Source organism: Glycine soja, chromosome 14 (assembly GCF_004193775.1).
Source record: "Glycine soja cultivar W05 chromosome 14, ASM419377v2, whole genome shotgun sequence".
In the NCBI taxonomy this organism is placed as follows: domain Eukaryota; kingdom Viridiplantae; phylum Streptophyta; class Magnoliopsida; order Fabales; family Fabaceae; genus Glycine; species Glycine soja.
This window is the reverse complement of record NC_041015.1, coordinates 29,004,593-29,076,681: the sequence shown is the minus strand read 5'-3', so window position 1 is coordinate 29,076,681 and position 72,089 is coordinate 29,004,593. Positions and strand designations below refer to the sequence as shown.

The 72,089-nt window shown below is 31.5% G+C and overlaps 2 protein-coding genes and 3 long non-coding RNA genes across 10 annotated transcripts; 3 read left to right on the top strand and 2 right to left on the bottom strand.

The window, feature by feature from the left end:
• Positions 1–21,939: 21,939 nt before the first annotated feature.
• LOC114384438 lies at positions 21,940–29,411 on the bottom strand. Its single transcript, XR_003660687.1, has 3 exons — positions 29,007–29,411; positions 26,308–26,389; positions 21,940–22,181 (listed from the first exon to the last, which is right to left on the bottom strand). It is a non-coding gene; the product is annotated as an uncharacterized LOC114384438 (long non-coding RNA).
• Positions 29,412–38,630: 9,219 nt separating this feature from the next.
• On the top strand, positions 38,631–46,606 carry LOC114384652. The gene is made up of 6 exons (XR_003660748.1): positions 38,631–39,093; positions 39,373–42,197; positions 42,400–42,455; positions 43,385–43,463; positions 45,748–45,902; positions 46,394–46,606. It is a non-coding gene; the product is annotated as an uncharacterized LOC114384652 (long non-coding RNA).
• Positions 46,607–52,448: 5,842 nt separating this feature from the next.
• LOC114384359 lies at positions 52,449–53,108 on the bottom strand. Its single transcript, XR_003660654.1, has 2 exons — positions 52,941–53,108; positions 52,449–52,625 (listed from the first exon to the last, which is right to left on the bottom strand). It is a non-coding gene; the product is annotated as an uncharacterized LOC114384359 (long non-coding RNA).
• A 6,046-nt stretch (positions 53,109–59,154) lies between these two features.
• On the top strand, positions 59,155–62,128 carry LOC114382982 (glutathione S-transferase TCHQD-like). Of its 6 annotated transcripts, none has more exons than XM_028342544.1 (4): positions 59,155–59,272; positions 60,247–60,523; positions 61,055–61,560; positions 61,830–62,128. In XM_028342544.1, exons 2-4 carry the CDS (start codon positions 60,315–60,317, stop codon positions 61,952–61,954), a joined length of 840 nt encoding a protein of 279 aa, XP_028198345.1. In that variant the 5' UTR covers positions 59,155–59,272; positions 60,247–60,314; the 3' UTR covers positions 61,955–62,128. The 6 variants fall into 6 exon arrangements, with proteins under 6 accessions (XP_028198345.1, XP_028198344.1, XP_028198342.1 ...); XM_028342543.1 differs by having other exon boundaries at positions 59,158–59,272; positions 60,208–60,523; XM_028342541.1 differs by lacking the exon at positions 59,155–59,272 and adding an exon at positions 59,314–59,478.
• Positions 62,129–66,305: 4,177 nt separating this feature from the next.
• LOC114383987 (probable aldo-keto reductase 1) lies at positions 66,306–67,103 on the top strand. Its single transcript, XM_028343673.1, is given in 5 exon segments — positions 66,306–66,518; positions 66,662–66,761; positions 66,764–66,784; positions 66,787–66,832; positions 67,037–67,103. Coding segments are annotated over 5 exon segments (447 nt in total).
• Positions 67,104–72,089: the final 4,986 nt, after the last annotated feature.

The window sequence follows — 72,089 nt, the reverse complement described above, 5'->3', positions numbered from 1 at the left end:
CGAATTACTTGTGGTGACTGTGACTGGATTGTGACATTGTGTGATGCAAACTGCATCCATAAAACACGAGTTTTAGTAAGGGATTCAGCAGTGTGTATTTTGGTTTATCCTTACATAGGTTTTAAACGGATTTTCACACATTCCGAGGCATCCAACACATAAGCAACACACTTGAAACTTTTGAAAAAATGTTGGTTACGTTTAGTTGAACGGTAAGTCTGTAAGCCAAAAACACTCTCAAGCACTCAAGGTTGAGTTTAGTGGACTTAAATATAATCTAATTGGGGTACGAGTTAGGCTGTGTTTGTATTAGCGTTTAGCACGTTAAATGCAGAAACTTTCTTTCGATAAAATTATGTTCCAACATGCATTGGAATGCGAGAAAATACTTAACCTAAACACACACTAGTGTAGAACAATTGCTCTCAACTTAGTTCGAATTCTCGTAGGATGGCTAAGGTACATCAGTTCCTTAAACATGCCTTTGAAATCAAGGTTGCCTTTGACATTTTTGAGGTGCGAAACAAAAATTAAGAAGAAACCCTTAAATGATGGAAACATATTTCGTAAATAATTCATCTGACAAATTTTTTTATAAATTTAATTATTAAAAAAACAATATACAAAACTTTTATATATTAAAAAATTCATTAAAATAAATTTAATAATTTTTTTTCTTCATATTTTTTAAAAGTTGTAGAGCCCCTCAAAATAACATCCTCATCAGTCAATCACTTTAGGTATGTGTGGAGAGACACTGTTTGAAAGAACCGATTTGGGGTTCCTATGCTGCCTAATTAAGTTCAAACATTAAGTATGTGGCCTCTTAATTTTCATTTGGTTTTTAGAATTTGAAGAGTCGATGGACAAATGAATTGTCACGTGTTTTAGATGAATGTCGTATCGTTCTGTTGTTAGTTGATCACTTGTCAGTATGTCACCAAGAAAAAGATGAATGTCCTCTCGTTGTGGTTGTAGTTGCACTTTGTGGTCACTTGTCAGGGGGTTAAACAGGTATGGTTAGGGTTGGAACTCAACAAACTAAATTTTCTCTTTTGTGAATTTAAAATAAATATTATGCGAAACCAAAAAGTAAATGAAGAGAAAAGAAGAATTACATCAAAGTTTTCATATAAGAATGGTTAAACTATTCTTTTGCCTCTTAATCTTATATTCAATTTGTCTAAAAAAAATCTTATATTCAATTTGACCTTCTATCTTTTAAATTTGTTTAATTTAATTCATTATCTTTTAAATATAGTTGAATGTAATCCTTTTGTTTGTTTAGAGTTAATATTATTAATAATTTTAACATAATAACATTCAAAATTGTCACAAAACAATTTTTTTGGCATGTTTTTTCGCTCGTAAATAATATGATGACAATTAAAAAATGTAACAACATTTAAAAATTATCAAAATTAAAATTCCCTCTGTGAATAACTAGTCCATTTTCTTACTTGATTTCTCTCATTTTATTTGATGAATCTTAAAGTTGATTGAGAGTTACTATATATATATAGATGATAGATAGGTGTTTTTCAATTAAAATGTCATAACTTTTTTAACATGCATGTGTTAATAAATTAGAATTAGAATTTCTCTTCAAATACACTAATGATGTAACATTGTAACTTATTAACGTATTTATACTAAAAAATAAATATGCATATTCTAGCAAAATATATATATATATACACACGTATGTATGAGTGGGTGTGTTAACTAACAAATAAAACTAAGTATGAGTATGTTAGTTAGGTTTTCAAGTAAAAATTAATCATTAATAGAATTCATAAATATTTTATATCAATATCATTGAAAAAAAATATCATGCCTAGTTTCCCATTATGTAATTATGTTAAATCTTGGATAAGGGAAACCTATAAATGAAAAAAAAACATGAAAAATCCTAATTAATAGAATAAAACTATACAATTGTAATATTAATCACTTATTAAGGAGTTTAGCTTAATCATTACGCTGTATGAATGAGTTATTGTAAATTTTTTAGTAGATGTCAATTTTTACAAATAAAAATATTTTAATATTTTTTTTACGGCTTGGCTTATAATATTATGCCTTTTTTTTTAATCAATACAAAACAGTAAATAATCTTACGTCTCATTGATTGATTAATGTTGTGTTTGATAGCAAACCGACCATATCAGGATTCAAAGAGGAATCATTTAAAAAAAGAAAAAAAAGAGAGAGATTCAAGGAGGAAAAGATTGCTATTGTGACACTTAATGCACGTGATGGGACTTTTGTGCTTTTTTTTTTTTTTTTTTTAAAGTAGCACGGGTGAATTAACCTGGGCAAGTAAACTACATTTCCTTGTGGTTAGTAAAAATATAACAATAAGTCCAAAACTTTTTGGTAGGAACAAATAGGATGTAAATTTGTATATTAAAAAACTATGATACCATGTAAAATGGGAGTAGTCATTGTAGATAAAGTTTAAATTTAGTATATTATAAACAACAAAAAGACAAATAAAATAAATTATTTGTGTATAATAATATATTATACGATAAATTGGTTTAATAAAGACATTCAAATGGATCAGAGTATTTTTTTAAAAAAATTTGAAAAACAATTAAAAATAAAATAAAATAATTAAAAGATTAAAAAATATTTTAACATTATTCAAACTTATAATTATTTAAAACAAAAAATACATATAAATGATGATTGTAAATAGATATAATAACGGAACAAGACAGACATGAATATGTTGTTCCATGTCTCCGTCCCCATCCCCTCCCTACTCAATATAATTAAAAAAATAATTAAAATACTAAAATATATTTTAATATTATCTAAATCTATAATTAATCAACACCAAAAAATGTATAAGTAATAAATATACACGACAATAGGGGTAGAGCAAAGACAGGTATTCGTTCCCCATTGTCATCTCATTTCTTATCCAATAAAATTAAAAGTAAAAAATAAAATAATTAAATGAGTAATGATATTTTAATCTTATCTAAATATGTAATTATTTTCACACCAAAAAATATATAAGTGATGATTGTGAATATGCATAACACTGAGATAGGGCAAGAATAGGTACGTCGTTTCTCATCCCTGTCTCCCTAATCTCTGTTGGAGGTAAAATTTTGTACCTGTCCCATTCTCATTTGGGGTCATGTATATCCACTCAATCTCCATTTTTTTTGTCCACTAAAAATGCTACTACTATACAATAATATATTAATAGATATATTTTTGTCTAATTTTAAATTTTTAATTAATTTTGATGTAACTCAATTTAATAATTCATAAAAATATAATGATTCATAACATAAGTTCAATCCATTATGATAAAAAAATTTAAGTCCCATAAAAAGATTAAATACATTTTAAAAAATATAATTAACTGTTTAAACTCTTTAAAAATACAAAAAAGTAAGAGTATACCATTATAGAAAATATATTTGATTACAGTAACACAATTATTTCTTATTTATTCAAAATATATTTAATTTTAAACATAGAGTCAAATTTATGTAAAACACTAATTAGATTTAAATTATCTTTTACTAAAAACATCTCAATGTTATAATATAAATATTAATCGAAAAAATATTTATTTATGAAGTTATTTAAAATTATTTTATACATTTTCAAAATAAAAACAATTTTATAAAAAAATAAAGTAAAATATTTTTTAATTAAATTATAATTAATTTTAATACGTAAAAAGTAATTGTATGAATTTATCATAATAAAACATTAAACAAAAATAAATATTTAATATAGCACATAAATAATATATAATATCGTAATAATATTATAAAATATTAATACATTTTTACATATGTAATAATAAGGAGAATATGGATTTTTGGCTTATAAAATGATAAAGATATTTGGCCGTATAAATATGAAAGAAGAAAGAAGATAAAATGATAAAAAGGAAGAGAGAGAAAAGTTAGAAAGAAAAATAAAGTTTGGAGGAAATTTTTTTAATGAAAGAGTAATATGTGTTGTGGAAAAAACTTCTTTTATTAAGAGTAATAGAATAGATAAATAGATATTCTATAATATATTATAATTGATATTTCAAGAAAATAAATAAATATTATCATTCAATTTATATATTAAAAGAGTAATAGAATAGTCAGATAGATATTATATAATATAAATAAAATAGCAGTCATTATAAAAAAAAGTGAACTCCCAAGTCCTAACGTCATGCTGTTTAATAGTATGCAACAATTACAACTACCTAAATGCTTAAGTTATTTAATATAAGAAAAATATAAAATGAAACAACGAAAAAATATACCAGTGTATGCTTAGAAAAATATTTATATACATGTTTGATAAGTTATTTTTAACTAAAATAAAAAGATATATATATATATATATATATATATATATATATATATATATATATATATATATATATATATATATATATAATATTTATAAACAAGGATAAGGAAAATAATTGTTAGTCTCATTCTCTCATTTTCCTATGATGGAGAGAAAGTACTTTTTTCTCATTTTTTCAGCATTTCAAATAATGAAAATTTATATAAAAAAGTATTTTCTACCTTAACCTTTTAATTTATTTCTTTCTTACATTTTTATTGTCACAAGGCCTCTACATATGCAAATATCCTTGGCCTTACTTCTTATGGACCGGCTTTGCATGCCTTTGTTACTTTGAGGTTTTACTCTTTATTTTTATTTTTTGAAATGATAGATTTCACTCTATTTTCGCACAAAATCTTATAAACTAGTCAAAATGAATTCAGCTATAACTATTTCAACATGATTCCAAAATTTGAATGATGGATCAAGCGATTTAATCGTCAAGAGGGGAAATTTGTCTCTTGACCTTTCGTGGATTCTCAAGCTACTAAACTAAAATTTGAACTTGAAAGAAAGAAATAAATTCTATAAAGATAACTGGAAAATAACTTAGAAAATAATTGCATTGATTGGTTGCAGGTCTTTATGAAGGTTTCTGCAACAACTATCTATATGGTAAAATCTTACCTAACTTAATCTAAGTTGTGGTTATCTATGTTCCTACATGATTCCTTCATTTTTCAACTAATTCGGCTAAGCAACAACGTGGCGCACATCCAACGTTTCGATTTTTATGAACCACTTCCTAGATTATAGGATCTACACTTATCTTTTGAGCTTCCTTTAAATTTTAAAAAATTGACAGAATTATCTTCTATAACAGTCAAATTTTATCACTTATTAGAAATAACAAACAACCCCCTTTTCGGCTAAGTTTTCCATCTCGATTCATTCGACTAACTAAAAATATTATGACTGGTAACAGATGCCTTTTATATCTTGACACGCTGATTGGTCAACTCAAGTGTTAAGATATATCCGTTTAATCTTTCCCTCTTCTTTTAACCTTTGCAATTGACTTCACATTTATTATCTCTACCCATTACGTCTACGTAAGTCTTATCACTTTAAATAGCCTTGCTTTACTATTGTTGAACCATTTGATTTACCATAATCCTTGATTTCTTCTTTTTTCACCTCTGGTAATCTTTCCTCTTATTTCACGACGTCTTCCACCAACAGTTCTCAATTGAAACCCCACAAATATGGTGATGGCCTTAATAACAAGTCATCCTCCTCCTCTTCTAGCTTTTCAAGCGATCAAGATGATCAAGAACAATTGTAGCTCTTGGTGGTTTCATCAATCCGCTCAAGGCTCATGAAGGACATTATTACCTTCGTCCTTGCATAGATGATGTCATAGATGCTGCTACTTTTCTTGATCATTACCCCCATCATGATAGTTATCCTCTTCCCATTACGTCTTGGTTTCAAACAAGTTCTATCCTTTTATAAATTTATCTTTCCACTTTTAGAAAGAATGAAAGCTAAGCCGAACATATGCAGTGCCTATAGTCCCCTATGGTTTTTGCAACTTTGAATTATTATGCATTTTCCAATGTTTGTGCCCATACATCCGAAATCGACCAAAGCACTAGATTGTCATGCTAATGACTCGTCTTTAGGCAAATCTCTTCGGATCAAGTCCACTACCTCAAGTTCAACTCACTTCTTTATAGAGGCCATTTGTGGCATACTAGATGATGTGTGTGCTTTATGGAATCCCACAACCATTGATCATGCCATTTCTGACTGTTTGAAAATGGATCCACTTGTCGATTTAGCGGCTAAAGCAATACCATCAGCAAATTGGTGTAGCATCTTGTTTGCCAGGGATTTTCTTTGTGGATTCAAGCTTGCATCTAGGTATAACATAATTTTTGTTGAGCCTTACAACCCATAGTTCATGGCTCATCAATTTGGCCTTATGCAACATCTTCCTATGGCCTTTTTGATGTAGTTCCATATGGAGCTTGTAGGCCTTGGATCTTCTTCATCAATGGAGTCCTTTGCTTATTGAAGATGAATGACAGCGGAATGGAGAAGAAAGAAAGATGATTGGAGACGCCACTTCAAGGAGAAGATGAATCAAGAAGAAGCTCACTACCATAGGAAGCCATGGATAAGAGATTGAAGGTAAGAGAAGATGAGTGGAGGGAGAGGGAGAGAAGGAGCACGAAATTTTGTGCCTCAAATGAGGTTTGAACTTTGAAGTGTAATTCTCAAATGATCAAAGTTGAAAAAATGCACACACATGGCCTCTATTTATAGCCTAAGTGTTATACAAAATTGGAGGGAAATTTGAATTTCTATTCAAATTTCACTTGAATTTGAAATTTAATTTGTGGAGCCAAATTTTAGAGCCAAAATTTCACTAATTATGATTAGTGAATTTTAGCTATGGTTCAGCCCACTAATCCAAGATCAAGTCCAAGATTCTCCACTAAGTGTGTTTAGGTGTCATGAGGCATGTAAAGCATGAAGGACATGCACAAAGTGTGACTATATGATGTGACAATGGGGTGTAGCAAGCAAATGCTCACCTCCCCCTCTAAAATTTAATTGGGTTGAGCTTCTCCCAATTCAATTAAATTTATTTCTCAACACACATCAAATATTCACTCAATGCATGTGAAATTATAAAATTGCCCATAATACAAAAACTAGTCTAGGTGCCCTAAAATACAAGGGCTGAAAAATTCTACATTTCTAGGGTACCCTACCTACATTATGGAGCTCTAAATATAAGCCCCAAAAATAATGAAATCCTAATCTAATATGTACAAAGATAAGTGGACTCATAGTTAACCCATGGGCCTAAAATCTACCCTAAGGCTCATGAGAACCCTAGCTAACATTTTCCTTTATAGCCAAACATCGAATTGAGACGATTCATATGGAAAACATATAAGATGACACTTCTCCAGAATAAACTCCTTTAACTTTCAAGATAACTACCAAATCTGCTCCTAGCTGAAGCCACAAAAGATTGAAGGTTGGATCCATTTATACACCTATAGATGCTAGTTTCTTAGTCGTCATAGCACTTTTCATTATGCTTTATTACAGCCTCCGCTAACCTACTTTTGCGTTTTAATTTCAGGAATCAGTTTCTGTAGAAGAACCTTCCAATGTGCCTTTTGAATCTTTTGCCATGCCTTCTGTACCAACAATGACCTTTGGACAGTTGTTAGCTTTCACACAACCCATCTTACCAAATATTACTGAAGAAGCCTTAGCCGAATACTTCCAGTCCCTTGCTTTTTTTGTTCTCGTGGTATCAGATGGATCTCCCATTGATGACCATTTTTCCCAGGTGGAACAATTCATGTTGGGAGATATTCCCATTCATGACCATTTGACCAGAACACCCACAGTCTCGGATGCTAGCCGCCAACTCCTCAACCATATCATCATGGTTATTGGTGCCTTAATCTTCAATCATAATGAACACTCGTGTTGATATTGTTTTGTTGTGGCTAATTTGGAATACTTGAGACAATTGCAAATTCAAAAGTCCACTTATATTGCCAACTTTGAAATTGTTGAAGCAAAACGACAAGCTGATTTAGCTGAACAAAAGCGTCTCAATAAAAGATTAGTCAATCTGACAACTAAACTTGGGTGTATCAAGAAATAGCTAGTTGAATTGTGTCCCAAGATCACCCTTATGCTAAACTTAAAGGAAATTCGGATCAACGCATTCAGCTCTACACCTTGGCAAATTCTATTGATCCCAACATCACTCATTTGCTTCATCAACAAGAAGGACTAGAGAAAGATCTTAATGCAGGCGAAATGATTATTGTCAAAGATAGAAAGATATGGGATGATTTGTGGTAGAAATTTGACCAAGCCAAGCAAACCTTTTTTGCACCTCCTTTTGTTCCTTCTACTTCGGCTACCCCATTTACAATTATTCCACAAGTGGGAATTATGGATCGTATTGTGGAGGTTGTCGTCGAAGTGTTTAGCACTCATGCAACCACTATCACCCATAATATTGTTATTATTGCCCCAAGAGTTGACACTAGACTTACTAATCAACTTGAAGATGATGTAGGTAATGTTGGAACTTCTTTCTTTGCGCCGAATGGCATGATGACTAATTCAGTTACCAATATTTGATTATCTCTTTTGAACTTATGCTTTTTTTCTTTTAAATAAGTCCAATTTTGGACAACCTTTGGACTAGCTAAGTAATCGGTTTGTGGTTACTATTGACAACTTGTGTTTTGCCTCTCTCTTTCATCCTAAATAGAAGGATGGAAAATGTTTTAAGTATTTACAATGTATGCTTTGATCTAACTCTTTTCCATTTGAATTAACTACAAATATGCTCCATTAGGTAGAATCTGACTAATTATGAATGGTCCTTCCCAATTCGGGGACCACTTGCCAAACTCCAAGTCTCTAACTTCCAAAGGCAGAATTGACTTCTAGACAATGTTTCCTTCACTAAATCGCTTCAGCTTAACATGATTATTGTATGCTTTTTCTACTTTTCTTTTGTTAAGCTGGATTTGATCAAGTGCTATAAGTCGATCGTCATTTAACTCATCTAATTTGTTAAGCAAGGATTGCTAATATTCATCCAAACTTAGCATATTTTGCTTTACTACCCTTAAAGATTGCACATTAATCTCCAACAAAAAAAACCGCATCATGCCTATAAGTCAGCCGAAATGGGGTGCAACCAGTTGGTTTGGCTAGAGTATTTCTTCAAGCCCACATACCTTTTTGCAACGTTTCATGCAATCTTTTAAGGTTTTCCTTCAAATTCTTCTTAACTATATCAATCAAGATCTTATTATTAGCTTTAGCTTGTCCATTTGCTTGGGCATGATATGGCGTTGAATGTCATTTTGATGCTTAATTATCATATAAATGAACCCACTTTATTTCTAGTAAAGATAGTTCCTTGATCAATAGATATTGACTCAGATATGCTAATTTGTAAATGACGTTGTGTTTAATGAATTTAATCACAACTTCCTGAGTTACACTAACCAACGGTTCTGCTTCGATTCATTTAGTAAAATATTCAATAACTACAAAATGAAACTATCTTTTAAATGGGATTAGATGGATTTTGCCAATAACATCCATGGCCCATCCTCTAAATGGTTAAGGCTTGACTAGTGCATGCATTTCTTCTGCTGGAATATTTTGTAAAGGTCCAAATCTTTTGCATTCTTCACACCCTTTAGCATATTGATAACAATCAATAGTAATTGTTGGCCAATAATATTCATGTCAAATTATCAACCACTTCATTGTAATTCTAGACCTACGAGAGCCGCATAATCCTTCATGTATCTCCCCCATTAGTCCCATTAACTCAACTTGGTTCACATATTTCAGCGAGACTCTGTTAAAACTTCTTCTATCATGGTGTATTTCATAGCCTTCTGCTTCAATTTGAACTCAGCTTTGCTAGATGGCTTTTGTAAACAATCTATTATTTCTTGCTGCCATGGGTCTGCTAATTCAATCTCCATTATGCAATACTCCTTTACAGTTGACTCCAAAGCCTCGTCTTTTAGCTTCTTGTAACCATATGCATGTTGAGTTAATTGATTAGCTTCATTATTTTCCCCTTTGTACAAATGTACTATTGTTATATCGTTAAAATAATTAAGTAATTGTCTAGAGGAATTGTAGAACTCTATTAAGGTGATGGTATTGCAATTGTATTCTCTTTTCATGTGTCGAATCACCAATAGGGAATCTCCATAGATTTGCGCATATTTCACTTCTTTTTGTAATAGTAGTCTTACCCCCATATCAATGCTTTGTATTATGCTTGATATTTGGAATATTCAGGGTCAACCAGCTTAGGATATCTCTATACCTTTCCTGTTAGGCTAATGATGGTCACTCTGATTCCCACACCTATTTGCGTTCGTGAGCCATCGAAGCTCAAAATCCAAGGTTGAAGGCTAACATAATTGTTGGCCAACTCGACTACATCATCTACTGGGACACATGAATGTTGGGTGATGAAATCGGCTAATGTGACACCTTCTATCCTGACATACATATTTATATAATATCATACATGAAAATGCAGTATTAATTAAAGAGATTTTATGCAATAAACATAAAAGAGTTCATGTGGGTAAAAGGTTCACATCCACGTTAATCATCAAATTAAAAACTTATCAAATAAGGGTATGAAAACATTTTCGGCTCAAAACAAGGTCGTCAAGTTTACAAAAAAACCTCAAGTTAAGTAGTAGAATAAAATAAAGTAAAGCGGCATGTTTGGAACATCATGCAATTAAAAGAGAAACCCATGTCCTAATGTCACATCCTATCAGAATATTATGTCCCGATAGCCTCCAGCACGAGGTTCTTTAAAGCAATCCACCTAACTGTCTGCTCCCATGAACACAAGGTTCGAGATCATCACATGATCCAAATACAAACAACACATGAAGAGTGAGTTATCACATTCCTAAGCAGGTAGAGATAAAGGAAGACACACACACACACACACACACACACACACACACACACACACACACACACACATATATAGTATAAATATAACAAGCTCAACTTAGCACAATTCACATCATTTTACCACTCATTGCGTAATATCACTTGTTCAAGGATTTAATCACAAAATTACATTCCACACCTTCACATTAATCACGTGTCCAGAACAACAAATCTCAAGTACAACACAATGATCACATAACAAGTCACAATGATCATTACACAAGCATTATGCAACATATACACTAAGACTCAATCATATATGCAATGTGGTACCATGTTAGTGAAAAACAACACCAGGGCACCTAGGAATACATAACAAGACACACCACACAATGGGTATGTCAGGTCACTCTCACTAAGTAAAATCATAAGGTGACCAGTCAGGGTTACTCTATTTTGCGAGAATGCTTCAACCATACGAGATCAACATAGACTTAAAGGAGCACTCAAACTGAGTGTATTTACCATAAAGGCCTAGACTTCAAAAATTTGTTGCGGCCTCACCTTCCTGATTTAGGTCTAACCCCTAAAATAACTTTTACATGCAGACACTGCTCATGAATTATACAGTACTCACAACCTCACACTTATTTTCAAACACATTTAAAACAATGCGCTACAATTTAACACCTCAAGTTCCTAACTTAGAACCCCATACTTTCCTTTTAACACCCCGGACATTGCACTAAAGTTTAACACCTCAGGTTCCTAACTTGGAACCCTACACTTTCCTTTTAACACATCACGCATAAACATTTTTCTCAAGGTAAGCACCAGTTGGGTTATTGTATAATTCACAACTCACAACACAAGTAATATCACCTCAAGCATTAACCACACACTTATTCACAACAAAATTCCATGTCCACAATTTTAACATCTCACAACGTCACAATCCACCATCACATGTTTATGTGTATTTTACAAATTAACACATATTCAATTTATCCCTTACACACAATTTCAATCACAATTTCATGATCCCAATATAACAATTTATTGTGCAAATCTAGTAAATCTTGTCCAAAACACAAACAAATTATACATGAATGCCTATCACAACATGGGGAGTAAAACCCCTCAAACAATTTCACATAATCATATCAAAATTAAAGGAATCAAAATCATAGGTCAAAAATACGAAAAAAAATAGGAATACTTAATTTTATCAACCAATTCGCATTAAGGCATCAATTGGTCCGTCAAACACAAAAATCTCGTAATTATAATTGTAAAGGAAGAATTACAATATAATAAACATCCCAAAATAAGCCTCAATTTGATTCTTTAAGGATCTCTACACATGTTCATTCTAACCCTAATTGTGATAAACTCATCTTTTACCTCTAAGTGGGCTCACATGTGTAGTCCAACAACGATAGTGGCGTCTCTAGCGGTTCCCTAAGATTTCTCAAGCTTTTCCTCTGGTTGCTCTTCTAGGTTTTCCAAGCGTTAGAGATAAGGAGAAGGGATTGGAGCCTCCATTTTACTGTCTCTGTGCGATGTATATTTCTCTCTCCACATACATTATTTCACAAATCCTAACGGTTAACGAGTTTGTGATCGTAGTTGTAATGGGACATGTTTGGGTGTATGTGAGAAAAAGAGAGGGTTTTGAGAGAGGGAGAATGGAAAATGAATTTGAGAGGAAGAGAGCGTAGAGATGTATCCGAAATGTAAAAGTTGACCTAATATGTTTCTATTTATAGCTAGGGCACTCTCAGCCTATCATTTACTCTATTTTTCTTTATTTTATTATTTTATAAAAAGAAACTTTATTTTACTGCCTAGCAAATGAATAAATAAAACATCTTTTTTATTTTCTAAAATTCTCTCAATTTCTTATTTTTATTTGAAGTAAAAGTTGTGGATTACATCGCCTTGGTGGTTGACGATGTGGCTTAAGTCCTTCTCTGATTGACAATCTATGCTCTACCAAATCCCTCAACAATCCTAACATCTCATGGTAATCCAGGCAAAACAATCCTCGTACTTCATGATTAGTTCACTAAGATTTTTTTTATCTCTTTTGGCTAGTAACCCACTTACTTTGGTCATTCTCGGCTTATCACTTGTTCCTAGGATGACTTCTTCTAGGGGATCTTGTGCTTCAAAACTAAGAGACTTCCTTTCAATAGGCAACACTTCCTCTTTGTGTTATGCTTCCTCTTGAGCATATATCATTGTTGATTCGACTACCTTATCCTCAGTGACAAATGATGTTAGCCGATTCAGTAAATCTTTTAAGATTGTAATTTTCTTGTCCATCAACAAACTTGATTGATGGCCATGTTTCGACTCACCAATTTATGATGAACCCCTTCTTGGTAGATTACAAAATCCCTAAGTTCCTTCTTTGTAATTACTAGGAACTTGAATAGGAGCTAAGTAGGGAGAATAAAATAGGGCTTATTCCATCCTCACATCAATCGAAAATGGACACTCATAAGTCAAAATGATACTTACTTGGTCTCCTTTGAAGAACATCAATTGTTCATGTAACGTAGAAGGTACATTTTGGCTAGAATGAATCGAATCACTCCTCAACAGTACGAAATAAGCTAGTTTGGTATCCATAATGAAGAATGTTGAATTCATGGTTTTAGGTACAATCGTTATTTCGGCTACTAAAACCCTTAATGCTAGAGTGACTCCTTTCGTAAAATTGATCATCTGGATATTTGTAGGAATGAACTACTCATGCCTTTTACCTAACTTCTTCAACGTGGTCGACGACATGATAATCAAAATTGCCCCCTATCTACAAATGCTTTGGATAAAGTTTTACCATTTTATCGAGGCTTTAACATACAAAGGATTCAAATGCTTGGTCATTTCTAGTATAGGATGATCAAAAGTTATGATAGGTTGCTTATTAGCCTATGTTTCTCTAATGGTAACCCATTCAGTTTCCTATGAACAAACATCTCCATCTAAGCTCTCATTTTGGCTCGTATTGGCCCAAAATTCACTAGGTATCAAGCTTATAGCATCAATTTTGACCCTTAGCAAGTCGTCATCATTCAACCAAGCCTCCAGCAATGAGTCTTCTGTCTGCTTCAACTCTTGTTCTATTGACTCTTCTTGAGCAACACTTCCTTTCTCCTTATCTTTTGGAACTTGGTCAATTTTCTCATGTGCATCCATCATTTCAACTAGAGAATGGTTGTAAGAATCAACCAAAGCGATTGATTTTGTATTGTGATTGATAAATGCTTCTTGAAATCATGATCCAGTGCAAAAGCTACCTGACTCATTGAAGTCTCTATAGCTTTATTACTTTTAAAAAATAAGTACTACTAATGGTGCAAAATAGTCCATGCTCTAAAGAGTACATAATATAGGTGTCCTTGTTATTGGTTAAAGATTATATGAAAATAAAAAGATATCAAATTAACGAAATCATGGAACAATGGTTGATTTAAACCTTCATACATTTTGTGTCAGATAATATTCGTACTATTAAGAAATCTCCTTAAAAAAATTTAAGCATAAAGTCTAATGGTTTTAAAAGTTGAAGACAAAAATCAAAACTTCATAAAAACTAAAACTTAAAAACTATTTAATGACTAAAATTGTCTTTTGTTTGTACGTGATCCCCACTATTATAGAACGGGTAAAAGGAATTAACTTATGCTTCCTTATAAAAAAAGTAGCATATTATTAATTGTAGGTAAAAAAAATTACAAGATGTGTCATAGTTTGGGAACAAAAAGGCATAAATATGTGAGATAGAAAAATGAGCCACAACTCCAAAAAAGAAGTTACAAAAGTTAAACTTTTTTCCTTTCAAGAAATGTGAGTATTATGCCTTCCTTGTCTATTACATTTAAGTATGCCCTCTCTTTTCTTAACAAAATCTTTACTTTGTTATGTTGAAGTATACACTCTTTTTTCTTAACAAATTCTTTACTTTGTTTTTAAATGGCAGAAATGCACTTTTAGTTCTTTATGTTTTTTTATTATATTTAATTTAGTTTTTTTTATCTTTTAAAAAGATTACTTTAGTTCTTTATCTTTGTAAAGCGAGTCAAAATAATCGTTTCAAAATAATAATAATTTTCTATTTTTAAATATGATTTTGAATATTTTTTATTGGCTTGAGATGTGAAACTTGTATCATTAGATTTACATATATGAAAAATTTTGAACTCAATTGATGTTTAACCAAAAATGGTTATAACCATGGTGAAAATCACATGAAAATTAAGTGAATCCAATATATTAAACAACCAAAAAATTGAAAAAATTAGTATAGAGTCATTTTTTATTACTTGTGAGGCTCATTTTTCACACTATTTTTATTATGTTTTTTTGTCTTTTTTTAACATTAGTTGTATTCCATAGTTTTTTTAAACCAAATAAACTTATTGCATTACATTCAAGATAAAAGCGTACATACAATGTGGAATCAACTTAAAAGTACAAGGACTGACAAAAGATCTTGACACCATGCCAATTGACAGGCAACATGATTAGCTTGCCTTTGGATAAAACTAATCATACTAAATTTGGATGGTTTGAAAGGAGAGATTTGCACTTTTCCCTGATAAAGCCAAATTCCAATTGATCATTGTGGTTCCCATTTATGTTGTCAACAATTTGCTTGAAATCAAATTCCAATTGATCATTGTGGTTCCCATTTATGCTTCAAGAAGTCTCGTGGCATTAACTTCATGTTTTAATGATGAACCTTAAAGACTCATAGTTTAATTTGGTGTTGATGAATGCTCCTTGGTCATCATGCAAATAGAGACCAATCTCAAAGCTATTATGGTCGTTGAAAGAAATAAAGATGACATTACATTTTAAGGTGCTAGTAGCAGGTTTCGTCCAAGAGGGAGATGGTTGTGAGGTAAGTACCTGTCGGTGTTGGTGATGAGAATGTTGTTGATGTGCATGGGTCCATTAATGGAGCAATTTACGAGAAAGGGAGATGAAAGTGGTAGGCTTCGTCCATACTTTGTTGTTTTGCCTATGCCATAACCAGATTTAATGGGCTTTATGGCATTCAAAGAAGATATGCCACTCATTTTCGACATTGGATTTGCAAAGTGGGCAGCATAGAGGGCATGACACTCCTTTGGTTTGGAGATGGGCTCGACAAGGGAGACATCCTCTAGAAATTCTCCAAAAAAGATGTTTAATTTTCTGGGGGACATGGAGTTTCCATATTTGAGGGCACTATTATCAATCAAGTTCTCCAGAAGCTGATAGTAAGCGGATTTGACGGAATAATGGTCATTCCTACTAGGGATCCAAATAGTAATATCATCATCACCATGAAAGTTTGTGAGAGTCACGGATAAGATATCAAGTGCATTGTGCTAGTTTAATGTATTTTCAATGAAAGCTTGGCTCCATAGGTTATTATGATAGTCAACAAGGTCACTTACCATGAGATTTTTCGTGCCAACAGGAGAAAGACTTGAGGCATATGGCTTTGCCTTGTTTCTAAGCCAAGGGTGTTAGAACTCGATGGTCTAATGATACAACTAGAAAACCCATCCTTGCCCATAATTTTAATGATCACAAAGGTATAAATTGTTGATATGCTGATAAACTATTTCTAAGTGAAAAAGACCTACAATATAAGAACACACTTGGTATAAAGTCCTACTCTACATCTCTTTTAAGTGTGTGTGCAACCACTAAGTGGAAAACTGTTTTATTAATAAGTAATATCTAGTTCTCAACATGTTGTTATAAAATTGTTGTCCACTCTTTCTGAAAATCAGTGTCTATACATTGAGTTGCTTTTACTCGCATCCAATGGACTAAATCACTTACACTTTGTTTTATATAACATATAAGTGATGTCCATGTAATGTATTGAGTTCAATGTTAAAGACAAAAGGGATGTGCACAAACCTAACCATTTGAATATTTCAATTTTGTCTCTCTTAAGTTTGAACTGCTAACATTTGAATTTAAGATAAGGACCGAAACAAAGGAATGAACAAGGTGTATTCCTCAAGGATCGCTTTCGACAAAGGGAGAGAATATTAGTTGTCTATACTTCACCAATAGTTGTTTGTACTTTGTTTTTTTCTCTCTCCAACCAAAGCGCTCCACATGGCTATGTGCCAAGATATGAGACAACGATCATATCAAGAAAGAAGGCATGAATCCCACAATAGATACTTCACCTAAGTCTATAATTAGTGAATCAAGATATGAAGTGAAGCAGTGAAGTGTAATACGAACTGAAGTAACAAAGTGAAAGTTATACTTTGTAATAATCATTGGACAATACATTATGTATTTCAATTAGTTTTGTCCTTTGCTTAGTAAAGTTATCTTGTGTATTTGAGAATATTGTTTATCCACTCTTTGAGTGTGCGAATCTTTGTTTGTATTCAATCAAACAATTTGTTTATGAAAGCCAAGAGTGACATGGTGACAAAATAATACTTGGGTGTTCTTCGATTTAAGGGGAGTCTAAGAAGTGTGAAAGTAGTGGCTCGGAGAATACTTGAATAGCCAAGAGTGGCAAGTTAGAATACTTGTTTTGTAATCAGTTTTGATTAGTTGAACCGTTTACAATTTGTGAAGGAGAACTGTGTGTAATTCAGTTTGAGTGAACTCAGTTTGAATGAACTAGTATAAACCAAGTGTGTCTACTTTTCTCTTAAGCTTTAACTTGTGTTTCAAAAAGTCTTCTTTGACACACTTTATCACACAAGTGTTTTTTGAAAGGCTTTTAAGAAAACTTTGTTTTATCACTCACTAGATGATAATCTTTTGTTTTAATTGAAATTGATTTTCTATCATTGGTTCTACCAAAATCGATGTTGTAATGCATGATACAACATCGTTTCTACCAAAACCAATGTTGTATAGTACTTACAACATCGGTTTTTAGATCAAAACCGATGTTTTATGGTGCATTAGAACATCAATTTTGACAAAACCTATATTGTTTTGCTACTATACAACATCGGTTTTAATAGAATCGATATTGTTTTGTTACTATAAAACATCAATTTTGATCAAAACCAATGTTGTATGATGCATTACAAAATTAGTTTTGGTCAAAACCGATGTTGTATGGTGCATTACAACATTAATTTTGTCAGAACTGATCTTGTTTTTGCATTTTTTTTTATATTTTGTCTACTTTGTTAATATTACCCAAATCTGTAAATTGAAAAAAAAACCAATACAGGCAGTACAATATATTATTTTCAAATTATTATTGAATAAATACAATTAAATAAAATAAACACTAAAAGTAACGAAACAATAATCCCAATACATAAAATCATCTATAAGCTAAGCTAAACATAACTCTAACAATCGTAAAATTTGTTAAACACCTAGAGCTTCATTCCTGACTCTTAATAAACATTTTGCCCACTCAATGCGAATTGTCTATATTCTCTCTGGCTCTAATGGTATTGGATCAGTAAAATTCTGCATCATACAATAAAACATAAGTTAATCAATGTAAATAATAACAACTATAACAAATGAAATTAGTTATGAAGTAAACAATTATCATTTCCCAATTATCTTTGAAACCTCCTAGGACTATGGTTGACATTCAATGCATGACGTAATAGCCGCACTCAGTGCTTCCTTTTTGCTTAGTACACTAAGTTCAATAACAAATTCAAATTTATCCCAAAATTAATTAGTGTACAAAGTAATAAAATTTCATTTTGAAGAGATCCAACATTGCTTAAATTACTTACTTTAATTGGAATCCATTTAGCAGTTGCCTTGGATTTTTGTGTGTTTATTGTTGAATCCCTTCAAAGCACTGGTTAAGAGAAACATGCATATATGTTGTACCATTAAAATATTGATGTCAAGTACTAATGATAAAGTAAATGTGTTACAAATTAAAAATGACCTATTAACCATTCCTTTCAAGTAATTGTTGGGCTTATTGAGCAAGGAACAAAACCAAGCGACAACATTGTCCTTAGAACATATAACCACCAATTGCCAATGTCCACTGCATTGTAGAACATTAAGTTATTATAATGAATGCATTATTTAAAATTATTTATCCAGTTTTACTTACTTATTCAAGTAGACTCTTAGGTAGACATCTCTTTGTGAATTATGCATCCATTCCTTATTGTAATCCTCAAATTCAAATTGTGATTTCCCATATCTTTGTATGGATTGTGGTTCAATAAATTCATACATAGAGTCATTCTCCAATCACATACTTAACTCATTCATATGCCTATTTTTGTTGAAATAAAGTAAATTATGCATCAATTTAATACAATCAATTAGGTAATGGACTGTAATTTTAATTTACTTACATAATCCATAATTGTATAACAACGATGTTTAGACATTGACTATCATGTGTTATTTCTCCAAGATCTTCATGCTTTATGTACAAGGGGACATTGTCATTGTACATTATCATCATCACCATCCTTACCTTGTGCTACAGTCAATTTAGAGGTCAAATCTGATTAAAATTGCCTTCATTACTCTTCTACGGTCTAGAGGATTTTCTTTTTCATCCTTTTATCAAATGCTTATAGAATATTAAATTCAGCCTCAGATACAAAAAGGTAGGTAATAGTCAGTGAATAACAACAATGTAGGCAATTTTATACATCCAATTACAATAACACATAAGGTTTAATTGAAATACTTGAATGTCCTCCTAAATCAAATCCTTCTGAGCATCAGGAACCTATCTTTAGTTAACATATGTAACATTCACTTTGTCTCGAGCAATGACCCCCAAATAGGTCCTTAATTTCTTTTTGTGTGGACCATCAGTTTTTCCAGTGGTAAGATCAATATGAACCACCGGTCTCTCCACCCCCACGAGTCTGGCAAACAAGGATCTAAGCCGTGTGACTTTTCTAGTCCTTTTCGATGTAGATGGTAAAGGTGCTGATTCAGGAGGAGGGGAACTCAGTGGTGTAGCCATGTGCCTATTAAAAAACAACATTAATTAAGAATGCACTCAAAAGTACAGTAAGTTATGTAATTGTAAATATGCCAATGAGCATATATGTAAAATGATTATATTAGACGATGTTAATTAATTCTCCTTCATCATGATCGTTACGATTTGCATACACGTTGTCAACTTCTTCTTCTCCATTGATGGTAGGCATGTGTGTGAAGAAAGGAGTGTGACAATTATCAAGGGTTGAATCATGATCTTCAAGATTAACACCAATGGTTTTTCCGTGTCAAACCACTAACCACCTTTCATCACAAGGATCTTGAACATAAAACACCTGTTTAGCTTATTCTGCCATGATGAAAGGCTCATTCTAATAAGCTAGCTTTTTCAGATCTACCAAAGTGTAAATTCGATATCATTGGTCCGCACACCGATATTGCTATTAACCCACTTATACTTAAAAAGGCACATAGTGAATTTAACATAATTAACCTCCCAAATTTCTTCAATGACTCCAAAGTAAGGCATGAATGCCAGATGAGGATTGTCAACATTTACAGTAGCAAAGTGTTTGGATTCAGCTTTCAGACTAACTCCACTATTTTGCTCTGTACTCTTGTCATCTTGTGATTTGGTGTAAAACAAATACTTGTTGATATTATATCCCTGCCAAGTTCTAACATTTCGTTTAGGCTCATCTGCTAACTTCCTTAACATTTCGAAAGCATTGTCATAACCAAAGATTGTATCTTTAAACCAATTTAGGAAAGTCTTGTTATGCTTTTTCAACAACCTATTCTTAGTCATTTTTTGGTTACCTTCCTTGACTAAGGCTTCATGACAAATTATATACAACACAACTTCATTAGTGTTATTCAATATATACAAATGTGCTTGATTCAATTCCTCTAGACCCAAAGTTATAACATGCAGCCCTCGTGAACCCTTACCTGCCACTCTCTCATCATGTTGAGACTCGGAAAGCCCAACAGGTTTTGTCTTTTCAATGTACCTTGAACAAACCTCAAAAGCTTCTTCTGCAATGTACCTTTCAACAATGGATGCTCCAGAATGGTGTAGATTCTTGGTATATCTTTTTAAGATCTTCATGTATCGCTCAACTGGGTACATCCATCATAAATAAATGGGACCACACAATTTAATTTCTTTCACCAGATGAACACTTAAGTGCACCATGATGTCAAAAAATGAAGAAGGAAAATACATCTCCAATTGACACAAGATAATAACAACCTCATTTTCCAAGTTATCTAACTTTAGAGGGCCAATGACTTTGCTACATATGGTATTAAAGAAAAAGCAAAGGCAAGTTATGGCATGCCTGAGTTTGTTAGTCAAGATGTCTTATATTGCCACGACAAAGAGTTGTTGCATCAAGACATGACAATCATCTGACTTTAAGCCAACTAATTTAAGATCTTTCACTTGCACAATGATCTTAATATTTGAAGAGTACCCTTGAGGCACTAAGACACGCCGCAGACACTGACAAAAACTTATCTTCTCATTTCTTGACAAAGTAGGACATGCTAGAGGCAAGTATATTTTCTTACCATCGAACCTTGGATGCAACTAGTCACATATTCTCATCTCAATTAGATCTTGATAAGTATTCAAACCATCATTTGTCTTGTCTTGAATGTTAAGAAGTAGGTCAATGACATTATCACATACATTTTTCTCCACATGCATAACATCAATATAATGTCTAACATCTAGATCAGACCAGTATGAAAGATCAAAGAATATCGACCTTTTCTTCCATATGCAAGTTTTACTTGCCAGCTTCTTTTGGGTCTTTCCAAATATAATATTGATGTTCTCAACCCACTCAAAAACCTACTGACCAGCTAAAGGTATCAGTGCAATTTCATGCTTCTGACTTCCATTAAAATCTTTTTCCAATTGCCGATAAGGATGATAAGGTTTCAGAAAACGTCTATGTCAAGTGTACACTATTTTTTTACCATGTTTCAGTTGTACGTAGTTTATGTAACGATCCACCTCGTCACTATAATATCACTACTCTAAAATGCAACATTTGAATTTTTAAGTGAAAACTCCATTAATTTGATTATGAAAACGAGGGTAAATTTTTCGCGATATACATTCACCAAACAATGCCCAAATAGGTGAATAAATACATATATATTAAACCATTATACATCATTCACATGTTAGAACATAATTCAATTTTTACATGTATCTAAACCTGAGATTTACTCGCCCAATAAAAAAGAATCAAGGAACCAACTAAGGAAGAGTTGATAACAAAACACAACTTTCTCCCAAAACAAATTTGAACGTTATCACGTAAGCTTGGCGACTTCAACAAAAAAATCTCCCTCCAACATCACCTACTTCTGCTCATCTGCTCCCATGAACGAAGGTTCACGATCATTATAGGTACCAACCACATATTACAAAATTGCAAGGGTGAGTTTATTATAAAATATCTACAAACACCATATGACGATGATTAGCAAGAAAATAATAATAATAACCACAATCATTTCAATAATCCATCAGTTTAACATACACTTAACAAACTAGTCATCAACTTTTTTCACAATTCAAATCAATTATGCTCAGAATGATGCATACACCTGACTCAACTCTCAAACACAATGCGGTACCATTCGTCAGGAAATAGTCTAAGTGTATCCACATAACACTCTCACTTAGGAAAACTAGGCAATAACCTGTCGAGGTCACCCTATCATACACAGGCCACTCCTTCCCCCCCCCCCCCCCCCATGAACTGATATTTTAGGAAAAATTCTAAATTAAATAGGAGAACTATGGTATACAAAACAAACTCTTATGCCCATTTAAAATTTAATCAAGTAAATAAAAGAACATGTATAAAATTTTGGACAGAGTTCCCTTTGTAATTAAGACTTTTTCAAAAAATTCCTATCATTAGAACAATAACATCATTCTCAATTTCATTCATCAATAACAAATATATCATATCTCATTAGTTAAAAAATAGTTTTTCTTGAAAACCAACATGCACAAGGACAAACATGCAATCCCATAATCAGGTTCCCTGACCCTAACTATGGTATCAAAACTATAAACAAATAATAAACTCCCCTCATCTATCTATATCTCTCTGTTTGCTCCTCGCGACGTTGTTTTGAGATCTCTCATGTTCACGTTTGTTAGTCCAAACACAGAACTCTATATATCAAATTAAAGACAATTCAGTATAGATTTCAAAGATAAGGTTAATATTAACATTCAGAGTCAAATACCCATTTAATTTTCAAAGGGGCTAAAGTGGTGTTTTGGGATCCACATCAAAGAGACGTTATTTTAAAATTCCGATCATGTCAATGTGACTGGGTTTCGACAAAGGTCACTAAAATGAAATCAATTTCATAAAAAGGAAAGTTTTATGACGTCTCATTTTCAAGGATTTTTCAAAGGAAACGTAAAAAACCTAATAACGGTACCCAAATCACAAAAGATACAGAGATAAGTTCAAACTAACTAGGAGAAGACATAAAAATCACGGTTACCTAAAGAAGGGTCGATGAAATCGTTCTCTACCGAATCCTCGAGTTGAGTTCAAAGAATCTGTTCCGATTTAAGTGTTTCCCTCCATGCGGTGGTTCGAAGGTAAGCAACGGTGACTCATGGTAGTCACCGATGGTCGTGGGTGGTAGAAAAGGAAATTATAGGGTTTGGGTGAGGGTTTAAGGAGAGAGAGAAAAGTAAAAAATCATGTTTTCATGTTGAAGAATATATAATATGCAGATCTCATTTAACGAGCTCATCTTGGTAAGTGAAATTCAACTTTTGGCATTGAGCGTGGCATTTTGCACTGAGCTGGAATTGCTCTTAGTGCACTGATCTTAGTGTGCGAATTATTTCCTCTAGGTAGAATTGTGCTTAGCATGCTGGTCGTGCTTAGTGAGCTGTCCAAAGATGTTATTTTGCAAATCCCAACGGTCAAAACATGAAAATGTGGGTTGCTAACGTAAAGTTCAACTTTGAAAGCAATCCAACGATTAACGAGTTTGAGATTATAGTTTTACCGAAGCAAGTTTTGGGTTAAACTTGAAATCATACATTTCCAACACAGATCAATCAAACTCCACATAACCTAACATCCACACCAAAAAGTTGCGTAAGGATAATTTGCACAACACTTCAAATAATTCAAATTAATCAAATAATCAAATAACACAAGAAATAAATCAAACATTTATTTTTAGTTATCAAAATTTTTGGGCATTACAACTTGTGTCTTCTTTATAGATAGGGCATGCACGATGATCCATAACACTATATCCACTCAAATTTCCATACGTTGGAAAATCATTGATGGTACAAAATACCATTGCACACAACTTGAATGTCTCATTTTGATTCCCATCAAACACGTCAACTCCCTCGTCCCACAACTTTCTCAAATCTTTAATCAAGGGACTTAGATAAACATCGATATCATTTCCTGATTGTAAATTACTAGCAAAACAGGTCACAAACTGTATTTTCGCTTCATGCATAATCAAGAAGGCAGGTTGTAAATTACTAGCAAAACAGGCCACGAACTGTGCTTAGTGCTTAAATTGTCAAAGGGATTCATTCCATTAGTGACAGGTCCAAACCTAAGATTTCTTGCCTCTTTCTCGAAATCTGGATACAAACGATTAATTTTCTTCCATTGGGAAGAATCAGCCGGATGGTAGAGCATTCCATCGTAGTTTCTCCCATCTACATGTCATGTAAAGTCTTTTGCATCATCTACATTAGAAAACAAACACTTAAACCTTGGAATGATAGGAAGATACCATAACACATTTGTTGGGGGGCCTTTGTTTGTGCTTTTATCACTGCTACACTCATCATCATCCTTCACTTTATATCGTGTACCCCACACCTGGGACATTTATGCATTTCTTCAAACTCATCTCTGTATAATATGCAATCATTAGGGCATGCATAAATTTTCTAATACTTCATACCCATTGGACACAATATCTTTTTCACCTCATAATAACTTTTTGACATGTTTTCTTCTAGAAGCATACCCTGCACTACCTTAAGCAATGATGTGAAACTTTTGTTACTCCACCCATATTTGGCTTTCACATTAACCAAACTTAACACCGGTGACAATAATGCCAATGACTTCTTGCACCCCGGATACAAAGACTTCTTTGAATCACTTTCCAATGTATCATACAAAGGGGCATATGCTTGATGAAAAAACTCTTGTCCAAAATCACGAATCATATCCTCTAATCGGTCTCCCATTTCTACATCGACTTGCTCAGTTTGGGACCCCTTTTGCTTGCATGTCAATTCACCATGCCATATTTATGTTATATAATTCTTCTTAATCCCATCACAGAGAAGATATTCTTGTATTTCGTCTAGTACTTGTCGTCTCCCATTCAAACAGTCAATACAAGGACAAAAATATTTCTCATCCTCATCCGGTCGACTTCTTTCCAAGGCAAATTTCAAGAACTATTCAACCTTTTCCTCATACGTAGGGCTCGTGCGACTTGTATTCATTAAACTTCGATCCAACTTTCCTCTTTTGTGAGTCGCATACAAGGTTTATTCGATGCATGAGGATCTCACTTTTTTCATTAAAGATGTGGCCTTATCCCATTTAGGAAGACATTTTTTTATACTAGATTCATACTAAGTATATTTTCTTAGATTTCATGAAATTTCGGCAGCATTTCGTATTGATCTCTAAGTACATGACATGAAAACAGTGACATCAATTCCACCACAATCAAGTATGCACTAAACCGAAATTTCATCAAATTTAAGAAAAGATATTTAACCTATATGTATGTATCTAGTATAAAAAAATGACTCTTCCCAAACGGACAATACAACGATTAATCCAAATTATCCATATTAATCATTATATTGAATCTCAAACGGAAAACTAAGATTCACTCATAATGAACATAACTTGTATATAAAACAACAGTCTATAATAAAATGAAGACATACATTAAATAATCATACCATAGTTTTACTTTTATCAACTACTTTTAAACATGTAACAGATTGAAGTGAATATACTATTTGTAGTGAATATTTGTAATAGTATAACGGTTATTCAATAGATAATAATGGTTCCAACAATTGCTTCTAAATATTTGTAGTGAATATAGTATTTGTAACAAAATTGTTACCTCAATAATGGGCTTCTAGGTGATCTACAGTTAGTGAATAGTATTATTATTATTATTATGTTCAACCCTAGAAGGATGTGATGTATAAACCTCTGGACCCCATATTCGGAGTTTTCGACTTTAGTAGAATCTCTAGTGCATTTTATCATATTTATCAAATAGCAAAAGCAACTACGAAAATAGAAAATCAACATAGTCTCACTACAATAAAAAGCAATAGAATTAAAGACATGCAGAAGTTTGCTACAAACAGTCCCAATCAGCAGAAGCATGCATCAATGATATTATGTTATATGAAAAAGGAAGAAATGCCAAACCAACCTGAATGTAATTTATTGCTATCAATTGTTCCAACCTGTGATCCTTCTTCATGTTGAAATGACTATCCATTGATAAAATTTTCCTAAAATCAGAAGAACATCCCACAACGTCCATGTTAAAGTCAATGTCATTAATTCGATGCGACAATCAAAACAGTACTACAACTGTCCGTGATCATTCATAACTGTCATGTTATCTTCTCTGCTTATGATTCAGTAATACAAAATCCAAGAATTTAGGCTAATACAATTAAATGCTCAATTCTATTCTTGTGTTTTCAAATATATTTAGTTCATGATGAATGTTGTTTAGGCATCAAAGCTACTTAGAAAAGAAGTAGAAGACCAACCATTCAGTAGTTTTAGAATTCACTGCTCTTATCTATACTAACTAATAAGCACTAACAAGTAACCCCCAAACAGTCCCTACTTGTGTTTGTTCGCAACTTGTAATTACTACTTGCATTGATTGCTTTCCATGTTTTAAATTTCTTGTAATGCAGGCAAAAAAAAGTCACTTTTAGGAACACAAGTAGATAAAAAGTCATGGTATCCTTGATTATTCAAGACTTCAATCCTTGCTGCCCAATGCCCACATTCTTCTAACAAAATATTAAATTTCAGCAAGGTAAAGTTAGGCCGTGACTTATTCATTTTGATGCAACTGTATGACCGCATAAGGTAAAATTAAAAAGAAATAATGATGGCTTTAAGAATAATATGATGTGGAAGATGGATTAACAGAGAATGCAACTGCATGATCGCATAAGGGGCATTGGTTGACAGCAAAAAACTGTCAAATTAGTTGACATGATGGCGCACATATTCAAACACTATCCAACACTATTCAATTTTGAAATTTGTGTAAGGACATAGTAACCATAGGTGTGCATCTAATTTCAACCAAACCTTCATTCATCAAGTATTTTTCATGCAGAGAGTAAAAACTAATTAAAGTTAGTATATGTATTTTACCTCTATTGATTCCACTTCATATTTATAAACAAAAATCATAAAGAATGAAAAATGGTGGAAATTCAACTAGTGAGATCTACTCTAAAATCCAAAAGATTTATTCAATTTATTTTTGGGATCACAAAATTTGGTATAAAACTAACTTCTATTCCAATGAAGAGTTAGTTTGGCTGTCAAAGTAAGAAAATCCTCTTTAATGTTGTACATTAAAAATTGGGGGTAAAAAAAAATTCTTTTGAAATGTGTCATAGAAAATGCTTATAGACAGTTAATTTCAAATACCATAGACGCTTAACATTATACATTGTTGTTATGGGAATGTAACAATGAGAAAGATGTTCAACAGACAAGAGGGATATGGCAACATAGTAGGAAATTGCTGGAAAGGACATAATTGGCTATCAAATTCTACTCTTCTTTGCAGGAAAAGGAATTCAGTCACCTTCACTTCTCTAGTTTAATTTTTTATATACTAAATTTTGAGAATGTTAGGCTATTTGGTTTGTTTTACTGATATCTCTTCTTTTTTTGTAATGAGTTAGTATTCCTTGTAGCCTTTTATGTATAAACTTTTTTTCTTTTTTGGCTGATATATAAAATGTAACAATGAGAAAAACTACAAAAAATGCCTATGTAGGATATGAATAACGTAGATATTGAGTGAATTAGGATATGTCAGTATGGTTGGCACTTGTCACGGGACTTACAAAGTTTCTTCTATTTACTTTTTTGTACAATGTGGGACTTCTCATTGCAAAGTTTCTTCTATTTAATGTCATCATATTTACCGATATCATCCACTCACTACATATCTGCAACTGTCATACCAAATCAGACCAACTAATTGTAACATAAAATTCAATTAATCAATTAATTAGGCTATCATCTATTGACAAGTATGCACATTCCCACGTCGTCTATATGGCTTGTAATAATTATTACTAGTTTACTTGGTTAGTGGGTACGTAAAGTAGCTAGCATATGATTATTTGACAAGTAAATCTCTGCTCATATTCTAGAAAAAACACAGAAATCTGTTATAAGACATGGTTTTACTTCCAAGAGGCCACAATTACTATAAACACAATACCAACACATCAAAGAACTACCATGATCAATGCTCCCCATTTTCTAGTTAGCTCAATCATTGGAATAAAATTAAGAAATCATTGGTATATTTTCTTTAACCTACTCTTATTCCATTTTTACTTTTCTCCCAATACGTTTACTAAGATCATCAAAGGAAACTTATTCATTCAAGAATCAACTTTCTGCTTTGCCTTGACCTCAGTCTGTCAAAGTCAATTGCCCCCAATTTTTTAACTAAGCAAGAAAAGGAAAAACTAACTTAATGCCAAAGTAGCAGCAATTATAAAGAAACGGGGCATTTACTTTATAAGGAGTAGCAAAAGGCAATGAAACTTAATCCAAGCACCACTCATTAAACACTCACACAACTAAATCCACTACCAGTACCCATAAAGGCACAAATCACATGATCAAAGCCACAAAAATTCAAACTTTCCATTCCCTCACTTCATCACACTCAAAATCCTTATACCCACAAAGGCTTTGACATCGTATCATTGCATAAATTCAGTGCATTCAAAGGAACTAAATTTATATTTACAATACAAGTACATTTACATTGACTACATTCGTGCAACAAACACACATTTTCACATCAAAAAATAAAAAACCTAAAATAGCAAATAGCAAAATAACCTGGAATGACGCCAGCAACGTTGAGGCAAGGGCTTTGTGCTTCTACTTCCTTCACCCAGAAAGACTTTCACACAAAGCTTCGTGTTTCTACTTCCTTTGTGCTTCTATGACAGCAGCAACAGAGATCGGCACAACATTGCCAGACGTTACGGCAACAAGACCCACAAACACGTTCACACACAAATCAAAGCTAGCTGAGGTGGCGGTGGTGCTTGTGGTGGTGCGGTGGCTATGACAGAGGGCCGAAGAGATGTTAAGGAAGTGTTTGTTCGAGAGACTAGGCGAGGGTTTCAAGCTGAGCTCAAGAGGGTGTAAGGCGCGCTAGAGTTATTATTAAAAGAGAGCCAACAACATTGGTTTTTAAATAATGCATTCAACAACATTGATCTTCAAGAATCGATGTTAAATTTTTGCTATTAACATCAACTATTCCAAAACTGGTGTTAAGTTTCTGTTGGAAAATTAATGTTAAGATTGCGTTAAAAATCGATGTTACAAAGATTCATTTATTTATAAAAATGACACTACCAACAATTTAACATCAATTTTTTTTAATCATGTTGAATGCATATTATGTAGTAGTGTTACTAGAGAAAAAAATAAGCAAACATTAACTTAATACTCTATTTTTATCCATTTTTTATTTTTATTTTTATTTTTTTCAAAGCATATAGAAAGGATCTTGAGGGAGAGGGAGGGGGCAAGGCCCCTACTTGCCCCAAGGCCCCTACTTGCCCCCCTAAATTTGTCCTTGAACGTTAGGGCATTGAGTGAACAAAGGATACCTTAATAAATGAAAAATATTTTAATTAAAAATATTGCAAAAAAATATTCATTAGCAATACTGAGTTAAATGAATTGAATTGTATATTTCAATAATAAGAGGGGGAAACATTAAAATACTTACATCTCTTAATGCGTGTTTAGAAATTCTGTGGATATATAGCCTCCACAATTACTTTTGGGACAAAAGTATCACCTTTGTTATTTTAATTTTGCAACCTACACTTGCCACCTACAAATGGTTTTCCAAACATGTTGTCCTGGGATCAAGAAAAACATAATTTATTTTGATAATGTTAAATTAAATAGATTAAACTATATATTTTTAGTATAAAAATGACATTATAATAATAATATTAAAATATATTTTTCGTCCTTGTGAATTTGGCAAAGTTCGAATTTTATCCCTGCAAAATTTTTTGTCCTCATAAAATTATAATGTATCACTTTTTGGTCTAGAGCAATATTCACTAGAAGGCATTGTGTTTTGCATATGAAGTGTAGGTAATGACTTTGTAGGTTTGCAAGACCTTACATCTATACAAATTCTTCCATTCATCTATTTTATAATCACATTCTTGTTAGCCATCACAAAAACCTCAACACTAGATTGAGAGCCAATCGAACACCCTCAACTTACGTGTCTACTCATATGCTTGTACACCAACTATGCAAACCTATGCACCAATTATGCATATGCAACATTTAGAATATTTATGTTCACCCACCATATTCAATGACAACACATATTTGGAATCTCCTATAGTCTTAGATACGACAACTTTGTACCCGTCATCTCCTATAGCCTGACTTAAAGGTCCAAATACATCTCAACAATATACATCCCATCCCTCACACACTTAAATGAGTCCACTAAGTTTGATCTTAAAAATCAATTTTGTTACTCTGACATGCCAATCAAAGTTAAATAAAACATAGGGATGGGTACTTGGGAGGATATCTACTAAGTAAGACCTCCAGGTCGCTTGAGTGGATCATAGTTATGGCATGTAACTCTCCCTCCCTAAGTAGCCATTTTCTTAAAATCTAATAAGAGAATAGAGTTTACTCATTTTGGACATGCAAAGGGATAATTTTAAACATAACATTTTGTTCACCACACATGCATCACCAACTTCCACAAATAGCAATCATAATTGCTTGTGCATATAAACACCTCAACAATATCATAAACATCTAATAAAACCATTTTCAAACTATGCTCCATTCTTTATTTTCTTTCAAGCCTTACACTATCGCAATAATCCTCATTTGAATGTGAACCACATGATATCCTTATAAAACAGCTTTAGACTTTCGTCCTTCTTCTTTTTTAAAAGAACTAATCATATAATTTGCTGAAATCATCAACATAGGAGTTTAGCTTACTCATAGTCATCAAGCTATCATAAATGTCCAAAGGAAACAAGGAGGAAAGGCAATAAAACAAACAAAAGTTTTCAACATACTATGGCTTAGCTTGAGGGGTTGGTAGCTTAGCTAGCTGGTTTGAGGCATCTTTGAAATGTCGCTAGCTTAGCCTTGAGTATTGCTAGCTTAGCCAACAAGTTTGAGGCATCTCTGGTCATACGTCGCTAGCTTAGCCAACAGGTTTGCTAGCTTACCCAACGAGTACAAAATTATACTTTGCAAATTTTACAAAATCCAAGTTCCCAATGGCTAGCTAAGCATCCAAACTCACAATAAATGCATCTACAATTATTCCTTATGCTTTCCAACCGATTAATATACCCAAAATCATCCTCAATCAAACTTAATCTTGAAAATTCCTAAATTTCCTAACTTAGGTTTCAAAGGGGAAAATGGAAAAATAACCTAATAACCATCCGATTGATCAATATTTCAATATCACAACACAATAGAGTATAGGAGAAAGTTTCCCTTATCCACTAGGTTTTGAGATTTTCCTTGAAAGAGAAGCTAGGAGGCAAACTTTGTGATTTCAAGAGAGAGCTTGTTTCTCAAATTCCATTTTTACTCCCACTAGAAGGGTATCAAACAAAACCCAAAGTAATCTTAGATCAAATTTTGGTATACTAGTTAAAATTTTCTATCAATCCCCTTTCTAGGTCTCTTGCAAAGATGAGAAAATAGGAATATAGAGGACAAATGAGGAAGAAGAAAGAAGCATACCTACCCAAAGGTGATCTAAGAAGCTCTAGAAAAGAGGAAGAAAGTCCATTTCTGCATGAACTCTAAATTAGCTATAAAAAATTACCTTAATAAAGAAGAAATTACTTATGAAAAATTATCGATGGATATATCCATCGGTAATTTTCAATGGACGAAAAATTAGTAAAAAATTGTTAGCTAAGATCGCTTTACCAACTTATTTTTGTTTGTCGGTGAATGTTAATTTTTCAATGGAGGCTTCAGGAAATTAAGAAATAATATCATATAGTTATGTGATTGGTCTTTGTGGAGAAAACCTATACATGTAGGTTCTGGAAGAGGTTGGTGCCAACTAATATAATTTCTTGGTGTGGTTGTTTCCTTTCCTATTGCCTCTTGTTTATTTATATTGTCGTGTGCTTAATTAATTTTTTTATAAATGTTGTTTGAAAAGATTAACTTTGTTATTTGATCAAAAGCAACTCCTATTGACTAATTTGATAGATATCGCTTGAATGGTAAGGAGGGAAGCAATAAGTACATCAACGTGCAAGATGGTACAATGCTCAGTACACAAGTTTAGGAAGCCAGAATAACAGTCACGAATGGATAAATTGCCCTATTAATTTATAACTCCCAATTTTGAGCTTGAGCTGAAAGCGCTTGGCAACACTATCTTGATTATAAATACACTTCATATAATCTCACATCTCCTTGGTTGTAGAAAAGCGCAAATTGTTGACCATTTGAGGCTCAACAGATCTGAGAATCCAATAAACAATCTGAGCATCTTTCGTCTTCTAAGTAGCCAACAAAGCTAGGTTCTCCGGAGCATAAGAGGTCTTGTCAATATGACCCCACATCCCTTTTTCCCTTCATGAACATTCAAAATTGAAACTCCCAAATGGGATGACTTTTGCAAAGCGGGCACGAAAATTCTTTGAAGCCGCATGAATAAGGGTCGTTAACCCAAGAAAGGGGAAAGGAAGAAGAGCCAACCAGGAACGACGCACCCACGGGCAACAAGGAGTGATAGAAATTTCTGCCACTAACCGTGGATTCAAGGAATAAACCAAGACTAAAACAGAAAATACATTTGAGACTTCTAGGCTCGTGATTCCAAAAGGGGAATAAATATAACATGTTTGTTTTTTATAATGACAAAGGCGGGGAAATATTGCAACCTTAACAAAGAGACTAACATGAAATGGTTCAAGAAATCATATCCGAGAAGTAGTGTTTATGAGTTTTAGGTAACAAGGGTTGCATATGTTGAACAAGTAAAGGGGAGCTTGAATTTAGAGGGAGCATGGACTTTTAGAAATGTAACAAGTGACTTTGTAGAAAGGGTCTTTCATCAAGCATACACTGAAGAATTTTTGTCAAGGCCAATATTGGTGGTTTGTCATCATTAAAAAAGAGGGGAGTATTCATACATGCAAATGTAAACCATGACCTCCCAACCCGAAGACTTATGTGAAGGCATAGGTAGAAAGTTTTGATAATGTCAAACCCAACACTTGAAGCACTACCCATTAACAAGACAATTAAGTCAAAGCTAAAAATGGAAGAAATGAAAGCACAGAAGTAATTAATCAAGGTTCAAAAATAAGATTGAAGACCAAAGTCTAGAGTCTTAGGTATACTTTGTAAACTCCCTTAGCATCAATTTAGCCATGCTACAATGATCTAATCTATATAACCAGATTTTGATGATATTTGGCCTTGGTTTTGGTATAGTCCCCCATCTTGTTGATCATTTTCTTTTCCATTTATTGATATTTGGTGTGGTCCCCTTGGGTTGAAATTGGATGCCTGATATGGTTGAGATGCTTTTCTCCATATTGGGTGAGCTTCACTAGTTTTGCTGGTTAAATATATAACCGATTGTTTCTATAACTAGTTATGGTTTGCTTATAATAACCATTTTGGCATATTAGTTATTATATAGTTATGGTTAATTACCTTGTTTTTAAATAATCTAACCATCATGAGCTTTCCTATTGGTTTTTCTATGGCTTCGGGAGAGTATTATTGTTTTAGCAATTCACATTTTTGTAGCTTAGTAATAAAATATATTGGATTATAATATGTCATTGGATGCAGTATAATTATGTAAAGGTGTTGATAAAATCAGAGTCATCTAATTTAATTTTATCAAATTTTAATTGATCGGTTACTTTTTGGGCTCAAAATTGATCCTCACTCACCCCTAGTATGGGTAGAAGAAAAAGAGACAGAAAAAACATAAATTAAATAACAGAAAGAATAAATGTGACTACAAAATAATATGGTGGAAAAAAAAGAGGTATATATATCTGACGTGAAAGAGAAGCTTTGTGAACCCATTGCACTATCATCATCTTATCATTATCATATATATATCATCGTCATTATGCCTTTCATAAAAAAAAATCGCTGCTTATCTAAAAAAAATGGAAATTCTGTGATATCCTTAAAGCTCATCGTGCCAATTACTTTATCCATCTTCTTTGAAATTTGTCAGTTGCAATAACTTGACAAAACTTGATACCATGATATGATATTAAACTCGGTCTTCATTTCTTTATATTTTCTGACAATTTAAATTTCTCCCAACAAGATGGGTAAGGATTTTACATTATTATTCTCAAATCAAGTCCAGACAAACATGTACGTACGGATTGCACTACCATGTGATTTTCTTTTTCGGAGATCTTGGTGAAGCTAGCTCCAAGAGGACCCTTCCAAAGCTGTAGAAGAAGCAGCATCGTGTTGTGTTTCTTAATTCCCTTTTCTTAATTTCAAAATTATTAGTATTATATTAAAAGAAGAATAAAGGAGTCATTTGATAGTGATGAATCACGTCACATGCTTAGAACTTAATTACAAGGAAAAACTTTTCGGTTTGCTGTTTGAGAATTTTGGGACCACCATCACCTTTACCCTAATTATCGTTAACCCACCAGCGGGGTATGCTGCAATATACGATTTGATTATTATCACTAGGTTCCTTCCACCTCCTTTCATCTAATAGACAAGAATCGATTGCTATATTTGTCGGTGTATGGATTAAAACCCAACACCTTTATTTTCTAAAAGTGATAAATATAGCTAGAACTATATTTTCATCCACAGCTCATCAAACTAACACGACCATGCTTTAATTACTTAATGTTTGAGACTCGTTAACCAACATATTTGGCTTTTCAACTAGTTGTGTACGCCAACATTTGAACAATCACGAAAGCTCCTTAATTAGCATGAGTTGTAATTTGCATTGAAGTATGCAAGTTCAAGCAAGAGGTAGAGGATCCGAGAACACAGTATTACTTAACTAGAAATTACCCCCTTCATGCAGGCATTTTCATTTCAAGAAGGGTCTTGTTACTTAAGAGTCCTAACTCCCTTAATTATTTTACAAAAGTATTAAATTAAAAAATTAAATTAATACATTAAATATATGAAAAACCTAAATCGTTTCATTTAATGGAACGATAATGAGAGAATGTTTTAAAATGTTAAAAGTAATATATAAGTTGATGTTCACACAAAAAAGAGTATATAAGTTGATTTTAACTTTTAAGTTTTAATTTTACTTTTTGATCAATTTGTTTTTAATACTTGTTGAAAAAATTATTTAAACTGGCTTTATTCAAAAATTAAGAAAAAAAAATATTTTTTTGACGCAAAGAAAAAAAAAATATTAAGATATGTTTTTGAGGAATTGAACCTATTCTAAGTTCTAACTAAAGTATAGTGTAGTACATGTTCTTACGCCTTATTTAAGGCCTTAAAACATGGCTTGGACATAGCTTATCACCACTCCCCAAATACCAACAACACCTACACCAATTTAGGTAACTTGTAGACCAAACAAGCCCTTGAAAATAATGACGCTCAAATCCTGCCTAGTAACGAAGGAAACAAGTTGACACGTAGTACTCGCATTGATGCTGTAACAAATTTTTGAGGTTTGAATTAGTACCTAGACATTAATTAATGGTCCTTAAAATGGGGTTTCGAAAACCAAGTGGACACACATTAACTAAACAGGTAAGCGTTCAATAGCGGCAATGGCAAACCAAAAGCCCCATCTTTCTAGTCCCCCAAACATTACTTTCAATTAAAATTGTACTTTTTTACCGGAAAAACGTCATTCACAAATTGTGGGATTAGTTATTGAGTAAAGGTGATATATAGTTAAAATTAAAAGGAAAGAATAAGAATACTAGTGAAATGTATAAATTATATAAAATAAGTTTTAGCTAAAGGCATATCCATCCAACATCAAGTAGGAATGCAAATCCAACCAAACAAATTATTCAATTTTTAAAACAGATCATAGTTAAGGAAATTCAGTAGCATTCAATGAAATCCGAGGACTAAATCAATGAAGGAAACGTAACTACAGTATAAGAAAGAAAAGTCTAGGATAGTGCCAAATTGCCTGGCGTCACCGTCACACTTTGATGTAGGAAATTCAATTTTGTTAAATTAGGAGCATTAAAAAATTAAAGCGTACCCCTGCCTTCTCCCCACTTAGCAATATTTGTGGTCCTTGCAAAACCAATATACAAATGCTTCTTCTTCTTCTTCTTTTTCTTTTTTTTTTTAAGAAAAAAAGAAGTTTTATCTTTTTGTTATAATCGTGGATTACGTAATGAAGACAATCTTTAACTAGTACGATGACTCAAATTAAAAAATGCCGCTCTGTACTTTGAAGCAGCTATCGCTAAGAGTGTCCTTAGAAAAGCTATATGTTATTTTTATTTAAAAAATAAATATCATTATAGGTTAATTATGATATATAAAAAGGTTATCAAACTCTAGATTATGCTTACTCTAGATTCTGCTTAGACTTGTGGAAGTTCCAATAACTCAACTTATAGATTCTTAAAAATTCACTTCATATATAAATAATAACAAAATACTTATAAATAATATATCAATTAAACATTTCAACAACATAATAAAATAAAATAGTAAATTATAAATTCTATAATACTTAAATAATCAAATTTAGTAATGTATCATTATTTGATAATAACTTCTAGAGATGATAATAGTGATAGATCAAATTCATTGAAGATTTGATGTTCTTAGAAATAAAATTTTTCAATTCACGAACAATAAAGATACGTTAAACCCTAAATGCATAAAAAAATGTATTAACTCGTTAACTCGAGTTTATTAAATTTGCATAAAATCCATCTAGAATCTACTAAAAAAAAGTTATCCATGAATCAAGTCACATAAAATAAATAAACTCATTACTAACTTTATTCGAGAGTTTAATAATCGTAAAATATAATTTATAATAACGTCATGTCAGGCAAGTACAGTTTAAAACCAATTACATCAAAATATAGTGCGAGTATAATAATGAAACTGGGGTACATTAAACATGTACGTTGGTAAGACCGGCACAGCCGTTTGAGAGGGAATTTATATAAGTTAGCATTTATTAATTTTAAGTCCAATCAGGTTGAAGAATTGGAACCGTATCTGCAGCACCAAACAAAATCGTGTTTCTCTAGAATTAATTTTGATGGTACGTTCAAGTTCAAGCACAAGCCCGTTTGAAATGGATGGTTGGTGCTTCCTCTTTGGCCTACCAATGGCACGAAACCAACGTAGCGTATTTTGGTTATGAGATGATATTTTCATTTTAAGAGCAAAAGGTGATATATATGTAAGAGATTGAAGTCTCAAGTCAATGAATTAATGTGACTAATTTAAGTGCATTGGTTTGGGTTAGTTGGATGTCACATTTATGTTGAAGAAATATATGGGTACCATAAGTTTGGTACCACTCTCAATCCTTGCATGTGAGGTGCTTTAGATATTTGGGGTTTTTTTATTACAGTACTATTTATGTTTGATCAAAACTGTTTTGGTGCTTGACAATGAGAGCCACTTAATCTTTCTAATTTGCTTCTCTTGAGGATTGGATCGGATCTTATAATATATATCTTCGAGTTGAGTTGAGGGCCAAGCTTAAGGGAAAGAGGGAGAGGGGTTGGCTTTATTTAGACCAAATTATTACATCTCAATTTTTATTGCCCCAAATATCTAAACCATGAGAAAGAAATCTACAAGGATTGCTTAAGTTAAGTTAGAAAAGAGGGTTGGTCGCAACAATTACTCAACGATTGTCATACCATATACTTATTTTTTTGCATTTTCCAATTTTTTATTATGAAAAAAAATACTGCATAAGTTAAGTCTATGTACATATAGTCTTAATTGATAAGATCAATTTATTCCTTCATTCAAAACTTTTATCTTTTGTTTTTTTTTATCGGTTAACTCTTATCTTTTGTGTTTGTATGCATGTCAAAAAGCTTTTGTTGAGAATAAAATAATGCAGCTTGAAAATTTGGCCTTGGAATTTTGTTATTAGGTACCTCACCTATATAAGTCACAGATGAACCCAAACCATCTTTTTTTGGGTCTTTTTTTTTCCATTTCTTTGTGTCATTCCAAAACAACCTATATAAATAACCGATAAAAAAATAGGGCAAACATGGTGGACTACCGAAGAAAAACATTTTTTTATTGCATGCAATCAATACTACTAAAATCAACATCTTTGACAATAGCAAATCAAAGTCAGTTATATAAAAATCATCTTAAAAAAATGGTGGTATTTTTGTAAATAATTGTAGTTTTTCAAAGATGATTTTCTGAAAACCGTCTTTGAAAATGCATTACTAAGTCGGTTTGTTCAAGAACCATTTTGCATTCTCACTACTTGAAAAGGCATGTCTCTCTCTCTCTCCTCACATTCTCACTTTCAAGCCAACACAAACCCTATCACCATTTTGCAAATCCCTTCATGGTGGAAATCCTAAGCCCCAATCTTGCGAAGGGTTTAGGAAACAAACTCGGTTATTGGCTCTACTGTGAGGTGAATAAGAAACAAACTTGGTTAGGTTTTTTGGTTTGGGGTTTTGAGGAATTTAGGGTTCGTGTGGTTTGGGTTTTGGGGATGAATCAGAGTTTCAAGGCTCAGGAATCGCAAATGCTCGTTGCTTTAAAGCAGAGGGAGCAACAATTTGGGGTTTGAGGGCTTCCGTGATGAAGGAGAATGAGGGGGAACTCGCATTGTTTTTGAAGATGAAGAAGCACGAGAAGGAGTGCAATGACCTTCTTCTTAACTGCTCAGAGGAGTTCAATGCACCTCTCGGTATAGATTTTTGCTCATTTTCTTTTTTAGTGTTGAGTTTTTTTTCACTATCAACACTTCTCTATTTGACAAAAGGGAGCATATTGAGAAACTACATCGGACTTGTAATCTTCTTTGTAAAGTTTAGGTATTAATTATTAAAGCAATCATGCATGTTTCTTTATTCCGGGTTTGCATCACTGAAATATTTGTTTCCATACATGACTTAGTGGTATGACTTATGAGTCTTTTGTGGAAGTGGAATATGACTAACATGCTTTTTATCTTTGTTGAAAGTAGTTCATATATGACCTACCCAATAGGCTAAGCAAGTGCATCAAGTTGGAGGCCTATGCAGATGCAATCAGGTTTTACATTGGAACAATGCCAATTTTTAAGGTTGTGGTTGGCTTATATGCTTTCGGATTCAATCCCATGATTACTTTTAAACACAATGTATTAATCAAGGGCTCAAATGAAATATCTTGTTTCCCTCCCTCTTTATCAGGCATATGGAGATTCTTCATTTCGGGATTGTAAGCAAGCTTCTGTAGAAGTAATAGTTGTTGTAGTAAAAAACTTGCATGTATAGTTCTTATACTTGTGTTTGACTTTTTGGACATGAACCATGAGCCAAAATGCAAGTAAGGGGACACTATGGATTTCTTTATCTATTCCTTTTTTGAAATTATTTTGGGCATGTAGATAAATAACAACTTATTTAATTGTTAAGTTATTATTTTGTTGTATCCTACCTCCCTTGTAAAACAACAATATTAGCTTACATGTTATGAGGCTATTTGCGGATATCTACATGCTATCTTTTTTTGTTATTGAATTCATAGTAAAATTGGATAGAATTGGCTTACCCTGTCCAACATTTATATTCTTCCAAACATGGATAAAACTTTATGAAGTTAATAGATCATTGTTAACATACATCTCTAATATTTTGTTGAATAATAGTTGATGCTCAATTGTTTTTAACAGAAGCTTGTTAACATGATTTGACATTTTTCTTTCTAACTAGGGGAAGCTATTTTCAGATTTTGAATCAATACAAGTGAGAGCTTATGCAACAGTGCTTCTTAAGCAGTTGGATTTTTCGGTTTGTACTTCTTTTTTAAAAAAATAGAAGTGTTATTTTATCCCATGTTTTCTGTTATAAAAAATCAATGAGATAGGTTTTTATTTATTATTATTATTATCATCAAATGAAAGAGAAGATTAATATAGTGCTAATTTAAATTTGAGCATTTCAATATTTCAGTCAAAAGTGATTATTTTTGCTTATTATAAAGGCTATTTAATAGCTTTCTCTTAATTCTAGTTCTAGCACATTTACCTTATACAAGGATTGTTCAAAAAGTCTTGCACTTGTGTTTAAAGGAGATGAGGCAATGGTTACTGCCATTTCAGAGGATCCTTTGAGTTTTAAGGTATTTCTTTCTATTTTACATGGAACTTGAGGCATATATGGATAATTCTAGCTGCAATATTGTCAAGAGACTCAAGAGTGTTGTTTGAATGGAATCTAAAGAATTGCAATGTGTGTATAACCTTCGAGTTTTAAGGTATTTCTTTCTATTTTACCAATAATATGTTGTGTGTGCATGTCAATGTGTGTAAAACTTTCTTTAGCTCATGAAGTACTATTTATATTAGTGTTATGAGAACCACCTGGTTTGGATTTTCTCTAATAACCTAGAGTGACCAAAATGATCGTGTTCTTGAGATTCCTAGCAGTAGTGTCAATAGTGTGAACTAAATGCCAAATGATTAAGGGAAATGGATTGAGTTTTTAAATTTGGTCGTTTATGTGCAGGACCAACCCTAAAATCCTTCTCAATTTGGTGAGATCCATAGCATTTGATATCACTATATAGTAATTTCTACTTGGGTTTTTTTTCCTACTTGCTTTTGGACTTCTCAAGTGCTAATTGGTGTGAGTTAAGGTTACGTAAGTAGGTTGTTGCCATGTGCTTGGAATATTTGTTATACTTGCTTTACCAGTATTGATTCATTTTAGTGAAGTACACAATATCATTGGATCCCATCTTGATACATTCTAAAAACATTTATATTAACCGCTATTTGAGAAGTCTAAACTTTTGATCTAACTTTTATTGATTAAAGTCCAACTGAAAAATTTAAAGTAATTTTTGATCTCATATTTAAATTTTTTTAGTGCTTTTTATGTGATTTTAGTGTTTTTTATGTGCCTTAGAATTTTTTTATTATATGGTCAATTTATTTTGCAGCTTTGCTATTATATGGACATGTTCAATCTTAAATTCACTTGGTGCCTATTCTCACTTTGATCATTGGCTTTTGACCCAAGTCTTCTATGGCCATGTGTTAGTATCTGTTTTGTTTATTCTTGCATGCTAAACATGGATAACTAACACATGGATAGACAATTGAATTAAAAACAGGTGAAGGATAATTTCCAATACCTTGTTAGGTGCACCGACTTACTAAATAAAAACTCTATGCTTTTAGACTATTTGTGTTTTTGTGGTCAGAATTGCCAGTTACCCTAGTAGAAGTGTTACACAAGCAGATCAAACCTTGTTAAGTGTTTAGCTAGAAAAAAAAAGAATTAAATTCTCAGTCTGTGAAAAGTTTAAATAGGTTCTTATATTAGTGATTAGTCTTCTTGGTTATTATAACTTTGGACATCAAAATGCTTAAAAAGGTTTCCATATCTAAGTCTAGGTTGACTAAGATAGACTTTATGCTTCAATGCAAGTCCAGACTACCTATTCAGTGATGTGGGGATAATCTCTTGTTGCCTGCTTTTATTTCATTTCTTTAATTTCACCTGTATAAAAAAAGTACCATTATTGTTAGTATTTTATAAAAAAATAGTGTGATGTAAATTCTTCTTGTTGAATATATATTATTTTTTCAAAGAATTGTTCTTTCATTCCTTGGAGGCCATTAATGTCTTCCAAAAAACGTGTTTCTCCTAAATTAGTACATGTAAATTGATCAACTGACTAATTTAATTTTTCTTCTCCTTTTCTTTTTCATTTGCAGCTCATTGCAGTGTTGATACCAATAGTAGGTCTTGGTGCTTTCCTCTTGTGGGCAGGACGAGACATATGCAAGACACTATAAAGGTTCTTCAAATTTTAACTCTGAAACTTCGTGCTCTTTTAACTGATACTTTATAAATTGATTTATATTGCGTACAATTTTGCCGAATGACTTCTTGTGATCCATTAGTCGATCTCACCTAGTGAGATAAGACTTTTTTGTTGTTGTTGTTTTTGTAATTAAACTAACCACCTTTACTTTATAATGTCTATTTATCTATTTCAGATCCTCTCTGAATGATGATTTGCAACTATGCCCTTTTTGTGGTCAACCTTTTTCTGGTAAGAATGGATTATTTTGCTTGCATGTCTTTAAATTCTTCCCGTCGTGTTCTCAGTATTACATTGAACTATTTCTAGCTTTGATTATAAAATTAACTAGAGCAAGTTTTATCATAGATTTTTTTTAGTCAAGAATGTTAATGACCATTCTACATATGTTGTGACTTTTTTTTCTTAAAAACATTTTTGGAACTTCCTTTGTCGTATTCTGTATTTGTATTGGGTACCGATACTTCACTTGGTTTTGATCTGACCTCCAAAGTACAATTTAGCTACTTAACACTGACAATTGTGGATTTCTTTCCACTTTATTTTTCCTTTTGTCTTTAAACATGTCAAACCACATCTTGTGGTAACTTTTGTTTTTTTAGCCTTGTCTTTTTGTCAAATGAAATTGAAAAATTTATAGGTTGCAACAGATTTGCCATCCTAAAATAAGATGAATGATTACCCAGTGTCAGTGTTTCTAACTATAAACTGATATGTTATTTTAGTTCATTATCTTTTAATGTTCTAATGGCTTTTATGAGATAATCCTTTTGATTCATAGAGATGCCCATTACCTATTTTTACGATACTTGGTTTATTTTCATGTGGTGTTCTAAAAGTGATAAATTAGAATGCTTTATATCATTCATTGTCTTTATGAAAATCACAATGTGGACATTTCTCACTGTTGAAGTTTATTTTGATATCAGTTGTTGGCAATGAGTTTGTAAAAGACTCTATGAAGTTTTCAAACCAATCTACAACATTTGACAAGCATTCTATAATTTCACCCGTTCTAGAAATGCTAATCTTCACAAGGCGTGTTTCCTTTAACAGTGCATTGTGTTTAAATGCTATTAACTATCTCCCTTATATCCCCTCTCTTTATTATCCTTAATCTTTGTTGATGATGTTGGGTGTCATTGTTTTTGTCTTGGCAGAAAAAGATTAAGGTAAAGCAATTGATGTTGAAACTGAAATTAAAGATGTGGACTAAGTCTTCACAGCTATAACATGTTGGTAAGTGTGAAGTAATTAACAAATTTTGAGTTGAATACAATTAATTAAGTCTATCAATCATGAATCATGATCTTTGTTATTCCTCATCCTATCTGGCATATGTACCCGTTAAACCAACACTTTTATTGATGGGGTACTATGTTTAAATCCTAATGTAGTAATGCCAATCCTAAACTTGTGTTATTGTTTCTTTTTACCAAGTTTAAGTTTACTCCCTCTGATAATTTGGAAGCCTCTAATAAGGTATTATTTTGGACCTTGTCATTATTGTCTTTTAGATTTTGTCTGGTGACCTTGTTGCTGAAGTTTCTACATTCATTATTGTTTTTTTCTCCAAAATTATTTAAGATATGTACATTGGTTTAAATGAGAAATAATTTTCAATTGAAGGAAAAAGTTGTTTCTACCTATTTTTATTCTACATTCATTTTCCATATTAATCTCTAATTCACTATATATTACATGAGGGCAATACTTACAGCATGATTGTGATATTTTTTCTTTGCTTGATGATGATTTTAATCATTGTAACCAAAAATTTATAAATTTTTTCGGAATAAAAAATGTGTTTATTCTCCAAAATTTATTATACTCAAATTCATTATTTTAAATTTTTTTAATTTTTTTTTAAAAAAAATTCTAAAACGATTCTCTAAAAAACTGTCTTAAAATCATCAACTTTTTTTTAAAAAAAAATACATTCTAAGATGGTTTCTCTAAAAGACCGTTTTAGAATCCTTAATTTATTTTAATTTTTTTTAAAAAAAATATTCTAAGAGAGTTCTTTGCTAAACCGTTTTAGAATATCTACATTCTAAGACAATTTTTGAAAAAATGTCTTAGAATTCTCAATTTATTTTAAAATTTTTTAAACTTAAAAAAAATATTTTAAAACGGCTCTTTAAAAAACCATCTTAGAATCCTCAATTTATTTTATTTTTTTTTAAAAAAAAAAGACATTATGAGACGGTTTTCTGAAGAACCATCTTAGATTGTAAACATTCTAAGACGATTTTTGAGAAAACTGTCTTAGGATTCTCAATTTTTTATTTTTTTAAAAAGATATTCTAAGATGATTTTCATTGAAAATCGTCTTAGAATGTTACTATTCTAAGACTGTTATCTGCCTAAAAATCATCTTAGAATGATAGTTTTTCTAAAATAGTTTTTTAAGAACCGTCGTGAAAAGTTAAGACTTTCCACGACATTGTCTTCAAAGACAATTCAAAATCATCTTTCAATGTGTCAAAAAATCATTGTTGAAAGCTTCTTTTCTAGTAGTGCAATTTGATTCAAGGCTGAAGAGTTTACGAAAAATGATTAAATAAAACAAAAAATTTTGGCTTTTTTCTATAACCACATCGGTTTTATACCAAGTACACTCCCTTATATTACCATATATATACCATTTATACTCATAACATATTTACAAAATCATTATTCCAGCATGTGTTTTTCCGAAACAATGTTTTAATTTTAACAATCTAGAAAGTATTTTTCAAAACACAATTTTATTTTTACCATTTCATAAAGTACTTTTTGAAATGGTGTTTTGTGTAATGGAAAGTACTTTCTAAAATGTTAAACAATAAAATTTGTTCTAGAACTATTTTCCAAAATGTTTAAACAAACACCTAAAAAAATTCAAGAAGAACACTAGGACCATTAAAAATATCATATAAATGAAATTGTATAGTAGTGAAACAATTAAAATGGAGAAAATATATAATTGATCTTGGTCCTTCAATTTGAAAAAAGGAAGTATGTGAGGGAGAGATAGAGATTTGAAGGAGAAAGGTTATTTAAGTAATTTAATTTTAGGAAAAGGAAAGGGAGTATACTTAGCTAGAAAGGGAAGTGGATATAGCAATAGCCAAAATTTATACATTGCTCTTAGTAATTCAAATATCATTAGGTTGCATACGTTGCATAAAGGGAATCAAGTGGTGGATAAACTAGATAATTTTGGTATATCTCTTGATAGTCAATTGAAAGTTTTTTATGTTATTTCCTATTTTATTGTTGATGTTGTAACGGGGGATGTAGCTTCTACTATTTTTCCTCATGTTTTTTAGTGCTTCTTGTTGTTTTTCCCTTGCCATTCACACAAAAAAAATACAAATATCAATGATAATGTCAAGTGTAGGAGTTCTTTTTCCATAAGGGATATATTGCTCTTTTGGTTATCTGGAAAACTTGAACCCTGTAGGCCTCCATAGATTGTTTTCTTAAACAAACACCTCAAATGCAATTTGTTATCACCATATTTTTTTTATTAATACAGGTCGGATTCAAGAGTGATGCAATTAAACAAATGGGAGCTCGATCGATTCCAAATTAGAGGCGAATTTTGTGCATGCACAAGATTGATTTATTAGAGAAAAAGAAAGACTTATGGAAGGTTGCTAAAGAATTCAAAGATCTCTCTGGATATGGAAGGTAAGGTTCTCTTTTAGAAAGACCAGGGTAGACAATAATGGTCTGCAGTATGATTGTAACTTTTGTGTGGATTCACTCTAGTTCTTAAGCTAGCTTCTAATACCTTCTATTTTTCTTTTACTTATTATTATTTAGGCATTTCATGATATCATGACTGAATAAGGCAGGAGTAAAAGATCTAACAGTGCATGAAGGAGCAAGCATGGATCTTTCTACTTCTAGTGTCTACTAGGAGTAAAAAAATTATTTAATGGTTCCTCTAAGGAATCAACAATGTGTTTTTTGGGGCATAGGATAAGATTGTCACTACCCCACCTGGTGGGATAAAACTTAGTTATTAATTTTACAATCATGATTGCTTTGTTTTTTTTTACCATGCATATTTTCATTTATTTTCTTTTACAATTATATTCTTTTATATTTCTTGCAGACATCTTTGATTAGAAAGTCCTTGATTTAATTCAGGCTTTTTAATTGTTTCTTATGCATAGGCAATTTGACAACCCTGGGAAGAAGATCCATTTACCATGAGATGAGTAAGCTATTAGAAGTTGTACGTGAAAGGTTATTAGACCACATACATTAGGTAGTTGTTGAAGCCATTGATTCTTCTAATATATAGCTAAAATTTGTAAGAAATATATTATATGGCTAATAGTGTTACAATATTTTATATATTGCCAAGCATACTTATCAATTCAAGAAATTTCATATGATGTTGAGCATCGATTGATTGATTGGAAAGAGTTACGAGATGGTTCTCTTAGGATTGAGCAATACTTCATCACTAGAAAATTAAGCAAATGCAAGATTCTTGTGGGGAAGAATGACTCAAAAATTGGTTAACTTGTATTTTTAGCCTTTCCTTTATGTTGATAAACAAATTTTGCTATTGTTATTTTCTCAGTTGTTCCCGTTTTGAATATGATAGGACAAGATTGGAATGTTGTGGTTTAAATTCAACCAAAGCATTTGGGAAAAACTAGGGGTATCTCCATCCTCTTATGTCTTGTTATACATCTTGAGATTTAGTTGTCTGCTTTCCATATGTTGAAGTTTTTATTTAGATTAGATATGATAGGTTCATCATGATTCTCTTCCAAACTCTGGAATATATTTGATAAGCATCTTATGCATGAAAATTTTCATTTTTTGTAGATTGTTCCTTTTCATCTTAGGACATGCCTCCTATTTTATTTCAGTTTGTTGTTTGAATCTCCACCTACATGCCCTTATCCATCTCGTGTGAGGCAGTGTATGCTTTGGATTCATCCTTTCTACCCTACTTCCTTCAAATGAATGGGATTGTTGAACTTTATTAAACTTTGACATTGCATTTTATTGAACTTTCAAAAACTATGAAATTGTACTTTACCGATCTTTAAATTAGAACTTTGTTATTAGATATATTTACACATCATGAATGTCCACTTTTATTCATAAGTTTGATTATACAGTCAATAATTATTAAGCAGGTTAAAATGTAATAAAGGAAAAAAAATTACACCATATTTTTTATTAGTGATCAAATCTACGACCGATTTATTTTATTTTGAAATTCATTACTAAATACCAAATGAATTGTATTTTAAATTTATTTTATATTTAAAAACTAAATATTAATTAGCGAACATATGAGAGATTGGATTTATTTTTTAATTTATTTTATATTTAAAAATTAATTATTAAATAGTGATCGACTTTATCTTTAATTCATTTTATATTATAAAATTTGAGACCAAATTAGCAACCGACTAGTTTTATTTTAATTTTTTTTTAAAAAAAATAATTTTTCAATGGAAATTGACTTAGAGACTGAACTGTATTTTATTTTTTTATATTGAAAATTTATTTATTTAATAGCGATTGAATTAGCATATGAATGTATGGGTTGCTGATTTGGTCCCAATCAAAAGAGCAACCAAATACGCAACAATCCAATTTTTTTACTTGCGACCGAACATTCGGTTGCTAAATAGTGATGGAATTAAAATTCAGTCGCTAAGGGCTTAGTGACTAGGGTGTTTGTGACACGCATAACTAGTTGGTGTGTCGGTGGCTAACAGTTTTAGTGACTGAATTTAACAATTTAGTGAATGCTTCGGTCGCTAAATCATGTTTTTTTTTTGTAGTGATTTAGAAATAATTGAGGGTTTATAAACATTGAATTTTATTTTTTTTTGCAGGATTTCACAAGTATGAGTGAGTAACTCGAAAAACTAAATCGATTCAAACCAACTTCATGAGTTCAGATCAAAGTTTTTGAGAGTTCAGTCAATCTCGACCCGATCCGTTCAAACTCTTTTACCGTATGAGTTAGGTAACAAGTTATATTTTTTGGACCCGTGACCCGATCCATACCGACTCGTGACATCTAGTTAAATATATTATATATATAAATTAAATTATTAAATACAAAACACTATAATTTTTTGTTAATACAATTTATTAACTTAAATCATCCATGGTTTTCTTTTCTTTTTTTAGACGTTTTTATTTATGTCTTGATTTTGTTTATATTTTCTCATGCTAATACAATATTTTATTTATCTAAAATAAGAATATTGTATTGACATTGAAATAATCTATTCTATTAATCAAATATATTTCCAAAATTTGGTTTCTTTGAAGGAAATTTAATCATTATAAATTTACAAAGCTTTAAGCAAAAATAAATTATTATTTAAAAAAATAATTTTTACAAAATAAAAAAAATTTAAAAATATCCTGACCCAATTAACCCAACATGACCAAATCTGTTTATAATTGAGTTGGTTTGGTTTAGATTTGTCAATAAAATTACACAAATCTAACCTGACCGAACCCATAAAATTTTGATTGCATGGGTAACAAATTTACTCAACCCGACCAGTAAACACCCCTAGGTCCAATTTACCCTCAAAACCTACTTTGTTTTCTTCCCAATTTTGGTCCTTCAAAATATTGAGGTTTGCTTCCAACATGTAGAAAATGGTTATGGGCCAAAATATGTTTTTGGGAACTAGTTTTTCTGTTTTTAAAAGACAATTTTCAGAAATTTTTAATTTCTCATAAATTAATTTCCAAAACTAAGAGAAATTAATTTATTCTAAAAACTATTTTTTTGAAAGGTATTGTGAGAAATTTGTAGATATTTGGAAAAATAATTTTTGTAATAATTTAATACATTTGGAAAATTAATTGTCAAAAAGTATTTCAGGAATGTATTCAATGCTTTCCAAAGATTTAATTTATTTCTAGAATGTATTTAATACATTTGGAAAATAAGTTTAAAGGACATCCGTACTTCTTCGAAAAAAATCCAAAGGAGGAGGGATGCGACACGGGCAACAAAGGGGGTTGAACATCGCCGGAGAAAATGGAATAGAATCAAAAGGAGGGAGAGATGTTGAGATGGAAGGGAAGGGGTGCAGCGTCACTAATGGACGGTTTGGTTGGAGACAAGAAAAAATAAAGAAAGAGAATTAAAAAAATATTTAAATTAAAGTAGAGAGTAAGAGGTCCCATACCAAATTTTGAAAATTTCTTTCCCTTTCTCTCCTACTTCTCCACAACCAAACATACCATTAAGAAGGATAGGAGAGCAAATGTGAGGGAGAGGAGAATAAAATATGAAAGGCAAAATTGCACTTTTGATCCCCCACTTTTGCTCCAATTTCGCATTTGGTTCCCCTATAATTTAATTCACAAATTTGGTCTCCCTTTTTTATAAATTCGTGCAATGTTGGTCCCGAACGAGTCAATTGGATGTTGACCGTTAACCTCAAACGTTGACTGCCACGTGTCAACGTCTGAGAGGTTCCCTAGAAAGGCTTGCATTTTTTTTTACCAGCGCCACCTGGACAAGCTCGTGAAATCGGGTCTCTCCCAAGAAGAAGCCACCGCGCAGTCCCAAGAACTCCAACACGCCTACAAAGTCCTCTCCGACCCCAAGGAACGCGTCTGGTATGACTCCCACCACTCCTAAATCCTTTTCTCCGACCACAAAACTGTCTCCAACTCCTTCATCCCTGACCTCTTCTCCTTCTTTTCCAACACCGTCTATTCCGGCTACATCGACACCGACACCGCATGATATTATGTTACCTTAACTAGGTGTTCACTTCTTGATATTGAAATTTTCAAATCTGGGAAGGTGCCATTACGTGCCCCTAATAAAGCATATGCCAACACCTTAATAAAAGGGTTGGTTGATGGAGAACAGCTTTCAGAGGTGGAAGCCATAGCTTGCAATTCCATAGCTTTCAGAAGGTTTATTCAATCTTTTGGAGGGCTAAGTGTCATCTCCAATCCATAGCTTGCAATTCCCGGCAGGCACAGTGATTGGTGTCCAGAAAGGCTTCAGCTTTAGCTTCTGCTTGCTCCTCCCTTCTCAAGTTCAACAATTTCATTGTAACACTTCTTCTCTCATTCTCGCAGTTTCACATTTTTACAACATTTCTCCAAATTTTATGTTTTAGTTTATGGGATATGGAGATTGTGTTCACATGTGATTTGGGTCTAATTTTGATTTTGTGTTTGTGGGGTTATGGTTCCCATGAGAACATGTTTTGTGGTGCACTAATGTTGTTCGATGAAATGCCCCACTGTCGTGATATTTTTCATTGGCTAGATCCTTTGCATCGGAAAGCTTAACCCATTTCTAATTCTTTGTTTTGTTTTATATTCAACATCAAGAATTGTTCTCTATGGCTGCTTGTGCTTGCTTGAGCTAACATGCTCTGTTGAAAGCATCATTCTCAGTTAGTTTGTATCGGGAGTTTCATGCTTTTGCTTGGTTTTAGGGAGAGTAATAAAAAATAAATTGATTCACAAGCTTGTCCGGGTGGCGCTGGGTAAAAAAAAAAATGCAAGCCTTTCTAGGGAACCTCTCAGACCTTGACACGTAGAAGTCAACGTCTGAGGTTAACGGTCAACGTTTAATTGACGCGTCCGGGACCAACATTACATGGATTTATAAAAAAGGGGGACCAAATTTGTGAATTAAATTATCGGGGGACTAAATGCGAAATTGGAACAAAAGTGGGGGACCAAAAGTGCAATTTTGTCAATATAAAAATATAAACATTGGAAAGTGTGAAAAGGAGAAATAAAATGGAAAAAATCACCTAAGTTATAGTGTTATACCACTGAATATATTTTTTATAGATGAGAAATAGGAAAAAAAACAACAAACAAAAGCAAACTAAGTTCTAATATGAACAACTCTTATTTTATCAACTAAAATCAATAGAGCTAACTGATAAGGACAATGAAACCAATCCAAGAATGTGTCTTCATGTGTAGAACCATATTTGATTAACCTTCCAATCTCAAGCTACAAGATCCTTAATCATACTAATTAGGGGAGTAAGGATGAAAACCAATTGTATCATTTTGAATCAATTCTAGTGCCATTTTAGAATTTCATTCGTGAATTACATTTCTAAAATCTTCCTACCATGCTTTATTGAGAGCTTGATAGATAGCAAAAAGTTAAACCTTAATTAATGCTTGTAGAGCAGCCAAAAGATTCCGAAAAACCACCAAGTCTTACCAAGATGATCGATCTCCGAATATAATTCGCCTTTTGAAAGATCCTTACAAGGTAAAAGCACAAAGCTAAGGCACTTGCTATTTACATCCCCATGTTTACTCAGTATACTATTTTTTTCTATTTATATTTTTTTATTGTCCATTATATGTCCTTTTATTTGTTAAAACATAGTTCTGAAAATTACTTTTCATAACAATATATGCCAATTTTGAAAATTAATTCCCAAAACTATGTTTTAACAAAATACACATAATTTGGGAAACTATTTTTTCAAAACAACATATAAGCCTCATTTTTGTTACTTTTAAAATTCATATTTTCATCCTATCTTTATTATTATTTAAATCCTAATTTTGAACTCTATCTCCATTCGTTCATTGTTCCTTAAACCTTGTTTACATAATAAAGTTTACTCATGTTATTGTACATTTTCCTCAAATGGCACTGCGTTTTAAGGAATTTCCATGATTGACTTCATCTATTATACATTGTACACAATATTTTTTTATATACAATGAAAATAGGAGAAACAATATTTACAAATTAAAGTTGTTGACACCATCATGTGTCTCCTCTTGTTTCTTCCATTGGAAATTTCATAGATGGATTACTTGTCTCTCAATATTTAGCATTGAAATAAGTATGTGTCCAACAATTAGCAATTATTGTGGCTCCTAAAGGAAAGATATGTTCAATATTTCATATTTTATTTATGACTACCGAAAATTACTTTTCAAAATGACATATATCAATTCCAAAAAGTGGTTCAAAAATTATTTTTTGAATTCATATATATTGTTCCAGAATATAATTTTTGGAATCAAGTTTTAACAAAATACACATAATGTTGGAAACTACTTTCTAAAATTGATATATGTTGTTTTGGAAAGAATTTTCTGGAATTATATGTATTTTGTTAAAATATAGTGTTGGAAATTAATTTCCAGAATTAATATATGTTGTTCTGAAAACAATTTTTGGAATTATGTTTTAACAAATAAAAGGGATAATTTACAATAAAAAGTTATAAAGAGAAGGAAGAGGGTGTACATAGGAACAGGATGGTATAAATAGAATTTCCCATATGAAATAAAAAAGCATAGTTGTTGTGGCCTCTTACCCAAACTTCACTCCCTTGTTACATCCAACCCTTAGGTTCTTACTTCATGCATCCTCTTACTGGCTTCCTGCAATCCCAAATGTTTTGAAAATTCCCATATTATCCTCACTTTATTAGGAAATGACCATCCCAAAAAAGTATTTATATTCCAGAAATAGCTACTCTGGAATATTATAATCATATTCCAAAATAGGTGTTTTGGAATAGATTTCCAAATTGCTTATTCCTTTTTTAAAATAATTATTTCATAATATGATTTTTATATTCCAAAATAGGAACACGTAATCTGAAAATTATTCCAAAATATGTTTTTATATCTTGAAATAGTTATTCTAGAATAGGTGACACCACCCCTCTTCCCCTATCATCCTCATATACTTACATTCATGTTCAACATGAGTCTCACTGCAACGCTGTCATCAAGATGAGACTTTGTGCCTCGTCTCATCCGCTCCAGCGCCTAGATCGATCCTCCTTGACATAGGTGAGTCCTCTCCGAAGTATATTGACACTGCATTACAATCTCTAAAGTGGCGGATGCGAATCTCGTTGTTCAAAAAGAAGAAGACACTCTAAATAATGAGAACCGGAAAGGAAAAAAAAAAAATTCCCACTATTGATGTCTTTTAGACTTAACTCTTGGACAAAACAAGGAAGCTTCCACTAAATAACGAGAAATGAAATAAATTTTTCATTGTGATTTGTATATTAATATATGGCAACATAGCAGGATTGACTTGAGAATATTGAAGCTCTCAGTAACATTTGGTAAGGGAGAAATATTCACTTCCTCATGAATCCTAATTTGAAAAACTTAGTCTCACATGTTTGATATGCATTTTTTAAAAATATCTTATTAGGAAACTAACTATGATTCTTGAAAATCATTTTTAACTCATATTTCCACATAAACATTTTGGTGGAATGGTGGGAATCCTACTTTCCCAAAATTAATTTTTGTTGCAATTTTACTATAGTAAAAATATCAATTAAAGTTACTGATAAAAATATAAGTAACTCTTTAATTCTTAAAAAATTTATCTAAATTTTTTTAATAATAAATTAAATAAATTTTCTTCATTCCCAATAATCATGATTTCAGAATATAAAAAAATTTATCTCCTACCAAATGTTCCCTTAAAGTAAAATTTGTATTATAGTACTCTATTTTGGTTTTAAGACTCAAGCATTCTCCACAAAATATTGTTGTTGCTTGAGTCAAGCAATCATATAGCATGGTGAGGCTAGATAACTCAGCTGTAGTTTCTTCTCATACACAACTTGAATCCGAAACTTACTTTAGAAGAATTAGGCACATATTACCTAAACTACCTGTTAGTTAGTGTATTGGAAATCTTTATTAAGTAGAATACATTTTAAAAACTATTTAAAATTTATTTCTTTTTTATAATATAAATTTAGTTATTAAATTTAAATAACAAATTAAAAGTTAAATAATTTTTTGTTACCTTTTGTTATTGGACATCTATTAGATAACTTAATGATAATTGTTACCTCAAAAGTTATTATTCTTGCCTTAAAAACATTACTATGATAAATATGAGAGACATGAGTTTTAGGATCAGTTTGTTAAAATATTTATTTTAATAAAATAAGTAATTTTATGTTGTTTTTAGTGTGTTCATCTAAATTATTTTTGCTTAAAAAATAAAATTCTACTTATTTTGATAAACAAATCCTATCTAGTTAATAAATAAACACTTTTTTGAAAAACACTTATTTTAAAACTGCTTATTTTAGATTTAAACAAACTTAGCCTTAATCATCTATGCCTAAAACTAATCGTTCAACTGGATGATTATTTTAGATTAATTTGATGTCAAATTGTGTTTTGGTTTAAGGATAACTTATTAAGGTTTATTTTTGCAGTAGACCATAATGATACACATTTTAAGAAAATTGGAGTTATGATATTGATAGAAATAATTAAAATTAATTTACAGTGACATTCAATAACGAATTGTCATATAATTAAAATTTGCTAATTCTTGAAATAATTATTTTAAAATTCATATGTAAAAGTAATTTAAAATTATTTGACAGGATAAAAATCCTTACACATAACTAGATAAAACATCCCGTTATAATTATTGAGAATTATGTTTATGTGTAAGGATGGTAAAATGGTAATAAATCGAACCAATCCAAGCTTAGTTTAATACTCGACTTAACAATTAATAAAAATTAGTTGAAATTAGTTTAAAAATTAAATAAGTAAAACATGAGCTGAAAAATTGAGCATGTTAAATAAATAAGTTAAACTCAAATTATAGATAATTTGACTCATTTAATTTGTGAAATAAATAAAAAATAAAAACATGATATATCATAATTTTAAATTGATTCGAATCAATAATATGAACTGAAGTATTCATAAACTTAAACTGAGTTGAATCCAAATTACATAAGAATAAATTTTGTATGTCAAACTTAAATCAAGCTTCAAGTTGAATAAATTTTATTGAATCAAACTGAACTAAGTCAACTCATTTCGAATCCTATTTACATGTATAACAAATAATAAAGTACATACAAAAAATTAAAAAAAAATAAGAAAAACAATCAATGGATCAATTTGTTTAAACTTAAAAAAATAATTTTAAAATAAATATTTTTTAAAAAAGTATTTTTTTAATAGGGAGATAAAATTTTCTTTTCAAAATAAGAAATCACTTCTTTTAAACAGAAAAAATTTAGATAATCACACTGAAAAATTAAAAGGTTGCTTATTTTATTAAAATTAACCTTTTTTAATAAATTAATTTAAACAAACATACTCTGTGGCATCACCGAATAAGTCTCACCCCGTATTGGTGAGGACAAGTACAACGACTTCCATAAAACAAGACGCCTGGGAAAAACAGAAGTGTTATTATTCAATAGAAAAGTTATAATAAATGCGCAAAAAGTTGAAGTGATAAAGAATACAAAATGGAGAACTAAAGAAGCAATCACAAAATTCGCAACGAAGTTCCTTCTAGTGAGTTTAATTAAAGTTGAAGTGATCTATAAGGAATGCAAAAATGAAGAAATGATGAAGCAGCCACGATATTTGCAATGAAGTTCGGAGTTCCCCTCAAGTGAACTTAATTCTACGACACGTGAATAGTGTTTTTTTTTTTTTACGTTCACGTGAATAGTTGTTATAATTAGATGAGTTCAATTATTTTTTTTAAGCTTTGTGTGTGTTATTTTAGGGTTCCCCTTGTATCAATTTATTTTCGTATCTGGACTATACTAATAATTTGACACATTACAGTTAACTTCGGAAAAAAAATAACATACACTTGATTACTATTTAAGATTTATTACTTACACTTTATTATTTTATTTTTTCACATTTTAAATTTACTTTGCATCATAGTTAGTTTTGTAACTAAATTAAAAAAATATTAATTACCCAAATCATAAAAATAAATCTCTGTAAAATTGATTTCTACTTTTCGTAGTTTGTCCATCCGTAAAACATAGTTCAAATGCAACTAGTTGCTTAAAAGCTTTTTAAAAAGTTCACTACACTCGTGCATAACACATTAAACTATTGCAAACTATTGAATTTCCCTTCTTCAGAAATTCCCTCTTATTTATATCAAACCAAACAAAAGAGAATTATATATGATGTATACAAATATATCATCTATAATATTATAATTTTTTAAATGCAGCTTTTATAAGTTTTTTACTCTGCCAGTTTTTGTATTGGTAGTAGAAGATAGATTTTAAAAAAAAAGAGTTAAAATCTTACTTTAGATATAAAAGATAAAAAAAAACCCTATGAATCTATGACAAAAAATAAATAAATTTAATAATGATGAAAGAGAAATAAAAATAAAAAATAAAAGATAGAAGAAGTATAACTATAACTATCATGTTGGAATTCAAATTAAGGCGGCGGGTCTTTCCATAAGCTTTGTGCACGTAAGCTATTTTTCTAAGTTATTTTTTAGAACGTACTTATGAAAATAAGCTAAAAACATCTTATGACTTTTCGTAAGCTCTCTCAAACACTTTCATAAGCCTTTCAAAAAAAAAAAAAAACACTCTTATAAGTACTTATGACATAAGAAATAAGTCTAAATAAGTTGTTAATATGCTCTTTCAAATGGCATCATAGGATCTGTTTGAAAAAACATCTTAACTAAGATCTTTTTCAACAAATTCTTGTCATATAACAACTTATATTATAAGAACTTAAAATTCAATAAGTTATTTGTATTTGAATATTTATGTAAAATTTTAAAAATATTTGTATTTATAGCTACGTAAGCATTAATAAGATGTTGTCTATTTTAAAAATTAAAAAAGAAATCATGATTAAAAATAAATAAACAAACTAATTAAATAACTAATCATACAGACAACATATAAAAGAAATTACTAGAAATATATAAAAATATTATTAATTTATGTTATTGGTATAAAAAAAAAGAAAACATATAAAAAATAAATTTATTAGGAATAAATAACTATAATTTGATGTTTTCATGATTGAATATTTTTATTAATCTGGGTGAAGAAAAAATAAAATAAAATATTTAATTTGAAGGAAAAAAAACATAACAAAATAGAGAACACTCATTCATGGTTTATATATTTTTTTCCTTAGCGGGATTTGGGTCTTTTCGTAAGCTCTGCATAAGTTATTCTTATAATCTATCCTAGAAAACTTGTGAAAATAAGCTAAAAACATCTTATGGACCAGTCATACGATATTTTTGCAATCTCTCAAAACACTGTCATAAGTACTTAAAACATAAGTCTAAATAAATTGTTGATAACCTCCTCCAAATAGTCTTAATTAAAGAGAAATATTATCAACATATTCTCTCAAATACTCCTTTGAGCACACTTTTTACTATTGAATTTATTAAAAATCATAATTTTTATGGGTCTTACATTATATTTAATGAGTTTCTATCTTCATTTTGTACTTTTTAATAAATTTTAACTAATAAAAAGTATTTGTTAAAAAAAAAAATATGCTAAAAGCACTTGTCGTAAGTAAAATGAAAAAAATGAAGTCTAAAATTTGAGAAGTCTACATTTGAATACTTTTGATTTGTAATTTGCAAACATTGTAGTTATATATTTTTTTAAAAATGAGTATTATGCATGGAAGGCAATCTCATTTGAATTACATAGGACTATTGTGGGTACTAAAGTTTTCCATGTAAGTATTTAACGCACAATCAAGTTTGAATCAAATATATTCAAGATTTGATTCCGAAACATCTGATTAAACTACAACAAGTTTATATCAATTGATCTATGCACTTTGATAATGATATTGTGGTTATTTTAAACCTTGATGTATCTAATAAAATCATATATAATTGGATCGATGTGATATAGCTAGTAGAAAAAAGAAACTATTTACGTTTGTATTATCAATTAATTCAAGTCATAATATATTTGTATTATCAGTGTTCAAATTATGAAAATTATATTTTAATTAAGATAATTATATATTTTTATGAATTAAAAATAGAAGAAATTATTTATAATTCAGAGAGATTTTTTAAAAATGTATTTGCCTAAAATATATTTTGTACGATTTCTTAATTTTAATTTTCTATAATATATATATATATATATATATATATATATATATATATATATATATATTTATTGGTACTATCAATTGATTTGAATAAGTACATACTCCTTCATGTCTTTATTTAGTTTATTACAAGGTGGAATTAAAAAAATTCATACATATTAAACAATTTGGTTAATTTTGTTGAGAGCATTAAATTTGCCTTCAATTAGTATTATTTTTTTAAAAAAATTATCCTTATAAATAAAAATATCAAATATTAATAGATTATGTTTTTCCATTATCACATCATTCTAGAATAAATGTTTATTATAGTACTCAAATTCAACAAGCCTCCATACTTATGATTGACAGAATAGATCTCTTAAACACTCAGAGAAACTCGCCATGAATAAATCAAGAAATAGGAAAATCATATCTTTACTGATTTATACTAAGGAAAGATAATGATCATTTATAAATTCGGAACAAATTTATCACATAAGATAAAATGATATAAAATCATATTCTACATTATTTTAAATAATCTAATTAGGGAAATTATACCTTATAGGCTTAATTTCACTTGGTAATAAAAGTTTCAGGTAATTAAGTTTAGTCTAACTTAGTCTTGATATCTACGATTTCCTCTGCGCCTCCACTACCACCGTCGTACTAGCGTACCGAGGAGCACCATTATAGGAAGATTCTACTAGTTGGTAAGAACATTCATGAATGATATTTTTGTGAAAAAAAATTACTGTATAAAAAATTGTACTTATGAAAAAAATTAAAATCCAATTTTATTAATTTAAATTTTATAATAAAGAAGAATGGAAGGACTATAATTGTATTAGAAAAAAGTATAAAAAAATTTACATAATTTAATCATAATCCATCATATATATAAATTTATTAACTTTTAAAATAATTATATTAAAATAATTTAAATAATAATTTATAATTAAATTACTAGTATAAAACCATACTCTCACTGCATCGAGATTAAACTCATTACACTCGTTACTGGTTGTATTATCAGAATGTTGAAATTATGATAGATTTATGAATCCTCTTTTCTCCCGAGATTATCGATGTTACTTTTTATATTATCAGATACTATTTGTGAACTACGTGTCCAAAACCGAACAACACAGGTACGCGTAGAGGTTTTCCACAATCCAGTAATATAGTGTATAAGTTATGGAAGGTTCACAGTTTGCATATTTTTTTACTCTTTCACTTTGTAGTTTAGTTTAAGCCTTTTCAGCTTTTTATTGTTGTCTCATGCAAAATTCTCCAAAATCCCAAACTCAACGCTAACTTGTTCCCTTCTTTATTCCACTTCTCTGCTTCTCTCTGGGTATGTATGCCACTCTCTCCAAACACCATTACCTTGTCAATTTCTTGTCTGCTTATGCTTATGTTGTCTCTTCTTCACTTTAATTTTGTTGTGAGATTGGTTTGTATGAGTTCTTAGATAATCCATGTTGTATATCTATTGCTAATACTGTTTATTTATTCAATTACCTTCTCGATGATGGTTTGGACTATGGATGGTTGGTTATGGAGTTTTGGTCATTATTATTGGTTATTTACAACTAAGTTGATTGTTTTCTATGTGAATTTGAGCTTTGGAATCTTAATATTCCAAAATATCTTCTCCCTCGATCCTCAAAACCCCATTTCCGAAAGGGGCTTGTGTGCTGATTATTTGATTTGATTAGTGTTTGCATTGCAAGTACTTTATCAAATCAGTCAGAAATCAAATTTTATGGTGGTGAGTCATTAAATTTTGTCTGGTCTGCATATAATCTACATCTGAATTGGCCCTCCCCTTTACCCTCTATGGCTATGATGAGCTCAGATAATGAAAACTTATATTAATAGTAGTAAGGACCCAATCTGGTTCTGTTGTATTGTGTCCAATTGAGATGTGTGGCTTTAATTTTCTGCACTACGCATCAATTTTCATTCATTAGATGAAGCTCCTATAGCATGCTAGTAATAATTTGAGTGACCAAAGGACAACAGCGATTAATTTAGTAATTACTTATGATTGTTCTTAAGACAATTATGGTATGTTTTGCAGCCCTGAATGTTCTCTCAATGTTTTCTGTATGATGTTTAGTGTTAATTCAGCAATGCTTAGCTATTAGCACACTACCTGCAAGAAACATCCCAAGAGCTGATAAGAAAATGCAGTTATATCATCATCCCTTGGATTTGGAAAGCCAGAGGGTGAGACTTGCATTGGAGGAGGAGGGTGTAGATTATACATCTCACCATGTCAATCCCATTACTGCCAAGAACTTGGATTCCACTTTCTTCAAGATGAATCGCCATGGAAGAGTCCCGGTTTTCCAAAATGGCTCTCACATCATTTACAATACTATTGATATAATCCAGTATGTCCTATTCTTCACAACCTTTATGTATCATTCTATTCTACTTTTACATGAACAGATGTGCATAAAAGAACTTTGTTTTTGAACAGTTATGTGGAACTTGAAATTGAAAATACCAAAGAAAAAACAGTTGAAAAATTGATTGCTGAGCAAGCTGTTCTCTTCATCTCATTACTCCAAAACCAATTCCCTTAAAGCAGAATATTGTGTATGCACTTTAGATAATGGCAATGTTTTAAATTGCGGTTGTGGACACGGTTTCATTGCAATCTTTGATGTTGTGAGAAATTGTAAATAAATGTGGCCGTGCGGTCACAGAGAGTCCAAAAATCTTGACATTGCTGCTGAAATTGCAGTTGTAGACCCTTGTTTTGAAAACCTTATAATTGAGTGGTTTGTATTGTTTTTTGATAATGCTTAATCAAATATTGAGCTTTTTGCACACTAAGAATGAAAAATGTGTACAACTGGAAGTTACTATCAAATCTTATGTTAAAAATTAGAAGTTTTAGAGTTGCATTGAATGTTCAGGTACATAGAAAGAATTGCTGTGGTTTCCTCAGGGGCTGAGAGTATCAGCGCCAGTAGCAGGGAAGTGATTGAATGGATGCAGAAGATACAAGACTGGGACCCCAAAATTTTCACACTTTCACACATACCCGAGAAATACCGCCTTTATGTTTCCAAGTTCATAAGGCAAGTGGCAATTGCTCGCATGTCCGAGTCACCTGAATTAGCAAGTGATTACCATAGGAAGTTGAAAGAAGCCTACGAGACTGAAGAGAAATTGAAAGAAGCAGATGTTTTGAGAAGGAGCAAGGATCATTTGGTTAGACTGCTTGATGAGGTGGAGAGGCAGCTGAGTGAAACACCTCATTTGGCAGGTCAAGAGTTTACCATGGCTGATGTGATGCTTGTTCCAGTATTAGCTCGTTTAGAACTCTTGGATTTAGAGAATGAGTACATAATTGGAAGGCCAAACATTGCTGAGTACTGGATTTTGGTTCAGCAAAGGCTTAGTTACAAAAAGGTGATTGGTAAGTACTTTAATGGTTGGAGAAAGCACAGAACACTATTAAAAGCATGGTTCTTAGTTCGTATTAGAAGTTTGTTGAAAAGGTACTAGTGCAGTACTTGTATATTTCCAAAAGGAGGTTGAATAAATGAATATAGGAAACAACCTTTCTGTGTATGGTAAAATTAGGAGAACTTAATATTATACATTGTTCTTTGTTTCTGTTGGGAGGAATGGTGGTGATGCTAGGTGCTGGTAAAAGATGGGTAAATTTCTTTGGATTCTATGCAGGGGAAGGGATGCTTGTCAAAGTGGCCAGGCTGCAAAAGATTTTGTGGCTGAGTATTGAAACAATTCATGCATTGCAATCTTCATCTATCAAAAGAATTAAGGAAAGGATAGTATGTTCATACTGACATTGGAAGTACAGGGTTACTGCTGCTTATATGTACATTATTTCTGATACTTGTAAATGCAATCAAAGAAACAGTCTAATGATATACACTTTCATGCTTTGTTCTACGAACAGATTGATAAATTCCAAGTTTCAGTTTGAACAATGACTAGAGACCATATATCATTCACTCTCACTGATCTGTCTCTATGTAACATTAAATTGTAGTGATGTATGGTTATTGACCCGGTCAAAATATTGAGTCTTTGATTTACTCTGCCAAACAATAAATTATAGAATAAGGGATCTAGTTTAACAAGGTACACGAATTATTATAAATCTCTGCATTTGATTCCTATGGATAAAAAAAAGAAATAATAATTTATCAGCTAATTGATTAAACTAATTAGTCATCCTACTAGGTTCGAGGAAGATTGTCTTTACTGAAGAAAGTTTAGACTAGAAAAACAACAAAGTAGCATAACTTTATGCATAAAAAAATAGAGATATCTAAATTATATATTATATAAAAGACAATTGATAGACTAAAATTATATGTACATGTGTTATTTTTTGGTATAATTTTTTTGCTAAATTTTTCTTGCTTCCTACTTTAACCAATGTGATTTATTTATAATAAGTGAAGATGATAAAGGTAATGGAAATCATTTTAATAAATGTGATGAAATTAAAATGATTATGACTTGGTATATAATTTCGTAAACTTTTACTATAAATATACATTTTATTTTTGAAAGAAGAATACTTATATCATTTCATTAATAATCAAAGAACTAATACAATCAAAAGAACTAATACTTATATCATTTCATTGTAAAGAGATGCAGACTATAGAACAATTAATCTAGCCGCCTTCGAAAGGTGAAGAGGGATTTGATTTGCTTATCTATGAATTAAACTCAGACGAGTTACTAGCTAAATTCTTACAAGATTTTATGATTAAACATTATAAGAATTCATAGGGAGATATGAGCTTAGATTGTCAAATAGTTGCTTGCAATATACTTCAAACACAACATTTGAGAGGCCCATTTGAGAACCCATTGGATAGCTGCTAGAAGGCTGGAAGCCTCAGCTTTTGCTGGTGGCAAAATCCCGCGATGTTGAAAGAGGTTTGAGCTATGATAAAATCTCCATTAGTTGGAGTTACGAATGCAAGCATCAAGACCGTGCACACGAGATTCGTTGAAGATAGATGCATCAGTGTTACACTCAATACATCTAAGCATTGGCTTCATCTAGTGGGGAGCAGCTATAGGAGATCGGATGCAATGCATGATAGTTGTTTGTTGAGTTTTGTGAGCTACCCTCTAGTGGCTTATGTACTCAGATGCCAAATTGAGAGACAAGATTGGTGGTGGCTTCACTAAATTTTCCCAAACTTTAATTTTTCATTTCTGCGATGCCAAAGACACCATAGAACTGAAACAAAGGAGTGAATTTGATCATCATTTAGTGTTCATGGAGAGAAAAAATGCAATCATTGAGGTTTTCTACGTTTGTGATAGCTGTTGGAAAATATTTTATTATAATTTAAAATTTAAAGTAAAAACATTTTCTTTTATCAGCTTTGTTTTTAGAAGAAAAAAATGTTTTTTTAGAATTAATTTTCCCACTAAATCTTAAAACTTCCCACTATATTTTGTTTTCCATATCTTTTCCTATCTTTTAGGAAGATATTGTTTTACGAGCACTACTGCAAAAAATACTTTTAACGATGGTTGATAAACCTTTTCAATGACGGTTATGAACCGTCTTTATATTTAACGTCGTTGAAAGTCAAATACAATTAATGATGATTCCAACTACAACCATCATAAAAAAGTTGACATATTCTAAGATGATTCTTTGTTACGAACCGTCTTAGAAAGTACGCTTTCTAAGATGGTTCTTAATAAATAATCGTCTTAGAATATGCACATTCTAAGATGTTTCTTAGGAAAGAATCGTCTTAAAAAGTGAGCTTGGTCATGAAGTTCTTGGTCATGAATTTTGTACATAATGCATTACATAACATGGTTATACTACAACTATATCATATACAATGCATTTGATGAACTAAACTTGAAAACAAAAATCCAAGTCCCCAACATTTTAGAACATACAAATATGAAGACAATCAATGAAACAAAATCATCATGCAAATAATTTAACCAGAGACAAAATGATTTGCAGATAACACTTATAACATAACAGATTTGCAAAAAATGATTTGAATTTGTGGTTGAGTGCCTGGGTTCAAGAGTCATTATCTAGAATTCTAGATTGCTAACATTGCTGGGTTTACAAAAAAATTGGTTGTATGTTGAATTGCTCGATACAAATGTGCTACTTTGTTGAGTCATGAACTTGCTGGGTCAAGAACTTGTTGCAGCTATGAGCTGAAACAATGTGGGTGTTTCATCTGCATTTTGTGTTTTTAGTTGTAGAACAATACTTTGAAGGGGACAACCAAAGCATGGTTGTTTTGGACAATTTGGTATAAGATATGTATTAAAAGAACAGGCTAATTAACTCAGATGTGGCTCAAAATTTTGAGTGAGAAAGAGCTTAACCGTTTTTACTCAATTCTACTGAGAAATGAATTTGTGAGTCAACTCTATATTTTTTTTTACCTAGAATCGTAAATTTGCTGATTTTATGGCAATGTGTATTAGACAGTGATTGTTATGTAGGAGAAAGAATGAGAGGGCCAAGTATGATTTTCAAGAAAAAGGTGTTAAAACTCTCCACCCAAGGTAAATTTCATGCTTAGAGTGATATCTATGTGATTTATGTAGAATGTTGAGTGGCATCAGAAGTTGATGTACTTATTTTTCTTAATTCGAATTCAGTATCTCTCACTTAAGAAGGCTTACATCTCATCTGTGATTATGATATGATAAAGTAAATATCTCTAAGTGATAAACATTATTTTAATGATGACAACTTCCCTATATAGTCTCATTGAAAAACCTCTGGTAAATTGTTGAGTTATAAAAAAAAAAGAATTTTCTGGTAAATGGTGTTGGTTAAATCAACCCAAATCTCCCTGGCATGTGGTTGGAGTCACGTTATTAAACTTGATGAGCCACAACAAAATAACCATTAAGTGAGAACTAGATGGTGGTTATGTATCAACATTATTTAGCAAGAAGACCATGTATATAATGTTATCTGATATATGTTTTTGCTGATCATGTGCAAGAGTTTGACTTGTCTACTTTCTTATAATTTTCTCATTGTTTTGGAGTCTAGTAAGATGAAATATGGTCCCACCTTGTTTAGGTTTGAGAACATGTACCTTGTTTACCATTTTCATAAGAGGAATGGTTTAGTCCACATGTGGCTTAATATGCTTTTTTTAAATTAATGAGGAATCAGTATTCTCAAGGAAAAGGTGGGAGTGATATATTGGAACCATAGTGTTAGAAGGCAGAAACTGAGACTTGGTTTGAAGTTTTGCTTAAGAAGAAACAAGTAAAACACAAAAAAAAAAAAAAATGAAGCTTCACTGGCCCAAGGATGGTTATGCTAATTCAAAGTTATTTCTTAGAATGTCTTTCGGTAGATGGAGGAAGAGCTAAATTAAAATATCGGGGCTGGAGAATATTGGCGTCCATGTTTTGGACTGCTTGCAAAAGATAAAACTGTGGCAACAAAAAACAATTGTTTTGGTCATGACCTATACTGCATTTATAACATTAATGAGAGAGGGTTTCAGAGTTTGCACACATAAAGTATACGGCTAAAGCATTGAGGGAAGGTCCTGGGATCTTCATACTCGATGAAGGGCACAATCCAAGAAGCACTAAGTTGAGGTTGAGGAAAGGGTTGATGAAACTGAAAACACATCTAAGAATACTACTTTCCAGTACATTATTTCAGAACAATTTTTGTGAATATTTCAACACACTTTGGTTGGCAAGGACAAAGGTTATCTCCGAAGTGCTTGATAAATTAGACCCGATTAGCAGAAGGAAAAGCAAAAAATAGTAGAAAAGGCACATCATTTGCTAGAGCCACAAGCTACAAAATTGTTCTTAGATAAAATTGCTAAGAAAATTGACTTGGGTATTGGAAATGAGAGGATGCACGGTCTAAACATGTTGACAGAAACATGTTAAAATATTTCCTTCTAACCATTCATTGGACAAAAAAATCTTTTGACAAATCATTATAGTATAGCAAAATAATATCATTACTCTATACTCTATAGTATAACACCACCAATAATGTTATAAATAAACATATGCAGTATGCACTATGTAATAGTTATACAGTAGGTGAAAGGCAGGGACGAGTCGAAATGGCTGAAGTAGAGAGTGTGTAGATTCCTCAAGTCAATAAGGACTGTGTTTTTATTTGATTCTATGGAGCAGGCTTTGAAGCAGTTACCTAGAGAAAAGATCCATGTAGCCACGAAATTTGGCATTACAGTAGCAAAATTTCCTAATTTTCAAATCAAAGGGACACCAAAGTATGTGCGGTCGTGTTGTGAAGCAAGCTTAAAACGCCTTGTTGTTGAATACATTGATCTCTATTATCAGCACATAATTGACCAAACAATACCTATAGAGGAAGCAGTTGGGGATCCTTCTTCTAATACACCTTTTAACTGCTTCAACTTTATTATATATTTGTTACTTTTTAGTACATATTATGTCATCATGTGACTCATCTCACTAGACACTAGTTACATGTCAATAAGTTTGTTCAATTGTTTTAGGTGGGTGAACTTAAGAAACTTGTGGAAGAGGGTAAAGTCAAGTATATAGGGTTATCTGAAGCGAGTCCATATACAATAACAAGAGCACATGCAATTCATCCATGACTGCTTTACAAATAAAGTGGAACTATGGACTCATGACATTGAACAGGAGATAATTCCTCTCAGCAGGTCAGTTCAACTTCCCCAAATTCATAGTAATGTACAACTCTTATAACTATTTTTTCACTAATAAATAAGTAATTTGAATTATTTCTATTTAATTATGAGGCACATTAAAAGAGGGTAGAAAAATAAGACTAACAAATTTGGTTAGCTAGATTTTTTGTTTATGTTATCATGAGATCACTTTGTTAAAAGATTTTATTGATATAGGGAGCTTGGCATTGGAATTGTAGCATATAGCCTTGTTGGTCGAGGCTTTTTTGGTGCCAAAGGTTGAGCGGACTGAGTATGTAGCTTCAAAGCAAAATTCTTCATTTGGACCAATGTTCACAGGAGCAACATTTGTGCAGCCAAACAAACCAGGATTCAAGATCAATGGCCACTCTATCAGGTAATTATATAGTTCATATAGTGTCACTTACTTTTGCAAAGTTTTTATTTGTAGTTTTTCTCGTACATATAATATTCATATATTTTGTGTTTGACTGACAGAATGACAGTAGAGTTTGTAATCTAATATTCTTTAAAATATTATACTACACTGCACCCTAATTTAATTCTATGGACAAAAAAGAAAAATCCTAAATGTAAAGTTAAAAATAATATGAACTACTTAAAAATAATTGTAGTGTTTTAAAATAATGTCATTTACTAATTAATTAATTATAAATATAATTGTTTTAAACAAATTTAAAGAGAAAAACTACTAATTAAGAACATGGAACTATATATAAAGACTGAATGAATTCAAGGCCATGAGAAAAAACAATACCAAGAAGATCGAGATAAGGCTGGACCTAGTAAGCAAATTCACTGATCGAGAAAAACTCTGGTCTTATACAATTTTAAAAGTTCAGTTGTTGGAGTCACAATGATTACATCTGGGTTGCCACTTACATGCAGTAGTGTTCAAACAAATAATGTAAACCTGCAAAATTAAACCAGATGCAATAGCGTTCAAACAAATAATATAAACCTGCAAAATTAAACCAGAATTTGTATTATTCTACTGTCATATGGGAAAACTACATACATAGAGGGACCAAAACTATATGTTTTTCTTTAAGCTAAGTTAAAGATTTAAGACACAGAAGTTACTAATAAAAATAACAGAAATATAATATATCAACACAGCTGCTTTCATACCTACATCATCCAAACCTCATTACAAGGGATGCTTCCATTAAGAGGCTAATAAAAATAACAAAAATTTCATATGAACACAACTGCTTTTTAAGTTTCTAAGCTTTAGTTTCCAATACATCATCAGCTACCCCAACTTGTAAAAATATATCAAATCCGCAATTGTAGCTAACTTAATCTTCAAAGCATTTCATATGGACCCAAGAGTTATAAAAATCCAAAATTTATAGAATTGAAAAATGTTTTGAAGACAATGCACATGCCAAACAAGCTTCGATACTCATAAGCTAGATAATGCACAAACAATAATATACATTCAAAGGAACAATTACCAAATAGTCACGGCGTGATAACCTTCATACTCATAAGCTTCAGTCAGTGACGACGTGAGGGAGACCTTGACGGAGGAGAACTTCGACCAACCTCGAGGGAGAGACCGCCTTAGAACGCGCCGAAGCAGAGTCAATGAGTGCGCGAGGGAGGGCAAAATGGTGGGGAACTTGGAGGGAGGTCGAGGGAGAATGAGAACCAAGAACAATTGCAGAGAGGTATGACAGAGTGTGGTGGGGAACTTGGAGATAGAGAGGTCGAGGGAGAATGAGAACGCACAAAGAACAGTTGCAGAGAGGTAGGGCACCTTTAATTTTGGGAATGAGAACGAAGACGATTTTTAAGTAAAACCCGTCGTAGTTTTTATTCCATAAAATTATAGGATTGCCAGCAACGTACATTCTAAGATGGTTTCTAATAACCGCCTTAGAATGTCAGTCGTAAAAAGCATTTTTCATTTCACTAATTACAAAATTACCACCGCGATACTTTCTAAGACGGTTCCACAGAGAACCGCCTTAGAAACAGTGTCGTAAAAAATAACATTTGTAGTAGTGGAGGTCAAATCTTTTCCTAATTAAGCTCATGTAGTTGGGGAAGTTTTAGCCTTTTTTTATCCGTTGAAAGACAGTTGCTGCACGTAGAATATTTTCTGTTTGTTACCCTTGTGTTGCTCAACGTTGAAGTTCTTTGGCTATATATATATCAATCTTCTCCTTTAGCAACAAAGAGATACACATACTGAAATCAAACCATGCATATTTTGTCTATTTTTCCTTTTTATAAAATTATATTACTACATAAAAAATGTTTTGGATCTTGTTGTTTCTTTGGTTCAGAGATTTTTCACTACACACGATTGGTCGGACGGGTTGATGTATTTTTGGAGAAGAGCGCATTATAATTTGTTGAATCAAAGAGATTGAAGTCATGAAGACTAGTATTAGGATCTTATGGTTGTAATAATCTTACAATGCCAAACATGTTTATAAAAATGTGACATTTGTATCATATGTATTTAGACTAAGTTTTATTATCCACGCTTAGTGGTAATCAAATATGAGAAGATAAATGTATTGATATCGAATTTTCTTATAAGCAATGAATTCAACATTGTGTAATCGATTATCAAGTTTAGTAATCAATTATAAAGTTTTAGAATAAATTAACATCAAAATTTACTACTCTTGAAATATTGGCAAGTTTTATCGAATTAATCGATTATCATGTTTTGTAATTGATTATCTAAGGTAGTTTTAGCAAAAGGAAGTCTTTAAGTCACGAGATAATCGATTACCAAATTTCATAATCGATTAGATTTCATTTGGAAACTTTAGGAGCTCCTTATGTAATGAAATAATCAATAATCACATTTGATAATCGATCATTCCATAACCCTAGAAGTTTGAGAAACTCTAGGTGAAATGAGATAATTGATTACCCAAGTTTGTAATCGATTACCTTGTCTCTAGAAATGCAAAACAAAAAGGGATTTGAATGAGTTAATCGATTACACAATTTGCTAATTGATTAAATATGTTTTATTTGTTAAAATTATAAATAACCTCATTTGTTCTTTCTTATAGTGACTATTGATTCAATCTTATCTTTTGAAAACACTTTCTGAGAGTCATCTAAGGAAACCATACTGCATTTCAACATGAGTTTCATGATGATCAAGATTCATTCATTCTTCATTATGGTTTGAGAAAGAAAGGAAGAGCTTAAAGACATTGGGATCTGCACATTTATGTATTCAATCTTATTTTGACTTCTTTCTAGGTTCTGACCTTGATTAGGGTTATCAAGGATTTGTGTGAGTTGATAGGATTTCAACTCCTGATCCTTCTCTTATAGGGTCCTAGGGAAGAATAGAGTTTTAGGGAATTGCATGTGCATAATATTTGTACTTGATTTTCTATTAGTGAAAGTTCTAAGGAGTCTTAGAACAATTGGATGTAAGTCCTCTTGAAGACTGAACTAATATAAATTTTGTGAATCATGCAGGTTTTGATGATGTCGAAAAGAATTCACTTGATAATGATTATCATCATCAAAAAGGGGGAGAATGTGAATGTATGAATACATGATTTTGATGATGCCAAAGAAGAATCAAACAAGGTTTATTCAAAGGATAAGCATTGCTTCAAGATTAATACAAGGTTGCTTCAACAAACAAAGACTTACTTCAAGATTAACTCAAGATCAAGCCTTGCCTCAAAAGAAAGTGTTTCCGAGACATCCAAGGCTCTGGTAATCGATTACCAGGCAGTGTAATTGATGTAATCGAATACCAGAAGACAATTTTGAAAAATAGTTGTTAAAAAGGATTTTGAATTTGAATTTTGAACCTGTAATCGATTACCAGATATTTGTAATCGATTACCAGCAATGGAACACTTGAAATTCAAATTCAAAAGTCATGACCCTTCAAAATATAACTGTGTAATCGATTACCAGTAAAAAAAATTCAGAAAAAGCTTTTTGAAAAGACACATCTCTTCAAATCATTTTGAAAATGCACGAAGGGCCTATATATATGTGTGTCTGATTTCAAAAAGTAAGAGAGAGATATTCAAAGAGAACTTCATTGTCAAATGCTCTCTCAACAACTCTTGGGCAAACACTTGCAAATCTATTGAGAGTTCATTCAGGAACATCAAATTGTATTATCCACTCTAAAGGAGAGAAATCTTTATGTTCTTTTCAAAAATTCAACTGTAATCAAGAGACTGATTGTCTCTTGAATTGTGAGTTTCCTGAACACAAGGGAAAGGGATTCCTTGAGTATTCAGAAGTTGTAAAAAGGTTTTTTACAAAGTTAGTGGAAAATCTCAAGTGGGTTGCTTGAGGACTGCACGTAGGCACAGGAAGTAGTCAAACCAGTATAAATCAAGTTTGCATTTCTCTCTTCTCTTATCTCATTTATGTTATTGCAATCAATTTTTCTTTGCACGTTTAAAAGAACATTGTTAAATCGATTGCTTCTTGTTCTTCTTCTGCATTTTAAGCCTATCAATTTAAAAAGGGGGGGGGGGTAAAAGTTTGTTAGTGGGAATTATGAAACTTAATTCACCCCTTCCCTCTTAAGTTATTGAGACCACTTGTCCAACAAATTTTGAGTGTGATTCTCTCTTTTTCTAAACCTTTGTTTCGTTAATCAATCTTGGTAATGGAATTGATATAAAAAGGGTCATAAAATACCCTATTCTCATTTATTGTGTATTCATTGTTTTCTTTGCTTGAAAATATTTTATAACAAGTTTTTGAGAAGACCGTGATTACCATGAGGAGTAAGATTTAATTGAATTTAAATAACGATTTGGTAAATATTTTGAAAAGAATTTATTCAACCTCCCCTTCTAAATTCTTGGATATTCCAACATAATTTATTGCTAGTCCAGTTGAGTGTTTTCTCTCTAAGGACAACAGATAACACACTTCAACCTAAGCTTTTCTAAACCTCTCTTTTATTATATTTATCTTTTATATTAGCTATTGTAAAAACATTTTATATGTTTTGATTCTATGTGATATAATACCATTGCTATGTTTGTTCTTTATCTTCCTAATTCTTTTTATCTAACAATCTTAAAAAGAAAAACCTTATTTTTTGAATTTAAGTTTCCTAGCAACGAAATTCACGTATAAGCAGTCTGGACCTTTAAAAAAATGTTGTTGTTGATATTTATTTTTCTATGGTGCGTATATTATTCTTTTTAATTGAAATTGGAAAAAGACTTGCATTCAAAAGTTTAGTTGACACTTATAACTCCTATTTGTGGTTGTA

Excerpts from the sequence above, each read along its gene's own strand:
- LOC114382982 (XM_028342544.1), top strand. The coding sequence starts at position 60,315 with ATGCAGTTATATCATCATCCCTTGGATTTGGAAAGCCAGAGGGTGAGA. Across the intron at positions 60,524-61,054 it reads AATACTATTGATATAATCCA|GTACATAGAAAGAATTGCTG; the intron begins GTATGTCCTATT and ends TTGAATGTTCAG. Across the intron at positions 61,561-61,829 it reads TAGTTACAAAAAGGTGATTG|GGGAAGGGATGCTTGTCAAA; the intron begins GTAAGTACTTTA and ends GATTCTATGCAG.